The following is a 72,089-nucleotide window of genomic DNA, read 5'->3' on the forward strand; positions in this document are numbered from 1 at the left end:
TGAAGGCACTGGTCTACCCATTTATTTTTACAGGCATTGGTATACCAGCAAACTGCCTTTTACCACTGATCAGTTGTAGGGCGGCCCTTTGAAGCCCCGCAGCAAGAGTTTAAACAGTTTTTCCTTATGTCCCATCAGCTGGAACTCAGGAGGCAGCAATAGATTGGGGGTGGGGCCAAATAAAAGGTAAGAATAATGCGGGAGGGGGTGGAAAGCGGGGGGGCAGAACCAGTTCGGTGACATCATATTGTCACTGCTACCGGGACGAACCGGGAGGAACCCACCACTGTGCTGCTCCCTTCCCAAGAAGGAAATCTGATACAGTTTCTGACAAATGGTTGTCCAATCTCTTTTTAAAACCTCCAGAGTTGGAGCACCCACAACATCTGGAGGTAAACCACTCATTAATTGTTCTTTCAGGAAATTTCTGCTTAGTTCTAGGTTGGTTCTCTTCTTGATTAATTTCCATCAATTTCTTCTCATCCTGACTTCAGGTTCTTTGGAGAACATGTTGACCCTCTCTTCTTTCTGGCAGCTCCTTTGATATTAGAAGACTGCTATCATGGCACCTCTAGTCCTTCTTTTCATTGAACTAGATATTCCTACAACCATTCTTTGATATACTTCAGTGTTTCTGAGATCATATCTTCCACTTCCTTCTGAACCTTGGGATGTAATCCATCTGGTTCTTGTAATTTGAACTTTTCTAGAACAGATAGGTGTTCTCCTACCATTTTCTTGCTTATTTTGACTTATTTTGAGGGGTGGTGGTAGGTGTAGATAGGTTGGACTGTTTTATGTAAAGACAGACACAAGAAAATAAGTTTTCTCCAATTAATGAACTAATTGTTTTCTTGATCTTTTGCTTCATTTTTACATTTTGAAAGATGCTTTTTTAAAATTATTTTTTACTTTAGTCACAAGCCTTAGTTTATTTTGAGCCTTAGCTTTCCTGACTTCATTTTTGCAGGTGCAAGCTATTTGCTGATATTCTGCCTTAGTTATTTGCCCCTCTTTCCACTTTTTATACTTGTCCTTTTTGTCTTTCAGTTTATCAGAGAGTTCTTTTTTGAACCATGCTGATTTTTTTTTTTTGAGATCTCTTATTTTTCTTCTTCATTGGAATTGTGTTAGACTGGGCTCTTATAATGTCCCTTTTCAAATTTTCCAAGGCTTCTTAGGTTGTTTTCCCCTTGAGAATTCTTTTTTTTTTTTTTAGTGAAAAGACAGTGCCATGTCAGGATAACAATACAAATAAAGCACAACCAGAGAGAGATCAGTGATAAATAACATACATGCTAATAAGTTTAACTATACTATGTTAACAGTAATTGCAAGAATACAACCAAAAAAATCAAAACAAAAAAGAAACAAAAAAGGGAAATAAAGAATAGTTCCACTGTTTCTACTTACATTAGCTTATTTACAATTTTTTCCATATTATATCCATACATCTTTGTTGTACTGACATTCATAAACTTCCCTCTCTTGTCTCTATCCATTTGTAAAATTTATTCCATGTCCTGTAATATTTTGAGTCTTCTTTATCTTTAATTTTTAAGGTTAATCTGTCCATTTCTGCACAATCCCAAATTTTCCTAATTACATCCTCATCTGGTGGGGTGTTCACATTTTTCCAATATTTAGCATACGTAATTCTAGCTGCCATCAATAAATGTAACACCAAGTAGATGGTTGCTTTGTCATAACTTTCCAACAATATACCTAAGAGGCACATTTCTGGTTTGAACTCAATATGTTGCTCAGTTATCATTTCTAGCCATTTATGAATTTTCTCCCAGTAACTCCTTGCTTTCTTACATGTCCACCACATGTGATAGTATGATCCTGGAGTTTGGTTGCATTTCCAACAATTGGCAGAGGAGTTCTCATACATGTTGGCTAATCTTGCTGGCGACAACTGCCACCTGTAAAACATTTTTTAAAGGTTTTCTTTATATGCCGCAGCCATCTTCAGTTTGTTGTTTCTCTCCCAAATTTTTAACCATTTTTCTAATTCTATGTTGTATCTGAAATTCTTTGCCCAGGCAATCATTGTTTCTTTAACTATCTCTTCTTCCATTTTATAGTTCAGTAAATAATTATATTTATTTTTAATCAATTTTTCATCCATCCCCATTAAAATTTTGTCCAATGCTGTTTGTTCTTTGTTTACATCCCATAATTTAACATCTTTTTCGTGCCTTGCTTTGATCTGCAAATACAGCCACCAAGATAAGTCCAACCCCTGTTTCTGCAATTGTTGTCTGGATTTAAGTTCCCCCCTTTCATCTAAAATGTCCTCGCAACATACAATTTTTCCCCAATTTATAAGATTTGGATTTATTATTGCCTCCATTGGAAAGAGTCAGACTGGTACTTCCCAATAGTGTTGTAGTTTAATTTTTTCCTAAATGTTAAGTAATATCGTGCACCATATTTCTGCCATACCAGAGAAAACTATGCCAGCCTAATTGTAAGTAGTGCCCTTCTAGTAATAATAGTCTTCTGTTATTCAAGTTTACCCAATCTTTTAGCCAGGTGAGAGCTGCAGTCTGGTAATATAATTCCCAGTCTGGGAACCCAAAACCACCATTATTCTTAGAATCCTGTAATACTTTCAATTGCAGAGTCATTTTATTTAATTCATCAAAAAATTTCTTTTCTAATTTTACTGGTATGGTTTGAAATAGAAAGAGTAGTTTTGGTAGTATGTTCATTTTCATCACTGCAATTGTCCCTATCATCGATAACTGTACATTCCTCCACCTTTTCATCCTGTTTTAATTAGTTGTATCAGCTTTGTCTAGTTGTCCTCTTTGATTGCCCCACACCTAGCTGTTAAGAAAATACCAAGGTATTTAACCTTGTTTTCTATCTGTAGGTCAATTTTCTCTCTCAATTCCTTTTTCTGTTTGTTGGTGAAATTTTTAACTAATATCTTGGTTTTATCTTTATTTATTTTCATCCCTGCCACCTCTCCATATTCCTCAATTTTCTTTATCAATTTAGGGCCAGTTTCTATGGGTTCTTCTAATATAAACACTAAGTCATCAGTGAAAGCTTGGAGTTTCTAATTTCCATTCCTTTTATCTCTGTATCTTCTCTTATGTTCCTTGTCAATACCTCTAAGGTTAAAATGAATAATAATGGGGAGAGGGGACAACCTTGCTTTGTTCCTTTTTGTATGCTAAAGCTTTCTGTTACGTGTACATTAACCAATTCTTTTGCGTTCTGTTGAGTGTAAATTTCTGTTACATTCCTGTAACTTCAACACCTACTTTCATTTCTCTTTGTTAGTGAGAATTACAATAAATCCAATATGACTGACCCTCTACTTCCTGTCTCTACCTTTCATCATGCTTTAGGTATCAATAGGAATTATGTAGGAAATCATTATAGCTTGTAGAATACAAGATATTTAAAATAATAATTTAGGTTATTTTTCATTGTTTCTTCCCAAAAAATAATCAATTCTCCAAATGCTTCTTACTGGCTCATGAATTTTTCAGATTGAGAAGCTGAGTTTTCTGTCCTTATCAGAATTCAAGGGTTTTCAAATTTTCAAATCTGTCTAAAGGAAATTTGTCATATTTCAGACTATCAAATAACTTTATGCCAATGAGGGAAGATTAGCTATGGTCTAATCTTTGGAACAACCTTTGTGATAATCTCTATTTCACATCTATCTAAAACTGGCTAAAGGAAATTTGTCATATTTCAAAAATATCTTTAAGCCATTAAGGGAACATTAGCTATGGTCTTGGTTTCATTATTGTTTAAGAAGTGAACCTGAATCATAATTGAACAAATTTGTGTAACCCCAATAGCCTATTTTCATTTTGCTTTAGTTCATTCTTATCTTTCCTTAAAATAATATCAAATTAAGAATAGGGTACCTATGTACTGTACCTTTCTATGAAATATCAGTTATTAAATTTCTAAGGGTACACATTTAATAATTGTTATAGGAATGGGAAGAACAAGCCAATGAAACTTAAATATGGTGTTCTCCTCTCTACTACATTGTATTCAACTCCCTTTCTCTTTCATTCTTTTTCATATAGCTCCATTCATTTCTTCGAGGCATTGCTTTTAACAATTCAGCTGGGGAGAGAGTGTTCCTGAATGAGAAAGGAGAAGCAACAGGTGGATTCGACATCACCAACTTGATCACTTTTCCAAACAGATCCTTTCAGAGAGTTAGAATTGGAAAGATGGATCTCCAGGCTCCAAAAGGGAAAGAATTATTCATTGATGAAGATGGGATTATCTGGAACCCAGCTTTTAATCAGGTATCAAATTATTGAAGCAGCTAAGATTAATCCATTACGATTGCATATTGAATGTAGTCTGTTTAGAAGTCTAATTTCTTTTGTTTTTGTTTTTTTAAAAAATAAACAATGGTATATTCTTTTCAAATCTTGATGATCAGGCATTCCTCAAACTGACAATATGATATTAGAATGTAAAAGGCATGTTTGCATTTTTGATTTGGATTTGAATCTGAAATAACAAGAATTGCCCCTTTTCCATGAGATTGTCACTATGTGCAATTTTTAAATGCCCAGCCCTTCAAACAGGAACTTTCCTACATCCATGCAATTTCCACATCTTTTTAATTTGATGAAGTTGAAAAATTGAACAAACTGTTTTAAATATCACCAATTTCACACTTTGTATGTTTATCTTCAGGTTCTTCCATTTTCTCGATGCAATGACCCTTGTTTCCCTGGATCCTGGAAAAAGGGGATTGAGGGAAATCAGTTCTGCTGCTATGACTGTGTTCCATGCCCTGAAGGGAAGATTTCAAATCAAAATGGTAGGTTATGCATTCTACCATTTTTCATTAGACTTTAATATACTACTTTGAGATGCAAAAAATTAATAAAGTAAATTTCTAATAATTTGGAAGGTCTGGATGACAAATTCCTTGATTTTCCTTCCAGATATGGATGACTGTTTTGAATGTCCAGAAGATCATTATCCAAATAAAGAAAAGAAAGGATGTATCCAGAAACTGGTGGTGTTTTTAACCTTTGAAGAAACCTTAGGAATTGGTTTAGCTTCAGCAGCTCTTAGTTTGTTCTTCCTGACATCTTGGGTGCTTGGAATTTTTATTAAGCACAGGGACACTCCCATTGTCAAAGCCAACAACAGGTCCCTCACCTACATCCTCCTGGTCTCTCTTCAGCTCTGTTTTCTCTCTTCTTTGCTCTTCCTCAGCCAGCCAAGCAAAGTAACCTGCCTTCTCCGACAATCAATGTTTGGTGTCACATTCTCAGTGTCTGTTTCTAGTGTATTGGCCAAAACTATCACAGTAGTTGTGGCTTTCATGGCCACTAAACCAGGATCTCAGATGAGGAAATGGGTGGGGAAAAGATTGGCTGTTTCTACTGTCCTTTCCTGTTCTCTCTTCCAAGTATGTATTTGTATTCTTTGGTTGTCGACATTTCCTCCATTCCCTGAGTTGGACATGCATTCAGAGCTCCACGAAATGATTTTACAGTGCAATGAGGGGTCAGCTTTCTTCTTCTACTGTGTCTTGGGCTACATGGGTATCTTGGCCATGGCCAGCTTTATAGTGGCTTTTTTTGCCCGTAAATTGCCCGACAGCTTTAATGAAGCCAAGTTCATCACTTTCAGCATGTTGGCCTTCTGTAGTGTGTGGATCTCTTTTTTCCCATCCTATCTGAGCACAAAAGGCAAAGCCATGGTAGCTGTGGAGGTCTTCTCCATCTTGGCCTCCAGTGCTGCATTACTAGGATGCATATTCTTGCCAAAATGCTACATCATTATTTTGCAGCCTGAGCTAAACCATAGGGAGCAACTCATAAAGAGGAACTAATACCCCATGTGATCTTTCTGACTTAGCAAAACTGTTCAAAAAAGGAATAGGAATACCACTGTTTATAGGAAACTTATATCAATTTTACAAATAAAGGCATTTTTATTTCTGTTAAAGAAGGATTTATATGGGATATATGTGACTATTAGAATTTATTATTGCTGGCCATTCTAAGTATGTTCTCACATTGCTGCATTTCCATCATTTTCCAATATTCCTTAACCTAATCCTTTCCCCATTTCAACCCTCCTGTTGAAGTTGACTTTGATAATCTAGGTTTCTTGGTTCCTGTTAAGATATTTCAGATATTGACTCAAACAATGTTCAATGTTTGTAGATACATTGTATACTTTCAAATTCATAAAGCACTATATAAATATAGTAAAAAACTAATTATCATTTTATGAATATATATTTAACATAGTATTATAGGATATCAGTTTTGGATTTTTAGGCTTCTTTGAAATGAAAATTTATTGAGTTTGTAAATCCAATACATTTAACTGCATTTAACAAAAGACTTCCATGTGGGATCATAACCCTTCACTCTCTCTCCATAAATCTATTTTCATTGCAACCTGTTACCAGATTTCAATAATACGGGAAATTCAGTGAAATGGAATTAAATGTATTTTTCCTCTGTCTCATCCTTTATTTAATGTTTTGCTGAACCAAAACCATAATAAAGAGTGATTTCAATCAGTATGAAATTAGAAGGCATTTTTCAATAAAAGCAAAGGTGAAATCCTAGAAAAAATTTACACTTGTCTCTGATAAAGGGAGGGATTACAAAAATGAAAATATTTGAGGGTAAGATTTTGAGTGTTTCCCATAGATCAGGGTCCCCCTTGCACCTTGTGTTCACTTCCCATGGCTTCCTGTCACAGTCTGCTGGCCATTTTGGGGTCTGTTTTCAAGCTGTTTTCTGGCTGGGTTTTTTGGCCATTTTTTGGGCTGCTTTTGTCCCATTTTTTGTCCCATTTTTGGCTTGTTTTTCAGGCCATTTGTGGCCAGCAGAATGTTGCAGGAAAGCCATGGAGGATGAAAATGAGGCTCAGGGGGCTGCACACAGCCCATTTTAGCCACCAGAGGCACTGCGGGCTGGCCCTTTGATATTTCCAGGTATTTATAAACTGAAATTCAAAGAACATTCTTCAATAAAAACTTATGACATACCATTGTAAGGAGTTTATTTATTTAAGAGAATTTATATGGCCCCCAATTCACTGTCAGTGTCTCTCAGTTGCTTAAAAAAAATAGACAGACAGACAGACAGACAGACAGACAGACAGACAGATTGATAGATATGGACAAGTCATGTTACCCAAGTAATAATGAAAATGCAACCCCACATACCGTTGTAAGAAGTTTGTTTATTTATTTAAGAGAATTTATATGGCCACCAAATCAGTCAGTGTCTCTCAGTTGCTTAAATATAATAAAAATAAAAATCCAATATATAAACAATAAAAACACACCCCTAGAGATAACAATCAGCCAGTTGAGCCACTTGATGGGCTGCAACCCACTCTGGTTTCCACGGGCATATTGGAAAAACTGAGTGCTCGGGGTTTTGCAAAAGAGTCTCAAAGTAGGAGCCAATCTTATCTCCATGTGGATGATGTTCCAGAGGGAAGAAGCCATCACAAAGGAGACACTTCTTCTGGGTCCCACCAGATGTCCTGACTTAAGAGAAAGGAAGCACAACATTCCCCACCTCTCTGCTCTACTGGATCACATGGATGGGATGAGGAAGAGACATTTCTTCAAATAACCTGATCCCAAGCCATGTAGGGTTTAAAGGTGATAACTTGCATGTTGAAATGTACCCAGAAGCAAATTGTCACCCAGTACAACTCTCACAATAAAAGTGACACATGTGTGTTCACTGAAGAGATAAAGAGGTAGCCAGGTCTATTCATAGGCAAATGCCCTCACCCAAGATCCAACAAAGGTAGGATTAGCCCTCTACCCATCTAGCAACAGAACTCACCACATGGCACCTGGCAAGATTACATCATTACCCAGCAAGGCTCAAGCAAGCTTGGGACTCAAGACAGCCTACAGAGTTGCCCCTGCATGGCCCCATGGGAGTCTGACAACCAATCAGAATACAAGCTCAAATTCAAAGCCCAACAGAGAGCATAAAACCAAGGCACTCTCACCATCTCTGCCGTTTTCTGCTCAGGAACTCAGGAAGTCAGGAGCCCAGGAAGCCATGTGATCCTGTTCATCAATAAATCTTCTTTCCAAGCAACTTCCATGAATCCAATGTCTTTTTCCCCATTTGGAACTGAACCCAGAAGAATATTTCTTCCAAGAGTCCTTTGCAAGCAAAAATGGAACTGGGGTGGGGGAGTGCATGGTTCTCCCGAGCTCTGTTTTCAGCTAGCAACAGCCTCCTGCAGCCCTCTGTCAGTGAAAATGGAGCTCAGTGGGGCACACATGTGGCCCTCCTGAACTCTGTTCTTGGCTGAGATGGCCTCCTGCAGCACATAAAAATGCAAGTAGAAAAATAGGGATCATCTTTGGTGGGAAGGTAACAGCATTCCGTGCACCTTTGGTGTTTAGTCGTGCCGGCCACATGACCACAGAGACGTCTTTGGACAGCGTTGGCTCTTTGGCTTTAAAACAGAGATGAGCACCACCTCCTAGAGTCAGGAATGACTTTTACCTTTACCTTTACCTGTTACCATATTTCAATAATCAGGAAATTCGGTGAAAGAGAATTAAATGTATTTTTCCTCCATCTCATCCTTTATTCAAAGTTGTACTGAACAAAGACCATAATAAAGAGTGATTTCAATCAGTATGGAATTAGAAGGCATTTTACAATAAAAGCAAAGATGAAATCCAGGGCAAATCCTAGAAAAAAATATACACTTGTCTCTAATAGAGGGAGCAATTTCAAAAATTAAAATATCTGAGGGAAAAAATGTGAATATTCCCCTAGATCAGGGGTGTCAAACTGAATTTCAATACGGGCCATACCAAGGTTGTGTTTGACCTTGGGTGGGCTGGTGGATGTGGTCAGCTCAACGTCACTCATGTCAGGAGCACCATTTTTTTCTGGAAGAGGGCTGCAGGGGGACATCAAGGCCGAAAGCATGCATAGGCCCCTTGGGCTCCATTTTTGCTTCAAGAAGCAGCACAGGCCAGTTGTTTCCTGTTTCAAGGGCGGCCCTGTGGGCCAAATTTAAGCACCCTGTGTGCCGGATCTGGCCCACAGGCCTTGAATTTGACACCCCTATCGTAGATGGAGATGGTAGATAATCATATAGGTACGTAAGTAGGTATGGAGAGATGGAGGTGGTGGTTACATGTATTTAGAAAAGGGGTTTCATATGGGTCATAACCATTTACCCTCTACCCATAAATCTATTTCCAGAGCAACCTGTTATCAGATATTAACCATAGGGGAAATTTAGTGAAATGAAATAAAATGAACTGTATTCTTCCTTCTGTTTCATGCTTTACTCAAAGTGTGTGCTGTTCATTAGAAAGAGTGATTTGAATTACTTTACAATAAAAAGCCTGTCATTTTTCAAGAAAGTCATCTGAAATTCAGCTCAAGTCTTAGAAAAAGTTTACCCCTCTCTGATAGAGGACAGGACTACAAAGATGAAGAAACGTTGAGGAACATTTTGAGTGTTAAGTAGATGGAGAGGACAGATAGCCATAGTCCACTCCTCTACTCAGAATAGAATTCCCTATGCTTCCAGGCTTGAAATTTTGACCTTGGACAATCTGGAACTGCACCACCTGTGGTCTAATCAAAGCATAGCACACAAAATTGTCTGCTACAACATCTTGCCTGTCAATGCTTCAACCGCAATAATACACAAGCAAACAATCGTTAGAAAGTCAACGTAAACCACTTCAAACTCGATTTCAGAAAATACGACTTCAGCAACAGAGTGGTCAATGCCTGGAATGCTCTACTCGACTTTGTTGTTATATCCTCAAACTCTCACAGCTTCAGTCTCAAACTGTCTACCGTGGACCTCACCCTATTTCTAAGAGGTCCATAAAGGGGTCATGCATAAGCACACCACTGTGCCTACCATCCTTTCCAATTAGAAAGATTTGTTGTCATAGAACAAACAAACTAACAGACAGGAAAAAGCAGTGAAGCTAGGCAAAATCACATCAGATACCTGTACTATTAGCACAGGAGCCCCCCCAGGGCTGTGTGCTCTCTCCACTTCTCTTCTCTCTGTATACCATTGAATGCATCTCAAACGATCCATCCGTTAAACTACTGAAGTTTTCAGATGATACAACAGTGATTGGTCTCATTTGAGACAACGATGAATCCACATACAGATGGGAGGTTGGACAAATAGCCTCATGGTGTGACCCGAACAACCTGGAACTGAACACACTCAAAACCATAGAAATGGTGGTAGATTTCAGGAGAAACCCTCCCATACTCTCACCTCTTACAATGCTAGACAATACAGTATCAACAGTAGAGACCTTCAAATTTCTAGGTTCTATCATATCACAAGACCTAAAATGGACACCTAACATCAAAAATGTCATCAAAAAAGCACAACAAATAATGTTCTTTCTGCACCAACTCAGGAAGCTCAAACTGCCCAAGGAACTGCTGATTCAGTTCTACATCAAATTGAAACCATATTTGGATTATAAATTGTGTAGATAACAGCATTAAAGAGATGAAGAAAATAACGGCACATCTACAGCCAACAGTAAGCCCCTCAAGAGCAGAGACACAAAAAACATCAGAGACTATGGGACTAAAAAATATGATACAGAAGCTTCATGAAGATTTGAAAGAAAGGATAGCTAAATTAGATGAGAAAATGGAAAAAGTAGACATGGAACTAAAAGATATCAAGGGAGTGATTGGAAAAAATGAAGAAAGAATACAAAAAGTAGGAAAAAAAACAGATCTGACAAAAAAAAAAAGAGTGGGAGAATTAGATGATAACTGATAACAACTGATAAAAACCAGGAAAGAACAAATATTGCCTTAGAAATAGACTGTGCTGATTATTACTTAAGATTTCAAAATATAGAAGAAGAGACGGGGGGAAATTAACCAGAAGTCATTGCCAAGTTGTTGGCAGAAGTGATGGAGTAACCTAAAGAAAGTATATTAAATGGTATTGACGAGTTATTCAGAATACATACAAGATATGCAATGAGAAACAAGTTGCCAAGAGAAGTTTTAATGAACTATTTGTAAAAGCAAAGATACCAAATTCATGGATGGAGGCATATATCACTCTTATACTGTACCTAAAGAAGATGCAGATTTGCAGCAAGTTAAAAATTACAGCCCAATTTCTTTGCTGAATGTGGATTATAAAATATTTGCATCAATAATGGTGAATAGACTAAAAAGACTGCTAAATGAATTTATACATGCAGATCAAAATGATTTCTTACCCAAGAGACATATTAGAGATAATATGAGGATAATTCTGAACACTTTGGAATGCTATGAAATACATTCAGATAAACAAATGGCAATGATGCCCAGAAGGCATTTGATAACGTAATTTGGTAATTTATGATTAAGCAATTACAGATTATGGACTTTGGGGAGAGATTTATAAATATGATAAAAACAATTTATAACAAGCAAACAGCAAAGGGGATGATAAATGGAGATATGACAGAGAAGGTTAATATAATCAAAGGAACAAGGCAGGGATGTCCCTTATCCCCATTATTATTTGTGTTGACATTAGAGGTATTAAATAGAAATATAAGACAAAATGAAGAAATAAAAAGAATGAAAATTAAAAAAGAATATAATTTGCAAGCATTTGCAGATGATTTAGTGTTTATTTTAGAGGAGCCACAAATATCAGGACCCAAGCTAATAGAACAAATGGAAGAATATGGAGAGGTGGCAGGATTGAAAATTAATAAAGATAAAACAAAAAAATTGGTGAACAATATTACAGAAAAACAGAAAAGGGATGTAATGGAAAAATTAGATATTCAGATTATTAAGAAAGTAAAATACTTATGAATTCAACTAACTGCAAGGTGTGTAACGATTAAAGAGGATAATTATTATAAATTGAAAAAACAAATTGAGACAGACTTGGAGAGATGGAAAAACTTACAATTATCATTAATGGGAAGGATAGTTGTAATTAAGATGAATATGCTACTGAGGTTGTTGTTTTTATTTCAAACAATACCAGTAAAAGTGGAAAAAAATATTTTGAATATTTGAATAAAACAGTAATGAAATTTATATGGCAAGGGAAAAAAACGAGAATCGACATAAAAATGTTACAGGATGCAAGACTTTGAGGAGGATTTGGACTACCAAATTGGGTTATTTATTTATTTAGCGTATGGCTGGTCACACACAGTATTAAAACACTTCATTTTTACAGGTTAAAAACAATTAAAACAATAAAAAAAACAGTAAGAAAACCTAAAAGGAAAACAGAAATAACATTTCAAAGTTTAATGTCGAGTTTGGAGATCCAGTCAGTAGCTGCCGTTGTTATGCAGAGGAAGTCCCTAGAATCTCCTGGATACCTTCTGTTAGGGCATTCCCTCACTATATGCTGGATAGTCTGTCGAGGGGCCCCGCAATCACATTGTGCTGAAGGTGTCTTTCCCCATTTATACAGGGAGTCAGCACACACCCCATGAGTTGTTCTAATTCTATTATATGTCACCTATATGTGTCGGGGTAGGCTAAATCCTGGAGATATACTACTAGGACTGATATGCTCAGAGACATCTTGGGGGGAACAGCTATTCCCCCCAAATTGGGTAATATACCAAATTGGGTAAAACAACGTCCCACGTAATTTTTGATTGCCCCCTATATTCAGAACTGAGGGAACATCAACTGGGCAGGATCTTTTATACCAGCACCCCTAAGTCTAAAGAGCACTTTTTGTGATATTGTTTGTTAGGTTCCAACTTGCAGTTGGTAAAATGGATTGCTAAATTTGTGGTAAAGTTGATGGGAAGGAGGACAAAGTTGGTGCAGCAAAATGTGGTAGATTGTAAGAATGATCACTTGATCTAACAATGTAATTTTAATAGCAGTTAACACTGATTGGGTAGATGCAGGGGCAACATTATAATATAATGTTAATTATATTTAAATGGTACTTTAAATTATTGTATTTTATCCCAATTTTATTTTAGATCGTATTTTATTCTAATTGTATTTTAATTGCGAGTTAATCTTACTTAATTTGTTTTACCAAACCTTTGTAATGATTTGTCTTTGTAATTCTGCACTTGATATGGCCCAAAGGGCTAATCAATAAATAAAATTGAATTGGGTAATATACTATCAGGCAGCAGCGTTATCATGGATGAGAGAATGGATTGAATTAAGAAATATAGGATTATTGACTTTGGAGGGACATGATCTACAATTAGGATGGCATGCCTTTTTATAGTATGGCAAAAATAAGATGCACAGCTATTTTCAAAGACATTATATAAGAAATGCTTTGTTATTAGTGTAGGACAAAGTGAGAGATAAATATTATCTAATGGCTATCAACAATGGAAGCGTTAATACATCCAAATATTATTAATATGGGAAATATTGTAAGGTAAAAAGATATATTATCAGAAAAGGGGGAATTGAAAACGAAACAAGAAATGGAAGAACAAGGGACTGAAATGGATTGGTATACACAATTGCAAATACAAACAAGATATGCTAAATTATATGGTTTCTATTCGGAGAAGACAGAATTGGATGAGATACTACCAGAAAGAGTATTTATTTATTTATTTATTTATTTATTTATTTATTTATTTATTTATTTATTTATTTATTTATTTTAATTTGATTTATATGCTGCCCTTCTCCGAAGACTCAGGGTGGCTTACAATGTGCTCAGCAATAGCCTTCATCCTTTTGTATATTTTATACAAAGTCAGCTTATTGCCCCCACAAACTGGGTCCTCATTTCACCTACCTTAGAAAGGATGGAAGGCTGAGTCAACCTTGAGCCTTGGCGAGATTCGAACCCTGCAGTAATTGCAGGCAGCTGGTCTTAATAAGCTTAATAACAGGGTGCCTTAAACCCCTGTACTACCAAGTAGTATGACTAAAAATTGTATAGCTATTTACCTAGTATTAAATTAGAAGAAGAGCAGGTAAAAGAAACAATGATAGCCTGGATGATAGCCAGGATAAAAATTCTGGATATAAAATTGAGTTAAATAAATTGCTCTTCAACATCTTCATCAATGACTTGGACGAGGGGATAGATGGGGAACTCATCAAATTTGCAGATGACACCAAGCTGACAGGAATAGCCAACACTCCAGAAGATAGGCTGAAGATACAGAAGGATCTTGACAGACTTGAACATTGGACGCTATCTAACAAAATGAAATTCAACAGTGAAAAAAGCAAGGCTCTACATTTAATGAAGAAAAACAAAATGCAAAGGTACCGAATATGTGGTACCTTGCTCAATAGTAGTAACTGTGAGAGGGATCTTGGAGTCCTAGTGGACAACCATTTAGATATGAGCCAGCAGTGTGCAGCAGCTGCCAAAAAAGCCAACATAGTTCTGGGCTGCATAAACAGAGGGCTAGAATCAAGATCACGTGAAGTGTTAATACCACTTTATAATGTCTTGGTAAGGCCACACTTGGAATATTGCATTCACAATGTAAAAAGTTGTTGAGACTGTAGAAAGAGTGCAAAGAGCAACAAAGATGATTAGGGGACTGGAGGCTAAAACATATGAAAAACGGTTGCAGGAACTGGCTATGTCTAATTTAATGAAAAGAAGGACTAGAGGAGAGAAATGATAGCAGTCTTCCAATATCTCAGGGGTTGCCACAAAGAAGAGAGAGTCAAACTATTCTTCAAAGCACCTGAGAGTAGAACAAGAAGCAATGGGTGGAAACTAATCAAGGAGAGAAGCAATTTATAACTAAGGAGAAATTTCCTGACAGTTAGAACAATTAATAAGTGGAACAACTTGCCTGCAAATGGCAGCAAATATGGGAAAGAAACTATAAATTAACGATGTCCACAGCATATAAGGGGAACCAATATAAAATGTTTTACATATGGCACATGTCACCGGAAAAATTAGCAAAAATGTTTAAAGATAAATCAGCTAAATGTTGGAAATGTCATCAGATACCGGGATCATATTATCATATGTGGTGGACATGTCCAGAGGCGAGAAACTATTGGATAAAAATTTGAACATGGCTAGATAATATGACACAACAACACATTGATTTAAAACCTGAACTGTTCCTGTTGGGTATCTTACTGGAGAAATACAGCAAAGAAAATATATATTTGAGTATACATGTTATAATTGCAGCGAGAATTGTATTTGTACAAAATTGGAAAGCAGAAAAAATCCTGACAGAGGGAGAAGTAATTAAGAAAATATTAGAAGGTGCAGAAATGAATAGATTAACACTGGCAATTAAAGGAAAGGAAGAATCAGAATATTATAAGATATGGGGACAATTTTGGGATAGAGATGAAATACAAATAAAAACCAATATAAATGTAAGAAAGCTGGAAAAAAATGTTGTAATAAATTAAATTAAAATGTAAAATCAAGATAGAAATGTAGTAAGAGAATGATGATAAATATGAATATGATGACACAAAAAATTGTACTCAGATGACACACTGAATAATTAATGATGTATTGTTTGTTTAAACATAAAATTAAAAACTTTTATTTAAAAAAAAAAACCCTAGAAATGGTGGTAGACTTCAGGAGAAACCCTCCCATACTCTCACCTCTTACAATGCTAGACAACACAGTATCAACAGTAGAGACCTTCAGATTTCTAGGTTCTACCATATCTCAAGACCTAAAATGGACACCTAACATCAAAAACGTCATCAAAAAAGCACAACAAAGAATGTTCTTTCTGCACCAACTCAGGAAGCTTAAACTGCCCAAGGAACTGCTGATCCAGTTCTACAGAGGAATTATTGAGTCTGTCATCTGCACCTCTATAACTGTCTGGTTTGGTTCTGCAACCCAACAAGACAGACACAGACTTCAAAAGATAATTAGAACTGCAGAAAAAACAATTACTACCCGCCTGCCTTCCGTTGAAGACCTTTATACTGCACGAGTCAAAAAGAGGGCTGTGAAAATATTTATAGACCCTCAAATCCTGGACATAAATTGTTTCAACTTCTACCCTCAAAACAATGCTATAGAGCACTGCACACCAAGACAACTAGACACAAGAATGTTTTTTTTCCCCAAATGCCATCACTCTGCTAAACAAATAATTCCCTCAACACTGTCAAACTATTCACTAAGGCTGCATTACTATTACAATTAGTCTTCTCACCATTCCTATCACCCATCTCCTCCCACTTATGACTGCATGACCGTAACTTTGTTGCTTCTCTCCTTACGATTTATATTGATATTGATTGTTTCCTGATTGCTTTTTTGCACCCTATGACTATCATTGTGTTGTATCTTTTTATTCTTGATGAATGTATTTTATTCTCCTTATGTACACTGAGAGCATATGCACCAAAGATCAATTCCTTGTGTGTCCAATCACACTTAGACAATAAAGAATTCTATTCTATTCTATTCTAGAAATAATAATAATAATAATAATAATAATAATAATAATAATAATAATAATAATAATAATTTTATTTCTCTTCAGGACTCAGGGCGGTGTACAGCCTATTTAAAAACACAGACAAACAACAATTTAAAATTTAAAATAATTAAATAAATTGTCTCAGATTTAAAACCCCCAAAAATTTAAATACCCCAATTTAAGACTATTTTGTTGATAGTCCGGCCTGGCAGAACAACAGGGTCTTCAGTGCGCAGCGAAACACCCGGAGGTCGGAGATCTTACGTATTTCCGGGGGCAGTTCGTTCCATAGGGCTGGGGCTCCCACAGAGAAGGCCCTCCCCCTGGGTGTCACCAGCCGACATAACTTGGCTGATGGCACCCTGAGGAGACCCTCTCTGTGGGAGCAAACTGGTCGAACTAGAACTAGAAATGGCTAGTTTACACTGTTATGTAAAAGTAACGAAGCTGTGGTAGTAGAAATGAAAAGAAATTGAAAGTTTTAGTTTGGTTACAGTTGGAAAAAGAGATTTGCAGAGAAAGGAGTGAGGAATTAATAGGTGATAAACCAAATTAAACTTCAGCCAAATGGGCCCAAAAGAGATGAATGGTTTCCAGTTTCCTGGAAATCTTCTGCTGTTTATGTTTACTAATGTCATTCTTTGGTCTTTTGTTCTACTTTTATTTTTGGTTAGCAACTCTTTGGTGCCACTCCCCCAGAGGAAACCTCTTCCAAATTTAAGCAGAGTGTTTTCTTCCTCTGCATTTCTCACATGGTAAATCAGAACTCTGGTTTCTGCCATAAAGCTAGTCATTTGAAGAGCAAAGTTAGACATAAATGTTAGGCTCCATTGCCTCTTTTTTCCTCTATCCAACCTATCAATTAAATATTTACAGTGAGCAAAACAATCCTGCATGTTAGTTTATAGAATTTTCAATAGTATTCTATTCATCAATGACAATAGAATGAAATACGATACTGGAGTGGATGAGAGAATGATAGAGAAATTTTTAAAAAAGTGTGTGTGTGTGTGTGTGTGTGTGTGTGTGTGTGTGTGTGTGTGTGAGAGAGAGAGAGAGAGAGAGAGAGAGAGAGAGAGAGAGAGAGAGAGAGAGAGAGAACAACTTTCCTCTCTTTGGAAATTGTGAGGTGTATATGACCTCACATGTACATGTGAGGTGTACATTGTTAGATACCTACACCCTGATAGTGTGGGAAGTGAGTGGGAAGAATACTCAAACGTCATTGGCTGAACTCCCTGACAGCTCCCTATATAAGGGCAGGCTGTCAGAGAGGCAAGCTGCTGGATTGTAGATAGTTGTCAAATAAAGAGCTGTTATCTGAAGCCTGTTTCCAGTCTCTTCACTTGCCCAACATAACAGATTTTACTACCCAGTTAAATCCTTTTCTGGAATTGGTCCACAAAGGGTTTGAAACCCACAGTAAGATCTAAGGCTGCAGACACCTATCCATTTCCAAATAGAATTAAAAATTTATTTCCGGCTCATGGCTGACTTAAGTAAAAATGTCACCCAACCTATACCTTGTGGAAACAATAGAAGTATGACCGTCCCTTCAAGGGGGATCTAGAAGGGAAATCATACAAAACTTCTCAAATACCAAAATATCATTGTAGAAAGAATAGAGGTAATTCCCTTTCTTTCTAGGGGGATCTGGAAAGATATAATCGTAATGCTATACAATGGAAGGTGAACTGCATGTATCATTCATTGTAAAAATAATAATTAAAACAAATTTAAAAAATTAAGTTTAAAGTCGAACCTCTGGTCACAAATGCTTCTGCCTGCAACCAAATTGGGTTCCGACCAAAAAATTCACATTTTTTTTTCGCGGCTAATTTCCCCTTCCACGCCATTTTTTTTGTAAGTGCCAAATTCCCAAAATTAAGTTCAGCTGGATCATGACCAAATCGGGTTGCAACCAAAGTAAGGATGAATGATGATCATGTCCGGAGGTTCTACTGTATTTTGTATTCCAAATTCTCCTCTGTACATTTTATTAGCAATTTAAAAAAGCATTTAAACGTTGGCCACTTATTTTCTCATCAAAAACAAAGTAAACATCTCCTACGGGAATCACCATATTTTCTTCACTAGGCAAAAACTGAAAAAAAATTCTGAAAAAAAAAAAAAGACTGAACAGAAGGCTATTTCAATTCAACAACAATCAATGTATCTTGAACCCCAGGGAGATTGGCAGAATCTTTGTATGTATATCAGAATCATTGTTACTGGTTTCCTCCCTCTATTATCCTCTTCCAGAATATCTGTTCAAACCCTGATGCTATTCAAGTCTCCAATTTCTATTCTCATGAATCTCCAAATACCCAAAGGTGGATTTTCTGATTAGGTGCACTCTCAGATATAAACCTTGAATTAATCACTGGATTAACCATTGGAATAATACAACCTTTCCTGTAGGATAGGATGAAAGACAGAGACATTTTCAAGACTGAAGATGTTACTCCTCTTGGTGTTCCTGGTGAAGAAAATAGGTACTTTGAGCTGCCCTGCAAGTGATGCTTTCATTGTTCCACATGAGTAATACCAACCTGGCAACCTCAACATTGGTGGGATAATGTCCCACATAATTTACAACCTTTATGAAATTAATTTTAAGGAACATCCTTTATAACATCTTATGACATACCAAAGTAAGAATTTTTTTCCTCCTAATCTTAATCAGTTTCCCCAAAATTGCTTATGAGAGTATAAAATTTTCAGTATAAATTTAGGCTTTATGTCTAATCTAAGTCTCTGTGCCTTTCAAAGGTTTCTAGTTATGGCAGAATATACAATTTTCTTTACTTTATGGTAAAGTATTGGTCATATAATGTATGTGTCAAAGCGTAAACCAGCCTCATTTTCCCCCTGGGGTAATTGCACTTAATTAGAGACTGATGGATCTTGTTTTCCATGCTGTATACTTTAAAGAAAGAAAAATAAGGATTTTATTATAAAAATAGAAAAACTAACTAACTACATCTTTACCAGCAGCTTATCACACAGGCGAACAAAAGAAGTATAAATCAGGAAGTTAGAAAAGAAATGTAGATATGCACAGTAGCTCAAAGTTTCACAAGACTAGTCTTATCTCTGTTGCTATAGATATGTGATAAAGTTCTCTGGCAGGCTACCATAACACTTAGGATGGACGCTCAGCTGACAAACACATAACGCAGTGACAGTATGAATCATTAGCGCAAAACCTCTTTTGCGCTACCAAAATATTTATGGTAGTGACTTTAAGGTAATATTTTTTTCAAAAAATAAGTATTGTCACTCTTAACAAAACATACATACCATAATGATGGATACATGCTGGAATTGTTCATATTCTATTTTGTGAAAATGTGTTAGAAATGGGGTTGCATGAAAATAACGTTTTTATTTCTTGTATCAGATATTTCTGGCAAATCATGCAAATACTATAGAAAAAGCAAATTTGAACTTTGTATAAAGTATTCAGCATTTTAGAAAGCCTATTAGTTTCCTACTTTCATCAGAGAAAGAAATGTTCGTCATTCATATAGAAATGATGCCACCTTATGATTTGATAATAAATAAATAAATAAATAAATAAATAAATAAATAAATAAACAAACAAACAAATTTCTTGTCTATGGTGAATCCTGGACAATTATTTGGCTAAGATTTGTAACATTTCTGGTAGATCCTGAAAGCAAGGAAATTGCATTATTTGGAAAGGTATGGATCATGACTGCACAGACTGATTTTGTACTATCAGGCATTCAAATCACATGGGATCTTCAGATGTTCCATGGGGCTATTTCCTTCACTGTTTATTCAACAGCAGTTGTACGTTTCAAGGAATTTCTTCTGACTGTAAATCCTACAGCCACTGGTACAAGAGGACGGAATCATGGCTGGATCCATCTGTCCTGACCTGAAGGCATGATGGCCAAGCAGAGTGAGGATGCAGCCAAGTTGGAGTTCCTCTTGGTTCTGCCTGAGTTGCTGTGACTTGAGGGACCAAATGGAAGGCCCAATGGGCTGGCAAGACTGGCAAGAGTCAAGGGAGCAGAAAGTTCTTGACAGCATGCTTTAGCTCATCTGTGGAGCAACTGTGTGAGAGATTTGTCAGAATGGAGATGCAGGGAGCAGCATTGGTGAATCCATCAGTCCCAGGAGCAGAGCTTGGGATGGGCCGCATGTCAGCAGCCCCATACCATTCTCCACCCCAAAGAGTGAGACTGGGAAATACTGTCCAAGGAATTGGGGCTCCCACAGCAGGGGCTGCCATTCCCCCTGCAGCTGTGGGGCAAACCCAGTGGCAGGAGCCTAGACTCAAGCAGCCCTCCAGGGGGGAGAGCTGCCATCGGGCTTCATGCTAGTTCAGGATGATCAGGAGCCCCCATCTCTAAAAGCCATGTTTGATGGGCAGCTGGAGAAACTAGCCTACTTCCTGAACCAGGTGTGGAATTACCTGGGGCGATATTGGGCAATGTACCTGAACAAAGCTATCCACGTGAATGCCATCACTTTAAATCTAGAGGATAAGGCAGCAGAGTGGGTGATGTACCTCCACAATGAAGGAGCACCCGAGCTAGGGAATGCCGATGTCCTCCTGGATGAACATTGAGCCAGGTTTGGAGACTCTGCCCAGGTCCACTAAGCAGAGTCTGGGATCTAAGCCGTAAGGCAGGGGAGCCAGCCAGTATCTGAATACATTCAGGAGTTCTGCAGCCTGGCTGGAAAGCTGAGAGGGTGGCTGGAACTCTTACTGGTCTAACTCTTCCAAGGCAGACTAAATAAGGAGCTATACCAACACTGACTGCCCTGAGGAATTCCAGACAACTTTGGGGCATGGTACCAACTGGCAATCACAGTGGAGTTAGACCTGTTGGAGTGGCAGCCCTGGTGCTCTTCAAAGAAAGAAAGAAAAGAAAGATGGGTCTTTGAGATTATGCATGGATTTATTTATTTTTTTTTAATTTGATTTATATGCCGCCCTTCTCCAGAAACTCAGGACGGTTTACAAGGCATTAAGCAATAATGTTGGGGGATCAATGGTGTTTGTGTGGTAAACATGTACCCCCTCCCCCTCATGAAGGATATGTTGGACAAAAGAAAGGTGTTCGTCAAGCTGGACTTGAGAGAAGCATATTACCGAGTAAGAATAAAAGGAGGCGTTGAGTGGAAAACCACTTTCAATTGTCTCTTAGAGTATTTCCAATTCTGAGTGATGTCTTTTGGGCTGCAGGAACCACCCATGGTGTTCATGCAGCTAATCAACAAAGTACTGCATAAGCAACTGTATAAGGAGGTGTTGGTGTACTTGAATGATATGCTCATTTATTTTGAGACAATGGAAGGCCACATAAAATTAGTGCAGGAGAAGCTAAGAAAACTATTGAAAGCTAAACTCATTCTGGTGTGGGAAGCTCCTTGCACGAGAAAGCAACTGCAGAACTTCCCGGGCTTTGCCAACTTCTACTGCCAATTCATCCCCTTGTTTGCACAAATAGCCCTACCTATCATTGAACTAGTAAAACGGGTGGAGGGGGAATGAGGCCAGCTGCTCGTTTGGACTTTGGAATACCAAGCAGCTTTCAAAAAGCTTAAAAGGCTATTTGCAGAGTCAACCCTTAAGCTCCCGAACCTAGAGGAGCCATTTGTATTATAAGCCGATACCAGCGATATGGTGAGGGGTATTTTGCTCCAAAATTTTTTGAAGGGGTTGTTGCAATCCTGCACCTACACTTCCCGGAAGCTGGCCGAAAGCAAGAGACATTGGGTGGTGTGGGAGAAGGAAGTGTATGCTGTTCGAAGGGTGCTGCTGACTTGGAGGAAATTCCTAGAAGGCAGTAAGATTCTGTTCAAAGTGTGGATTGACCACAAGAACCTAGAAGTGTTAAGAACTCCAAGGAAGCTGTCCCCTAAGCAAGTGAGATGGGTGCAGTACTTTAATCAGTTCAACTTCACCAATATTTGCCAGGGGAAAAGAATTTCCTTACTGATTTGCTGTCTTGGATACCCCAGTACCAAAACACCTGAGAGGAAATAGTTAACTCCATCATTCCCTCCAGGCAATTAGCAGCACAGGTCTCAGCGAGGTGACAGCAGCTACCCACTCCTCACCTGGCCGATGGCACGCTGATCCAATAGCTAAAAGAAGTCCTGAAGGAAGATGAATGGCTCAGAGACCACAAAGCTGATGTGACAATGTGGTAGGATCTGGTGTGGAAGAGAGACAATTTATTTATTTATTTATTTGTTTCCATTTCTATACCGCCCTTCTCCAAATAGGACTCAGGGCGGTGAACAGCCAAAGTAAAAAACAGAACATACAAAATTTAAAAAACAGTTTAAAATAATTAAATATTTTGGCCGTAAATTAAAACAACCCAATTTAAAATCAATTTAAAATTTAACTCAAGCCAGCCCAGCTAGTTGACAAGTTGTATGTTCCAGCCAGCCAGAGGACCCAAATCCTACAAAAAAAGCCACAAAATTATTGAGACCTCAAACTTTAAAATAGCTTTATACAAATGATGAAAGATTGGATGTGGGCTAGGTTGAATTAGTTGTTTAAGTAGGGAACCAAAATCATAACTGAAGGAAGTTATATAATTCTGAAAGCCTATTTTCATTCTGCTTCAATTCTTACCTTTCCTTAATAAGGTAAATTAATAAGTAGAAAACATTAAGACTTTCCACAGTGGGATCAAAAGAAAATTCTACATCAAAATGTTCATTGAAATAAAAGAAGTGTCCAGTGCAGAGAGAATACCTGACAAGCCTGGAGATCTAGATTACCAGTTTGTTTACCCATTATAGCTTTTTTTCTATTGAAATGTAATGTGAACAAGTACCTTTCCATGCAATATCAATTATTAAATTTCTAAGCATACATATTTAATAATAGTTATGGGATGTTTTCTTCTCTATTATATTGCTTTCAATTGCCTCTTTCTTCTTTTCAAGTAGCTCCACTCATTTCTTCAAGGCATTTCTTTTAACAATTCAGCTGGGAAGAGAGTGTTCCTGAATCAGAAAGGGGAAGCGACAGGTGGATTTGACATCATCAATTTCATCATGTTTCCAAATAGATCCTTTCAGAGAGTTAGAGTTGGAAAGATAGATCCACATGCTCCAAAAGGGAAGGAATTATTCCTTGATGAAGATGTGATTGTCTGGAATCCAGCTTTTAATCAGGTAACAAATTAGTGAATCGACCATGACTTAATCCATTATGATCCCATATTGATAGTCTCTTTCAAAACCTGATTTTTGGCTTTTTAAAGAAACAATTGTCAAATGTTGATGATGATCAAGAACTCATTAAATTGAGTTCTTGATTTTACAGTATGATATTACAATACAAAAGCCATGTTTACGTATTTCATTTGCCTTTGCATTTTAAATCACGAGAATGGCCATTTATACATGAAATTGTCACCATGTGGAATTATTTTATCTGCCGTTCATGCATAATATTTTGTACATAAAAAAAAAACATAAAATACAAATTAGATGGACATGACCTTGTAGATGACTCTCACTCTGTCAAGGACCTTGGAGTACTTATTTCTAACGTTCTAAGTGCCCGAGCCCACTGTAACAACATTGCCAAAAAGGCATTAAGAGTTGTTAACCTAATCCTGCATAGCTTTTTCTCTGGTAGTGTTGTACTACTAACTAGAGCATACAAAACATTTGCTAGACCAATTCTTGAATACAGTTCATCTGTCTGGAACACACACTGCATATCGGACATAAATACAATCGAGAGAGTCCAGAGATATTTTACGAAAAAAGTCCTCCATTCCTCTAACCGCAATAAAATACCTTATGCCACAAGATTACAAATTTTGGGCTTAGACAACCTAGAACTACACTGACTTCAGTCTGACCTAAGCATAATACATAAAATTATATGCCACAATGTCCTTCCTGTCAATGACTACTTCAGCTTCAACCACAACAATACACGAGCAAATAATAGATACAAACTCAAGGTAAACTGTTCCAAACTCGATTGCAGAAAATATGACTTCAGTAACAGAGTGGTCAATGCCTGGAATACACTACCTGACTCTGTAGTTTCTTCCCTAAACCCCCAAAACTTTAACCTTAAACTGTCTACTGTTGACCTCACCCCATTCCTAAGAGGTCTGTAAGGGGCATGCATAAGTGCACCAGTGTGCCTACCATCCCTGTCCTAATATTCCTTTTTACTTACTCTTTTCATGTATTCAAATTATGTTTATACTTTTTACTTGTAATCTTATATATGATTGACAAATAAATAAACTTAAACTTAAACACAGTGATAGTCATGGGATATTAAATAAGCAATCAAATCATACTAGGAAACAAATAAAACAATATAAATTGTAAAGATACAAGCAAGAAGGTTATAGTCATAAGCAGGAGGAGATAGGTAATAGGAAGGATGAGAAGAATAAAAGTAATACATTCTTAGTAATAATTTGATAGTGTTGTGGGAATTAGTTGTTTAGCAGACTGATGGCACGTGGGGAAAAACTGTCCTTGTGTCTAGTTGTTCTGGTGTGCGATGCTTTTATACTTTATACTTATCACTAGGTTCTTCCACTTTCTCAATGCAATGACCCCTGTTTCCATGGATATTGGAAAAAAGGGATTGAGGGACATCAGTTTTGCTGCTATGATTGTGTTCCATGCCCAGAAGGGAAGATTTCAAACCAAACTGGTAGGCTAGGCGTTCTTACAATTTTCATTAGACTTAAGCAAACTTTAATAAATTGCTTGGATGAATAAAATAAATAGGGTGATTTTCAATAATATAGAATGCAAAGATGAAAAAAAAATCCTTGCTTTTCCTTCCATATATGGATGACTGTTTTGAATGTTCAGAAGATCTTTATCCAAATAAAGAAAAGAAAGGATGTATCCTGAAACTTCTGGTCTTTCTAACTTTTAACGAAAACTTAGGAATTGGTTTTGTCTTGGCAGCTCTTTTTTTCTTCTTCCTGACATCTTGGATACTTGGAACTTTTATTAAGCACCAGGATATTCCTATTGTCAAAGCCAACAACCGGTCCCTCACCTACACCCTGCTTGTCTCTCTTCTGCTTTGTTTTCTCTCCTCTTTGCTCTTCCTCAGCCAACCGGGCAAAGTGACTTGCCTTCCCCGACAATCAATGTTTATCATCACTTTCTCAGTGGCCATTTCTAGTGTACTGGCTAAAACCATCACTGTGGTTGTTGCTTTCATGGCCACAAAACCAGGATCTCAGATGAGGAGATGGGTGGGGAAAAGATTGGCCTTTTCTATTGTCCTTTCCTGCTCTCTCTTCCAGATATGTATTTGTATAATTTGGTTGTTGACATCTCCCCCCTTCCCTGAGTTGGACATGCATTCAGAGCTCCAAGAAATGATTTTACAATGCAATGAGGGGTCAGCTTTTTTCTTCTACTGTGTCTTGGGCTAAATCGGTATCTTGGCCATCACCAGTTTTATTGTGGCTTTCCTTGCCCGTAAATTACCCGACAGCTTTAATGAAGCCAAGTTCATCACCTTCAGCATGTTGGCCTTTTGCAGTGTGTGGATCTCCTTCTTTCCAGCCTATCTGAGCACAAAAGGAAAAGCCATGGTAGCTGTGGAGGTCTTCTCCATTTTGTCCTCCAGTGTTGCATTACTGGGATGCATATTCTTGCCAAAATACTACATAATTGTTTTCAGGCCTGACCTCAACCACCGGGAGCTAATCACAAAGAGAAATTAGTACATCATGTGATATTTCTGGCTCAGAGAAGTAGCTGCAAAAAGAAATAGAAAGAATGCTCTCTATCGGAAACATATACTGTATAAAACTATAGAAACATAGAAGTGTTCATTTCTGTCAAAGAACAATTTGTGTATATTTATGATTGTTAAGATTTATTGTGCTTGCCCATTCCAAAAGAAGTGTTTGCTGTGTTATCACTATTTTCCAAGATTGTTTAACCAAATCCTTTTTTTGTTTTCAACATATGTATTGAACTAGATTTTAGTCATCTAGCTTTCTTATCTCTTTCTGCTGACCATCCGTTGAGTAGATTCCTCTGCATAGACTTTAAGCAATAAATCAGGTTATTTGGACCTTCATGTGTGTCCCTGTTTTTTTTTCCTGAGATTAATCTCCACTCCTAAATTTATTTACTGGTGAGCGAAGTTAGAGTTAAATGTTAGGCTCCATTGCCTCTTTTCTCCTTTATCCACTCCATCAACTAAATAGCTGTAGTGAATACAGAAATCCTGCATATTAGTTTATGGGATTTTCACTTCTGTTGTGTTCATCAATGACAATAAAATGAAAACTGATACTGAAAGTGAGGAAGGGATGTGTGTGACAGAGAGAGAGAGAAAGAGAGAGAGAGAGAGAGAGAGAGGTCAAAGAATTTTTTTAAAAAATATCAGAACAACTTTGCTCTCTTTGGAAATTTTGAGGAATAAATGACCACAGATTTTACTATGGAGTTAAATTGGTCCACAAAGGGTTTGAAACCCACAGAAAGATCTAAGGCTGCAGGCATTTCCAAATAGAAGAGAAAGTATATTTCCTGCTCATAGCTAACACAAGTAAAAATGTCACCCAACCCAACATTGTGGAAACAATAGAGGTTCCCTTCTATAGGGATCTGGAAGGAAATCATACAAAACTTCTTAAAATAAGAGAATGCCAAAATATCTATGCACCTTAATGCTATGCAATGGAAGGTTACCTGCATGTATCATACATTGTAAAAATAATAAAAATAAAAGAAATTTAAAAAATCAAGTGTATTTTGTAAAATGTACACCCTCTGTACATTTTATTAGCAATTGTGCATTTCAAAAAACATTTAAACAAATGTTTTTTAGGGGTGTTAGTTTAATGATTGGTTATGCAATTTAGTTTATTGTTAAAGGTCAATAGAAATACCTTGTGTTCTGCTCTGGGAAGTCGGGGAGGGGGAGGGGGGGTTGGGAGGGGGGGTTGTGGGGAAATTGTGTTTGTTTTAAAACTTTTTCAATAAAAAAAACAAAAACAAAAAACATTTAAACATCGGCCACTTATTCTCTCCTCAAAAACAAAATAATTATCTCCTACAGGAATCACAGTATTTTCTTAATTAGGGAAAAAAAACATCAAAGACTGAACAGAAAGCTATTTCAGTTCAACAACAATCAACATATCTTGAACCCCAGGGAGATTGGCACAAGAATAATAATGGCTGTATGTCAGAGTCATTGCCACAAGCTTCCTCTCTCTGTTCTCTGCCAGAATACCTCTTCAAACCCTGATAATATTGAAGACACCAAATTTGCACTCTAACAGATCTCAAAATACCCAATAGTGGATATTCTGATTGGGTGAACTCTCAGAAATAAACCTTGAAGTAATCCGCTTCAAGGATTAACTACTTGGAGAGGGCTGTAAAAGCACTGTTAAGTGGTATATGTTGTAAATCTAAGTGCTATTGCTATTGCCAATCACTGGATTAACCATTGAAATAATTCAACCTTTCCTGTAGGATAGGATGGAAGATTGAGATATTATCAAGAGTGAAGATGTTGCTCCTCCTAATATTCCTGGTGAAGAAAATAGTGACTCTGAGCTGCCCTGCGAGTGATGCTTTGCTTGTTCCACATGAGTGGTACCAGCCTAGTGACCTCATCATTGGTGGGATGGTCTCCCGCATCATTTACAACGTTTATCAAATTAATTTTAAGGAACATCCCTCTATGACATCTTATGATGTACCAAAGTAAGATTCCCACCCCCAATCTTAAATCAGTCTCCCCAAAATTGCTTATGAGAGTGAGAGGATTTCAGCATAAATGTAGGCTTTATATCTAATTAACACTCCCTGTCCTACAAATGTTTCTAAGCATAAACAATTTTCTTTATCTTATGGTAAAGCGTTTGTCATATAATGTATGAAACCTGGGTGCAAAACATCTTTTGAAGAACATTTAGTAAACTTAAGGTAATATTTTTTTTTTTAAAAAAAAATCTGTATTATCAATCTTAACAAAACATACAAAAAATAAATGACTGATCCATGCTGGATTAGTTCATATTCTATTTTGTGAAAAAATGCTAGAAAATAATTTTGGTACCATGAAAAAGCACTATTTTTATTTCTTGTAGCAGATGTTTTGTTGCAAATTATGCAAATACTGTAGAAAAAGAAAATTTGAATCACATTATTCAGCATTTTAGAAAACCTATTACTTTCCTACTTTCATCGGAGAAAGAAATGTTTGATATTCATACAGAAATGATGCCACATAATGAGAATGATCAACTTCCTTTTTCTTTCTTTTTTTAAAAGAAGTTTTTTATTAGTAATTCAAAATTAAAAACATTGGACATAGCTATGACATCACTGGTCCTAAGCATCTTCCAACACTTTAAGTTAATACATAATATACTAATGATGATATAATAATATATACCTTACACCTTATACGTTATTTAAACATAATATAATATTAATCATTTATACCTTATTCTATACAATTATATATATCTATACCTACATATACCTATCTATACATTTCACATATATATTTATCTATAATAAGGTATATAATTTTAGTCTAACGCTACAGATTGACTTCCTTTTTCAACTGTGGTATTTAAATCACTTGCAGTGTAATAATCAAATTCTACCAGCACATCCTTGCCTTGGCCTTTGCTGTGAAGGAGATCAATCAGGACTCCCAGATCTTACCTAATGTCACTCTTGGGTTCCACATCTATGATAGTTACCACAACCCAAGGATGATCTATCGCACCACTCTGGACCTACTTTTCAAATCCCAGAAATTTGTCCCTAACTACAAATGTGACGGCCAGAAGAATCTCATGGCTATCATTGGAGGATTGGATTTTGACACATCATTTTATGTAGCTGAAATTACAGGATTCTTCAAGATTCCACAAGTAAGTTCTGAAGGGATTGAGAAGAAAATCCTTAATCTTATTGTTGTTATGGAATAATTAATGGGCATCAAATATTAGGCTTAGATTTTTGTTAAGATGTTCTGCATGGCTCAAAGTCTACTACCTAGCACTCTTTTCTGAAACTACAATGCCAGTTATAGGAAGTGGTCATTCCATACATGAAGGAAGATTTGAACTGCTTCTATTAAAGCAATTGATCGAGTATATATGTTTGAAATATTTCCAACGAATTTGTTTCTATATACTTTAAAGAATGCTGAGGGGAATTTTTTCCTTAGATATATTTTGTATGAAAACAAGATAGGAAAATTAAATTTAATCTAAAGACTCTAAAGAATACTACTTCATTTTCTTGCAGCTGACATACGGCTCATTAGCCCAAGAGGAATTTCAGACCAGTAAATTCTCTTCACTTTATTTCATGGTCCCCAAAGAGGACCATCAGTACATTGGGATTGTCCAACTGCTTCATCATTTCAGGTGGACGTGGATTGGGATATTTTCTGTTGATAACAATAATGGAGAAAATTTCTTACAGAAAATGCAGCCTTTACTTTCAGAGAACAGAATCTGCTCATCATTCATAGAAAGACTCGCGCAGATAATCCACTTGGAAGATTTCCCAGAAATAATGGAAAGAATCTTTGTTATTACCATGAATTGGACAAATAGCAAAGCCAATGCATTTCTTGTCTATGGAGAATCATTGACAATTATGTGGCTAAGAATTGTCACATTTATGGTAGATCCTGAAAGCAAGGAAATTGCATTATTTAGGAGGGTCTGGATCATGACTGCACAGATTGATTTCATATTATCAGGATTTCAAATCAGTTGGGATCTCCAGATGTTCCACGGGGCTCTTTCCTTCACTGTTCATTCAACAACAGTTGTAGGTTTTAGGGAATTTCTTCAGACCATCAATCCTCTTTCAGACTACAGAGATGGGTTTCGACAGAATGTTTGGGAACAATCGTTTGAGTGTTCATTTCCAAAAGCAGAGTTACAAGGAATGCATATTAGGAGATGCACTGGGGAGATGAAGCTGGAGGATCTTCCTGGACCTGCCTTTGAAATGGAAATGACTGGCCACAGCTACACTGTTTACAATGCTGTTTATGCTGTGGCTCATGCTTTGCAGGCTCTGAATACTTTGTGGTACAATAGAAAAAAAACTATGATGAGTAAAAATCCTGAGCTTCTACAACTGCAGCCTTGGCAGGTATTCTCTCTTCATTGGACAATTCTTTTATTTCAATGAGCAGTTTGAGGCACAATTATCTTTGAACTCATTGTGGAAAGTCTTAATATTTTCTGTATGTGGAAACAAGTATGAAAAATGAAGTAGAAAGAAGGAAAAATTCCTGATGGTGAGAACATTTAACAAGTAATTAGTGGAAGAACTTCTCTTCAGAAGTTGTGGAAGCTCCAAAACTGTAGATTTTTATAAAGAGAAGGATGGCCATTTGTCTAAAATGGCATAGGGTCTCTTCCTTGAACAGGGTGTTTGACTAGATGACCTCCAAAGTCTCTTCTAACCTTGTTATACTGTTCTGTCTAAAATAGATGCAGAAAAATGGTTTCTGTTGTTATTCTGTTCATCAGGGAGCTAATGTATAAATTGTGGTTTAGATGTTGGCAGGAGTTATTTAGGAAATCACCCTACTTTGAACAATAAGAATAGTTAAAATGATAATTTAGCTTCTTTTTCATTGTCTCCTCCCAAAATAACCAATTCTCCAAGAACTTTCTTTGTGGTTCATGAAATTTTCACAGGTGACAAGAAAAGATTTCGGTCTCTATGAGAGTTTTAGTGGAATAAAATAAAAGTGGTCCTTTTTATATATGGCATCCATAGTATGAAACAAATCTTTGTTTGCAATAATCTCCACCTCATGGGTCTATCAAACAATGCTTTAATCTCAAATTCTAAAATTTGGTTAGAGGAAATCTCAAGACTGAATTGCTTTGTATCTTTCAAACCTAATGCTTTTCAACTTGCCAATGAGCTGGGGGGAGAGAAATGGAATAGGGAAAATGTATACAGAGATTCCCTTCATGGATTACTGCCTTGTCGTGGTGAAGGGGCTTGCGTAGCTCATTGAAGCTATGAGCTATTCCATGCAGGGACACCCAAGATGGACAGATCATAGCAGAGAGATCTGACAAAACGTGATCCACTGGAGAAGGAAATGACAACCCACTCCAGTATCTTTGCCATGAAAACCCCATGGACAGTACCAAAAGGCAAAAAGATATGACACTGGAAGATGAACCTCTCAGGGCTCATCCTTATCATCATGGGGGATTGGAATGCTAAAGTAGGAAGCCAAAAGATAACTGGAATAACAGACAAGTTTGGCCTTGGAATACAAAACGAAGCAGGGCACAGGCTGATAGAATTCTGTCAAGATAATACAATGGTCATACCAAACACTCTTTTCCAACAACCCAAGAGACGACTCTACACATGGACATCACTGGACGGTCAACACAGAAATCAGATTGACTATGTGCTCTGCAGCCAAAGATGCTCTATACAGTCAGTAAAAACAAGACCAAGAACTGACTGTGGCTCAGATCATGAGCTTCTCATTGCAAACTTTAGACTTAAATTGAAGAAAGTAGGCAAAAGCACTAGGCCACTCAGGTATGAACTAAATCATATCCCTGATGAATATACAGTAGAGGTGACAAATAGTTTTAAGGAATTAGATCTGACGGACAGAGTGTCTGAAGAAATATGGACGGAGGTTCACAACATTGTACAAGAGGTAGCAACTAAAACCATCCCAAAGAAAAAGAAAGGGAAGAAAGCAAAATGGTTGTCTGAGGAAGCTTTGCAAATAGCTGAGGAAAGAAGCGAAGTGAAAGGCAAGAGAGAAAGAGAAAGATACACCCAGTTGAATGCAGAATTCCAGAGAATAGCTAGAAGAGATAAAAATGCATTCTTAAATGAACAGTGCAAAGAAATAGAACAAAACAATAGAATACGGAAGACCAGAGATCTCTTCAAGAAAATTGGAGATATGAAGGGAACCTTTTTTGCAAAGATGAGCATGATAAAGGACCAAAATGGCAGGGACCTAACAGAGGTAGAAAGATTAAGAAGAGGCAGCAACATTACACAGAAGAACTATAAAAGAACGAGCTTAACATCTCTGATAACCATGATGGAGTGGTCACTCAGCTCGAGCCAGACATCCTACAATGTGAAATAAAATGGGCCTTAGGAAACCTGAGCAACAACAAAGCTAGGTGACAGTATTCTAGCTGAGCTATTCAAAATATTAAAAGATGATGCCGTAAAAGTGCTACACTCAATTTGCCAGCAAATTTGGAAAACTCAACAGTGGCCACAGGATTGGAAAAGGTCAGTTTATATTCCAATTCCAGAGAAAGGCAATGCCAAAAATGTTCAAACTATTGCACCATTGCACTCATTTTACATGCCAGTAATGTTATGCTTAAAATCCTACAAGCTAGGGTCCAGCAGTATGTGGATCGAGAACCACCAGAAGTACAGGCAAGATTTTGAAGAGGCAGAAGAACTAGAGATCAAATTGCCAACATACGCTGGATCATGGAGAAAGCTAGGGAGTTCCAGAAAAACTTCTACTTCTGCTTCATTGACTATGCTAAAGCCTTTGATTGTGTGGATCACAACAAATTGTGGCAAGTTCTTAAAGAGATGGGAGTACCAGACCATCTTATTTGTCTCTTGAGAAACCTATATGTGGGTCAAGAAGCAACAGTGAGAACTGGACACAGAACCACTGATTGGTTCAAAATTGGGAAAGGAGTCTGGCAAAGCTATATACTGTCACCCTGCCTACTTAACTTATATGGAGATCACATCATGTGAAAGGCGGGGCAGAAAGTGAAGAGGAACTAAAGAGCCTCTTGATGGGGGTGAAGAAGGAGAGTGCAAAAGTTGGCTTGAAACTCAACATTAAAAAAGCTAAGATCATGGGATACAGCCCTCTCAATTCCTGGCAAATAGATGGGGAAGAAATGGAGGTAGTGACAGATTTTATTTTCCTGGGCTCCAAGATCACCGCAGATGGGAACTGCAGCAAAGAAATTAAAAGACGCTTGCTCCTGGGGAGGAAAGCTATGGCAAATCTAGACATCATACTAAAAAGCAGAGACATCACCCTGCCAACAAAAGTGTGTATAGTCAAGGCTATGGTTTTCCCAGTTGCAATGTATGGCTGTGAAAGTTGGACCTTAAGAAAGGCTGAGCGCCAAAGAATTGAGGCCTTTGAACTATGGTGCTGGAGAAGACTCCTGTGAGTCCCTTGGTCTGCAAGGTGATCAAACTGGTCAGTTGTAGAGGAGATCAACCCTGACTGCTCTTTAGAAGACCAAATTCTGAAGATGAAACTCAAATACTTTGGCCACCAAATGAGAAGGAAGGACTCACGGGGGAAAAGCCTAAGGCTGGGACAGATTGAGGGCAAAAGAAGAAGGGTACGAGAGAGAATGAGGTGGCTGGATGGAGTCACTAAAGCAGTAGACATGAGCTTAAATGGGCTCCAGAAGAGGACAGCAAGGCTTGAAGGAATGTTGTCCATGGGGTCACGATGGGTTGGACATGACTTCGCAACTAACAACAACAGATACAGAGATTGTAAGAGTGTGGAGCCATCAGGCCAATGATGGTCAAGGTGCTTCCGAAAGAGATGGACAATTCTCATAACAAAAGACTGTCTTATAATTGGTCAATGAGATCAAATAGGGGTGGGGAGAAGGAGAAAGTATTGTTTAACTGGGAAAACATTTGCATGGAAAACCAGAGCTTGTTTCTTCAGTACCAACATGGTGTATCCAATAGACTTATTTTTGGAGATTCAATTCTCCTGAGAGTGTTTCTTTGTTTTCGGTTTGCTAATTGGACAGCTGATACTAAACCAGCTCTCATAACTAAACTCAGCCTACTTGGATAACCCTGAGAGAGCTGTGACCTAACAATGTCTGGAATGGAGCAGAAAACTGATGCCACAGTGAAACCTAGAATGGCTCCTTCCTTGGGAGGAAACAACAGTCACCCAAGCAGATAACAGGGTGCAGACAGTGCTAACCTGATCCAAAGTGAGAGTGGAGAAGATGGAGCAGCCACTGGTACAAGAGGAGGGAATCATGGCCAGATCCATCTGCCCTGACCTGAAAGCTTGATGGCAGAGTGGAGTGGGGAAGGCAAATGGAAGGCCTGGTGGGCTGCAGATTGGGAAGAATCAAGGGAGTGGAAAGTTCTTGAGAGCATGCTGTAGCTCATCTGTGGAGTAACTGTGTGAGAGATTTGTCAGAATGGAGATGCGGGGAGCAGCGTTGATGAATCCATCAGTCCCAGGAGCAGGGCTTTGGATGGGCCACGTGCCAAAAGCCCCATACCATTCTCCAACCAAAGAGTGAGACTGGGAAATACTGTCCAAGAAATTGGGGCTCCCCCAACAGTGGCTGCAATTCCCCCTGCAGCTGTGGGGCAAGAACAGTGGAAGGAGCCCAGGCTCAAGCAGCCCTCCAGGGGGAGAGCTGCCATCGGGCTTCATGCTAGTTCAGGATGATCAGGAGCCCCCATCTCTAAAAGCCATGTTTGATGGGCAGCTGGAGAAACTAGCCTACTTCCTGAATGAGGCATGGAATTACCTGGAGTGATACGGGACAATGAACCTAGACAAGGGTACCTGCATGAATGCCATCACTTCAAACCTAGAAGATGAGGTAGCAGAGTGGATGATGTACCTCCACAATGAAGGAACGCCCAAGCTAGGGAATGCAGATGTCCTCCTGGATGAACTTTGAGCCAGGTTTGGAGACCCTCCCCAGGTCCACTAAGCAGATGGAGACCGGGATCTAAGCCATAAGGCAGGGGAGTGAGCCAGTAACTGAATACATTCAGGAGTTCTGCAGCCTGGCTGGGAAGCTGAGAGGGTGGCTGGAACTCTTACTGGTCTAACACTTCCAAGGCAGACTAAATAAGGAGCTATACCAACACTGACTGCCCTGAGGAATTCCAGACAACTTTGGGGCATGGTACCAACTGGCAATCACCAGTTAGACCTGTTGGAGTGGCAGCCCTGGTGCTCTTCAAAGAAAGAAAGAAAAGAAAGATGGGTCTTTGAGATTATGCACGGATTTTGGGGGGGATCAATGGTGTTTGTGTGGAAAACATGTACCCCCTTCCCCTCATGAAGGATATGCTGGACAAAAGAAAGGTGTTTGTCAAGCTGGACTTGAGAGAAGCATATTACTGTGTAAGAGTAAAAGAAGGCATTGAGTGGAAAACCACTTTCAATTGTCTCTTGGAGTGTGTGTAGACTTTGTCTCATGCAATTCCGAACCGGTAGGGAAGGTAAGTAGATTTTAACCCTGACACAAATCATAACTGAAGGAAGTTATAAAATTCCAAAAGCCTATTTTCATCCCGCTTCAATTTCATCTTACCTTTCCTTAAAATAATATCCAATTAATAAGAGAGCGGACAAGTACCTTTCCATGCAATATCAATTATCAAATTTCTAAGTATACATATTCAATAATAGTTATAGGATGTTATCTTCTCTATTATATTGCTTTCAATTGTCTCTCCCTTTTATTCCCTTTCAAGTAGCTCCACTCATTCCTCCAAGGCATCTCTTTTAACAATTCAGCTGGGGAGAGAATGTTCCTGAACGAGAAAGGGGAAGCAACAGGTGGATTCGACATCACCAACTTGATCACTTTTCCAAACAGATCCTTTCAGAAAATTAGAATTGGAAAGCTGGATGTACAGGCTCCGAAAGGGAAGGAATTATTCATTGATGAAGATGTGATTGTCTGGAACCCAGCTTTTAATCAGGTATCAAATTAGTGAATCGACCACATCTTAATCCATTATGATCCTATATTGAACACAGTTTCTTTCAAAACCTGATTACTGGCTTTTTAAAGAAACAGTGGCACATTGTTGTCAAATGTTGATGATGACCAAGCCATTTTTCCCTATTTCATTTGCATTTGCATTTTAAATCACGAGAGTGGCTATTTTTACATGAAATTCTCACCATGTGCAATTATTTTATCTGCCGTTCAAACAGAACCTTTTGTACATCATTGTCATTTCTACATCTTTTTAAGTTGTTGGTGAAGTTGATGAATTCAGTATCCTTTGGGAAGTCAAAAGTAATTCAACACCAAAACACACCAAACTTTTAAATATCTCCAATGTGAAAACCAAATAGAATACAATAGAATGGAATGGAATGGAATGGAATGGAATGGAATGCGAATGCGAATGCGAATGGAAATGGGAATGGGAATGGGAATGGGAAAGGAAAGGAATAAGCAAATAACCAATCAAATCATACTAGGAAACTAAATAAAACAACATAAATTGTAAAGGTAAAAGCAACAAGGTTATAGTCATAAGCAGAAGGAGATAGGTAATAGGAAGGATGAGAATAATAAAAGTAATACATTCTAAATAATTTGATAGTGTTGTGAGAACTAGTTGTTTAGCAGACTGATGGCATGTGGGAAAAAACTGTCTTTGTGTCTAATTGTTCTCGTGTGTGATGCTTTTATACTTTATACTTATCACTAGGTTCTTCCACTTTCTCGATGCAATGACCCCTGTTTCCATGGATATTGGAAAAAGGGGATTGAGGGACATCAGTTTTGCTGCTACGATTGTGTTCCATGCCCAGAAGGGAAGATTTCAAACCAAAATGGTAGGGTAGGCGTTCTTACAATTTTCATTAGACTTAAGCAAACTTTAATAAATTGCTTGGATGGATAAAATAAATAGGGTGATTTTCAATAATATAGAATGCAATAATTATTTTGCTATATTATTTTCAATAATATAGAATTGTTGTTATTGTTAGTTGTGAAGTCATCGCGACCCCATGGACCACATTCCTCCAGGCCTTCCTGTCCTCTACCATCCTCTGGAATCCATTTAAGCTCATGCCTACTGCTTCAGTGACCCCATCCAGCCACCTCATTCTCTGTCTTATCCTTCTTCTTTTGCCCTCAATTGTTCCCAGCATTAGGCTCTTCTCCAGTGACTCCTTCCTTCCCATTAGGTGGCCAAAGTATTTGAGTTTCATCTTCAGAATCTGGCCTTCTAAAGAGCAGTCAGGGTTGATCTCCTCTAGGTTTGACTTGTTGTTTGCCTTGCAGTCCATGGGACTCGCAGGAGTCTTCTCCAGCACCACGGTTCAAACGCCACAATTCTTTGGCGCTCAGCCTTTCTTATGTTCCAACTTTCACAGCCATACATTGCAACTGGGAAAACCATCGCCTTGACTATACACACTTTTGTTGGCAGGGTGATGTCTCTGCTTTTTAGTATGCTGTCTAGATTTGCCATAGCTTTCCTCACCAGGAGCAAGCGTCTTTTAATTTCTTGGCTGTAGTCTCCATCTGTGGTGATCTTGGAGCCCAGGAAAATAAAATCTGTCACTACCTCCATTTCTTCCCCATCTATTTGCCATGAATTGAGAGGGCCGGATGCCATGATCTTAGTTTTCTTAATGTTGAGTTTCAAGCCAACTTTTGCACTCTTCTTCTTCACTCTCATCAAGAGGCTCTTTAGTTCCTCTTCGCTTTCTCCATTAGAGTGGTATCATCTGCATATCTGAAGTTGTTGATATTTCTCCCGGCAATCTTAATTTCAACTTTGATTCATCTAGCCCCACCCTTCTGATGATGTGCTCTGCATATAAGTTAAATAGGCAGGATGACAGTATACAGCCTTGCCGGACTCCTTTCCCAATTTTGAACCAATCAGTGGTTCTGTGTCCAGTTCTCACTGTTGCTTCTTGACCCGCATATAGGTTTCTCAAGAGACAAATACGATGGTCTGGTACTCCCATCTCTTTAAGAACTTTCCACAATTTGTTGTGATCCACACAATCAAAGGCTTTAACATAGTCAATGAAGCAGAAGTAGATGTTTTTCTGGAACACCCTAGCTTTCTCCATGATCCAGCATATGTTGGCAATTTGATCTCTAGTTCATCTGCCTCTTCAAAATCTTGCCTGTACTTCTGGTGGTTCTCGATCCACATACTGCTGGACCCTAGCTTGTAGGATTTTAAGCATAACCTTACTAGCATTTGATATGAGTGCAATGGTGTGATAGTTTGAACATTCTTTGGCATTGCCTTTCTTTGGAATTGGAATCTAAACTGACCTTTTCCAGTCCCGTGGCCACTGTTGAGTTTTCCAAATTTGCTGTCAAATGGAGTATAGCACTTTTACTGCATCGTCTTTTAAGATTTTGAATAGCTCAGCAGGAAAACTGTCTCCTCCACTAGCTTTGTTATTGCTCAGATTTCCTAAGGCCCATTTGACTTCACATTCAATATGCACATTCAAGGATATCTGGCTTGAGGTCAGTGGTCATCCCATCGTGCTTATCAGGGATGTTAAGCTTGTTCTAGTATAATTCTTCTGTATAATTTTGCCACCTCTTCTTAACTATTTCTGCCTCTGTTAGGTCCCTGCCATTTTGGTCCTTTATCATGCCCATCTTTGCATGAAACATTCCGTTCATATCTCCAATTTTCTTGAACAGGTCTCTGTCCTCCCTTTTGTATTGTTTTGTTCTATTTCTTTGCACTGTTCATTTAAGAATGCATTTTTATCTCTTCTAACTATTCTCTGGAATTCTGCCTTCAACTGGGTGTATCTTTCTCTTTCTCTCTTGCCTTTCGCTTCGCTTCTTTCCTCAGCTATTTGCAAAGCTTCCTCAGACAGCCATTTTCCCTTCTTCCATTTCTTTTTCTTTGGGATGGTTTTAGTTGCTACCTCTTGTACAATGTTGTGAACCTCCGTCCATAGTTCTTCAGGCACTCTGTCTATTAGATCTAATTCCTTAAATCTATTTGTCACCTCTACTGTATATTCATCAAGGATATGATTTAGTTCATACCTGAGTGGCCTAGTGCTTTTGCCTACTTTCTTCAATTTAAGTCTAAAGTTTGCAATGAGAAGCTCATGATTTGAGCCACAGTCAGCTCTTGGTCTTGTTTTTTCTGACTGTATAGAGCTTCTCCATCTTTGGCTGCAGAGCACATAGTAATATGATTTCTGTCTTGATCATCTGGTGATGTCCATGTGTAGAGTCGTCTTTTGGGTTGTTGGAAAAGAGTGTTTGCTATGACTATCGTATTCTCGTGACAAAATTCTATCAGCCTGCTGCCCTGCTTCATTTTGTACTCCAAGGCCAAACTTGCCTGTTATTCCGGTTATCTTTTGGCTTCCTACTTTATTCCAATCCCCCATGATGATAAGGACATCATTTTTTGGTGTTAATTCTATAATGTGCTGTAAGGCTTCATAGAACCAATCAATTTCATCCTCTTCAGCACCAGTGGTTGGGGCATAGACTTGGATTACTGTGTTACTGAATGGATTGCCTTGGATTCGAACTGAGATCATTCTGTCATTTTGGGGATTGTATCCCAATATTGCTTTTCCTACTCTTTTATTGATTATGAAGGCTACTCCATTTCTTCTGAGGGATTCTTGCCCGCAGTAGCATACCTGATGATCATCTGAATTAAATTCACCCATTCCTGTTCACTGATTCCTAAGATGCTGATGTTCCGTCTTTTCATCTCTTGTTTGACCATGTCCAGCTTGCCTTGATTCATGGATCTTACATTCCAGGTTCCTATGGAGAAAAAATCTTTACAGCGTCGGACTTTCCTTTCACCACCAGATGCATCCACAGCTGAGCGTCCTTTCAGCTTTGGCCCAGTCGCTTCACTCTTTCTGGCACTATTAGCCACCTGCTCTTCCCCAGTAGCCTATTTGACACCTTACAACCTGAGGGGCTCATCTTGTGGTGTCATATCTTTTTTCCTTTTAGTTCTGCCCATGGGGTTCTCATGGCAAAGATACTGGAGTGGGTTGCCATTTCCTTCTCCATTGGATCACGTTTCATCAGAACTCTCTGCAATGACCTGTCCATCTTGGCTGTCCCTGCATAGCATAGCTCATAGCTTCATTGAGCTACACATGCCACTTCACCACGACAGGGTAGTAATCCAGGAAGGGGTCATTAGACTTAAGCAAACTTTAATACACTGCTCGGATGAATACAATTAATAAGGTTATTTTCAATATTATGGAATACATAGATGATAAAACTCCTTTACTTTTCCTCCAGATATGGATGACTGTTTTGAATGTTCAGAAGATCATTATTCAAATAAAGAAAAGAATGGATGTATCCTGAAACTTCTGGTCTTTCTAAATTTTGAAGAAACCTTAGGAATTGGTTTAGCTTCAGGAGCTCTTGGTTTCTTTTTCCTGACATCTTGGGTACTTAGAACATTTATTAAACACAGGGACACACCCATTGTCAAAGCCAATAACCGGTCCCTTACGTATACCCTGAATGTCTCTCTTCTGCTCTGTTTTCTCTCCTCTTTACTCTTTCTCAGCCAACCTGGCAAAGTGACCTGCCTTCTCCGACAATCAATGTTTGGCATCACTTTCTCAGTGGCCATTTCTAGTGTACTGGCCAAAACCATCACTGTAGTTGTTGCTTTCATGGCCACTAAACCAGGATCTCAGATGAGGAGATGGGTGGGGAAAAGATTGGCCTTTTCTATTGTCCTTTCATGCTCCATCATCCAAGTATGTATTTGTATTCTTTGGTTGTCAACATCTCCCCCATTCCCTGAGTTGGATATGAAATCAGAGCTCCAAGAAATGATTTTACAGTGCAATGAGGGGTCAGCTTCATTCTTCTACTGTGTCTTGGGCTACATGGGAATCTTAGCCATTGCCAGCTTCATTGTGGCTTTTCTTGCCCGTAAATTACCTGACAGCTTTAATGAAGCCAAGTTCATCACCTTCAGCATGTTGGCCTTTTGCAGTGTGTGGATCTCCTTCTTTCCAGCCTATCTGAGCACAAAAGGCAAAGCCATGGTAGCTGTGGAGGTCTTCTCCATCTTGTCATCCAGTGCTGCATTACTGGGATGCATATTCCTCCCAAAATGCTACATTATTGTTTTGCGGCCTGAGCTAAACCACAGACAGCAACTAATAAAGAAGAATTAGTTCCCTATATGATCTTTCTGGCTTTGAGAAATTGCTGACAAAAAAAGAAGAGTAAGATTGTTTGCTGTCCATAGGAGACATATAGAAATCATACATTCTGACAATACAGGATTAATGGAGAAGTGTCCTGATCACTACGATTTATTATAATTGCCAATTGCAAAAGAAATGCTCATGCTATTGCATTTGCAATCATTCGCCAAGATTCTTTAATTAAACACCTTCTGTCTTTCAACACCCCAAGATAACAAGACATTGAGAATCCAGCTCTCATGTTATAAGATTAAAGATATTGAATCAAATAATATCCAGTGTTTGCAGTTTCCTTATTTATTTATGTAGGAAATTTATATAGTCACCTACTTGCTCACAACCAATCTAGGCAGCTTACTGGCAATAGAACACAATATAGAAAATAATTAAAAAACTATATCCCCCTCTGGCAGCAACACGCAGTCAAATAAGCCACTTGATGGGTTTTTTTTTTTTTTTGTTTTTTTAAATTTGATTTATATGCCGCCCTTCTCCGGAGACTCAGGGCAGCTTACAATGCGCTAAGCAATAAACAGTAGCCTTCATTCTTTTGTATATTTATACAAGTCAGCTTATTGCCCCCACAACTGGGTCCTCAATTTACCTACCTTAGAAAGGATGGAAGGCTGAGTCAACCTTGAGCCTTGGCGAGATTCGAACCTGCAGTAATTGCAGGCATCTGGTCTTAATAATCAGCTTAATAACAGGGTGCCTTAGACCACTGTACTACAAAGGCTCTTTCAAAACCTTTCAAGGTTTTGTCTCACTCTGAGTTCCCTAAGCCAACTGGCAAAACCAGGCCTTCATAAGAGTGTCAAAGTGGGGGACAGTCTACTTTCTGAGTGGATGATGTTCCAGAGGGTGGAGCCACCATGGAGAAGGCCCTTCTTCTGGGTCCCACCAAATTTACCTCCTTATGGGATGGGTCTTTGGCATTTTTATGGTGTTTATATTTTCTATTTATAAATGACTTCATAAATGTACTAAAAAGGAACATACAATTCATGAAGATGTATTTAACATGGTATCGGGGGATATCCTTTTTGAATTGGTCTGGGGTCTTTGAAATGTTAATATTATAGAGTTTATGAAATATAATTAAAAAAAATCATGTTCACTCTCTATCATCTACCTATTTCCACTGTAACCTATACTTTTAATAATACAAAAAGAATTAGTGAAGGAAAATGAAATGCATTTTTCTTTCCATCTCATCCTTCACTAGGAGCATATGCTGGACAATAACCATCCTAAAATGTGATTTGATTTGATCTTTTCCTGTTTTAGCTTTATCATTTTTTATTCTTTTTAAATAATTGTTATAGAATGATTTTTACTAATCATTATCTCACGACATTGGATTTTTGAATCCTGTCAAGAGTCACTTGCCACAAGATGCGCAACCACATAAAGTTGCTAAATTGATACATTTGTTATTAAAAGATATTAGATATTATTGTTGACTTTGGCAACTGCATGAAATAGAAACCTGACAATAGAAGTAGGGAAGGTTTTGGACCCTAGGGTGGGAAATATATTACAAAGCAGCCATCCTAGTATGGATAAGGGAATGGGTTAATTTAAGAAATAAAAGAATTTTAATCCTGGAAGGACACGACCTACAAAAAGTGTGGCACACCTTTCTATGGGACAAAAAGAAAAAGACCAAAATGTATTTCCATAGACATAGGATAAGAGAAGCATTAATACAAGTATGGGAGGAAATTAGAAGAAAACAATATATGAAAATCCCGAACTGGCTATCGACGATGGAAGCCATGATATACCCAAATACATTAGAGATCAATAAAATGTTTAGCTATGAAGAGCTTTTAGACAACCAAGGAAATCTCAAAAGTAACCAAGCCCTAAGTGAGCAGGGAATATATATTGACTGGTGGCCATATTTGCAGATCCAATCCAGATATTAAAAAGATATAGAAGAATTTGCTATTGAGGTAGAAACAAATAGATTAAACAAATTACTGACAGATCCAGAAAAAAAAATACTATCCAGACTATATAACTATCTACTAGAGTTTGACAGGGTGGAAGAGGTTGTAAAATAGCCAATGACAGCGTGGGCCAAAAATATTGGACATAATATAAATTTGGAGGAATGGGAAACAATCTGGACTAGAAACTACAAATTAACAAAAGTGGCAATATATAAAGAAAACCAGTATAAAATGTTATACAGATGGCACCTAGCACCTGCGAGATTAGCAAAAATTTATTCAAATGTAAGCCCCAAATGTTAGAAGTGTGGATACCACCAAGATATGGCTTGGGCCATTCCCTGAGACTCTGGCTCATGACTCGACTGAAGACCTGGCGGCCTCCTGGGATAGGGCGGCCGCTGGTGCTTTAGATCGGGTCGTGCCTTTGCCTCTGACCCAGCGCCGAATCAGCCCAGCTCCTTGATTCTCCAAAGAGCTGAGGGAGATGAAGTGTCAGAAAAGACGCCTAGAGAGTAGTTGGAGGGCTAGTCGTTCTGGATCTGACCGAGCACTAGTGAGGTCTTATATCAAGACCTACTTAGTGGCAATAAAGGTGGCAAAATGTAACTACTTTTCTGCTCTTATCGCATCGGCAGATAATCGCCCAGCTGCCCTGTTTAGGGTGACCCACTCCCTTCTCCACCTGGGAGCGCGGGAAGGGGGTGCTGAGGATTTTGCGTATTATCTGCACAATAAAATTGCTCAGATTCGGGACAGCCTGGACTCTGCCTGGGTGGGTTCAGGCGAGGTGTCTGAGGCGGGTCTTGTGAATGTTATCTGGGAGGAGTTTGATCCTGTGACTCCCGAGGATGTGGACAGGATGCTGGGGAGGTTGAATGCAACCACATGTTTATTGAACCCGTGTCCCTCCTGGCTGGTGCTGGCTACCCGGGAGGTTACATGAGGCTGGCTCCAGAGGATTATAAATGCTTCTTTGAGTGAGGGTTTCTTACCTCCCACCTTGAAAGAGGTGGTGGTGAGGCCCCTCCTCAAGAAGCCCTCTCTGGATCCAGCTGTTTTGGCAAATTACCATCCTATCTCCAACCTTCGCTTTGTGGCGAAGGTTGTTGAGAGTGTGGTTGCGCGACAGCTCCCACAGCTTCAGGCCTGGGTACAGCATGGAAATGGCATTGGTCGCGTTGGTTGATGATCTCTGGAGGGCTCGGGACAGGGGATGTTCCTCTGTTCTGATCCTATTAGATCTCTCAGCGGCTTTTGATACCATCGACCATGGTATCATGCTCCGCTGGCTGGAGGGGTTGGGAGTGGGAGGCACTGTCCTACGGTGGTTCTCCTCCTATCTCTCTCTCTCTCTCTCATGGTCGCAGTCCGTGTTGGCTGGGGGGCAGAGGTCGACCTCAAGGCACCTTGTTTGTGGGGTGCCGCAAGGGTCGGTCCTCTCGCCTCTCCTGTTCAACATTTATGTGAAGCCGCTGGGTAAGATCATCTTTGGATTTGGGGTGCGGTGCCATCTGTACGCTGATGACACTCAGCTGTACATCTCCACCCCAGACTACCCTAATGATGCCCTTGAAGTGATGTCCCGGTGCCTGGAGGCCGTGAGGGTCTGGATGGGGAGGAACAGGCTCCGACTCAACCCCTCCAAGACTGAGTGGCTGTGGCTGCCGGCGTCCCGATATAGCCAGCTGGTGCCATCGCTGGCTATTGGGGGTGAGTCATTGGCCCCCACGGAGAGGGCTCATAACTTGGGCGTCCTCCTGGATGCACGGCTGTCTTTAGAAGAGCATATGACTGCCGTGGCCAGGGGGACTTTTTATCAGGTTCGCCTGATATGCCAGTTGAATCCCTTTCTGGATTGAAACTCCTTATGCACGGTCACTCACGCCCTCGTCACCTCTCGCTTGGACTACTGCAATGCTCTCTACATGGGGCTCCCCTTGAGGAGCACCCAGAGGCTCCAGCTAGTCCAGAATGCAGCCGTGCGGGGTAATTATCGGGGCGACATGGCACTCCCATGTAACACCTCTCCTGCACGAGCTGCACTGGCTCCCGGTGGTCTTCCGGGTGCGCTTCAAGGTATTGGTTCTCATCTTTAAAGCGCTCCATGGCTTAGGGCCCAGGTATTTATGAGGCCACCTTCTGCCACCGATAACCTCCCACCGGCCAATCCGCTCCCACAGAGAGGGTCTCCTCAGGGTGCCGTCGGTCAAGCAATGTTGACAGACGACCCCCAGGGGGAGAGCCTTCTTTGTGGGGGCACCCACCCTCTGGAACGAGCTACCCCCAGGAATAGGACTGATCTCGGACCTCCATACTTTCCACCAAACGTTGAAGACCTTCTTATTTCAGCAAGTCGGGCTGGCTTAAAATTTTATTGGGCTATTTTATGGATAAAGGGTTTTAAAATTTTGGGAAGCCAAACTGATCTAATTCTGTTTTAATTTATTTTAATTTTTATACTGTATGTATTTTAATTTTAGCTGTTCAATTTTCTTACTTCTTCGTAGGGTTTATGTGTGTTTTTCTTCTAGCCAGGTTTTCCCTACGTAGCCAAGGGTTTTTTTTTTTTTTTTTTTTTTTTTGTAGCTCCAGCTCAGTAGAATCTCATCTACTCGGTTCTGGGCTTTTTTCTTTTCTAAGAAAATTGATACTGTGCCTTTACAGGGAGGATATGGGTGTGGCCTACTGATGACAGCTAACGAGCTAGAAATGGATCTATTTAGGTCTCCCACCTAGCAGTGAGAGCTTGCTAGGTGTTAGAAAAGAAAAAAGCCCAGAACCGAGTAGATGAAATTCTACTGAGCTGGAGCTACAAAAAAAAAAAAAAAAAAAAAAAAAAAAACCTTGGCTACGTAGGGAAAACCTGGCTAGAAGAAAAACACACATAAACCCTACGAAGAAGTAAGAAAATTGATACTGTGCCTTTACAGGGAGGATATGGGTGTGGCCTACTGATGACAGCTAACGAGCTAGAAATGGATCTATTTAGGTCTCCCACCTAGCAGTGAGAGCTTGCTAGGTGTTAGAAAAGAAAAAAGCCCAGAACCGAGTAGATGAGATTCTACTGAGCTGGAGCTACCAAAAAAAAAAAAAAAAAAACAAACCTTGGCTACGTAGGGAAAACCTGGCTAGAAGAAAAACACACATAAACCCTACGAAGAAGTAAGAAAATTGATACTGTGCCTTTACAGGGAGGATATGGGTGTGGCCTACTGATGACAGCTAACGAGCTAGAAATGGATCTATTTAGGTCTCCCACCTAGCAGTGAGAGCTTGCTAGATGTTAGAAAAGAAAAAAGCCCAGAACCGAGTAGATGAGATTCTACTGAGTTGGAGCTACAAAAAAAAAAAAAACAAAAACCTTGGCTACGTAGGGAAAACCTGGCTAGAAGAAAAACACACATAAACCCTACGAAGAAGTAAGAAAATTGATACTGTGCCTTTACAGGGAGGATATGGGTGTGGCCTACTGATGACAGCTAACGAGCTAGAAATGGATCTATTTAGGTCTCCCACCTAGCAGTGAGAGCTTGCTAGATGTTAGAAAAGAAAAAAGCCCAGAACCGAGTAGATGAGATTCTACTGAGCTGGAGCTACAAAAAAAAAAAAAAAAAAAAAACCTTGGCTACGTAGGGAAAACCTGGCTAGAAGAAAAACACACATAAACCCTACAAAGAAGTAAGAAAATTGATACTGTGCCTTTACAGGGAGGATATGGGTGTGGCCTACTGATGACAGCTAACGAGCTAGAAATGGATCTATTTAGGTCTCCCACCTAGCAGTGAGAGCTTGCTAGGTGTTAGAAAAGAAAAAAGCCCAGAACCGAGTAGATGTGATTCTACTGAGCTGGAGCTACAAAAAAAAAAAAAAAAAAAAAAAAAACCTTGGCTACGTAGGGAAAACCTGGCTAGAAGAAATATATATATATATATATATATATATATATATATATATATATATATATATATATATATATATATATATATATATATATGTTTTCTCATATGTATATGTATTTGGAACAATGAAACATAAAAAAAGCATTGATCTAACCTTTGTAGAAAAGGTCTGACTGATTGTATTGTATTGAATTATAATAAATTTCAATAAAAAAATATTAAATAAAGAAATAAATAAACATAGTTTTATAAAAACTGGATTAACATCAGCAACCATCCTTAGAATTGATAAAGAAGATCCTGATATTTATGTATATTTTGCATCTCAGGATCAACAACCAACAATAAATCACTATGGATAACTATTAGTCATCCAGGTCATGGTTGTCCCAAAGGTGATTTTTCAAAAGGCAACTGGACTTTCTTGATTTTTCTTTGAAGACGTTTCGCTTCTCATCCAAGGAGCTTCTTCAGTTCTGATTCTGACCAAAAACAGAAGAAGATTCTTGGATAAAAAGTAAAATGCCTTCGAGCAAAAACAAAGTAAGTCCAGTTGCTTTTTGAAAAATCCCCTTTCGGACAACCAGCAATAATAGAACCAGCACTCAGGAAATACGTTGCAGACTATAATTTCATAAGGTAGCAATACAAGTTTCAGAGAAGACATTCAAGTGTTCTTGTGTGACAATATACATGAAGATAAGGGTTCAATGGAGGAATACACAACCTACTGAAACAGAGCCATGGAAATTCTGACAGTCACACCCAGCAACCACAATTTTTGTTTTCTTTGAGTATCAGTTCAATATTTTGTACTCTGGTTTGTAGCTTTGGAGTTCCCTTCTCAAAAAAGATTGCTGCATTCCCCTCATAAATGAAATATTTGATTTGAGAGCTAGTGTCAAATTTCAGAGTCAGTTTGGTCTAGTGATTTAGGCACCAGTTTAGAAAGTGGAAGGCAATGAGTTCAAGTCCCACCTTAGCCATGAAAACCTACTAGGTAACTTTCACAAGTCATTCTCTCACAGCCCAACCCAACTTCTTGCTTTTGTGAGCAAAATAACAGAGTTGGAAGGGACATTGGAGATCTTATAGTCCCACCTCCTGCTCAAGCACAAAATCCTATACCATTTCAGACAGAAGGTTGTCCAATGTCTTCTTGAATCATGGAGTACCCACAACTTGTGGACGCAAGTTGTTCCACTGATTAATGGTTCTCACCATCAGGAAATTTCTCCTTAGTTCTAGGTTGCTTCTCTCTTTGATTATTTTTCATCCATTGCTTCTTCCTGCTTTCAAATGCTTTGGAGAACAGATTGACCCCCTCTTCTTTGGGGCAGCCCTTTTGATATTGGAACACTGCTATTATATGCTATCATATCATATGATATATAGCATAGCATAGCATAACATAGCATATCTGTCATATGTCAGTGCCTGACATCGAAACCTGACATCATATACAATCACAGGAGGAGGAAGGTGTGTTAGATATCTTCTCTGCCTTGAGTTATTTGTAGAAATAATACAAGTCAGGACACAAATAATATAAGTAAATAAATAAGTAAAGATTTGGAGGGGTAGATTATTAAACTCAAGACAATGGCTAATGCAATTTTTCAAATATCAGTATCAATACTGTTCTTCAACATTCTTTGACTGAAAATGTGGATAAAACCTCCAAAGAAATTATTGACTTATTTGTCAGACCTTAATATGTAAAAAAATGTTTTGTCTTCTCTATTAAACAATTTTATTCATTTTATATTGAAAATGGGAAGCCTGCTCCATTGTAAATATTAAACATGAATTTCAACACTTAAGGCTGTTTTTAATTGCCAATGTCCCTTAGATTATTTTTATTAGCATTTGCTCATTTGAAAAAAAACAAAAACCATCAGTTGAATCACTTATTCTCTCACCAAAAACAAAATAATTATCTCCTACAGGAATCACCATATTTTTTTATTTTTTTTAGCTAGGCCAAAACATCAGTGACTGTGCCTAAAGGTATTTAAATTCAGCAACAATTAAGAAATTCAGTATCAGTTTGATTATAAAGTAACTCTTGAACCCTGGGGAGTTTGGCACAAAGGGATAATAATGGCTCCATCAGATTCATTGCTAGAAGTTTCCTCCCTCCTTTCATCTTTTCCAGAACATCTGTTCAATCCTAGAGATAGTCAGTGTACAAATTTGCACGCACATGGGACTTCAAATAGAAAATGATGGGATTTCTGATTAGGTGCATTGTCAGATATAAACCTTGGCTTAATCATTGAATGAACCACTGAAATACAAACTTCCTTATGGACAGGAGACACAAATATTTTCCCTATGACAAATGCCTGAAGATGTTGTTCCATTTGATGCTCTTGGCGCAGCAAGCAGTTACCCTGAGCTGCCCTGCGAGTGATGCTTTCCCGATTCCCCATGAGTGGTACCAGCCTGGTGATCTCATCGTGGGTGGGATGGTGTCTCAGATGATTCACTACTTTTTTGAAATTGAATTTAAAGAAAATCCTTCTCTAAAACATTATGATTTAACAAAGTAAGGATTTTTTTTCTTTCTATTCATTTTCTCATCTTAGTCAGATCTCCCATAATTGCTTATATGACTAATAGCTCTTTGAGAATAAATGAATGGTTTTGTATATAAACTTACACTTGTTTCCTTGTCTTTCAAATTTATCAGAGTATGGGAAAATAGATCACTTTCATTATGTTAAAATCTTAATCACAAAATGTATGAAACCATTCTGCAAGAAGTCTTTTGGAGAACATTTAGGGAGTATAAATATCCAGTCTGTGCAGTCAATCCTTGCATAACTTACATAGACTAAAAAAGTGTTCTTTGCTGGTTGTATTCTATGTTGTGCCAAATTGATAGAAATAAATGTGATAGCTTGTGAAGGGGGGGGGGAATCAAGACCTTGTTCTATACTTATTTGTTGCAAATCAGGGGCACTGATTGTTGAAAATCAGTGTTTACTGATTTACATTGATGAAAACTATACAAATTATTGAGTGTTTTAAAAAGACTCCTATCATCTCATGTACAACAGAGACAGAAATGGTTGTTACTCATTCTGTATATCAGTACTTTCACCATAAAGGAATTGTCAACTTATTTTGTTCAATGGGGGTGTTTAACCTATTTGCAGTGTAATAACCAAATTCTACCAGCATGCCCTCGCCTTGGCCTTTGCTGTGAAGGAGATCAATGAGGACTCCCAGATCTTACCTAACATCACTCTCGGGTTCCACATCTATGACAGTTACAACAACCCAAGGATGACCTATCGCACCACCCTGGACCTGCTTTTCAAATCTCAGGAATTTGTCCCAAACTACAAATGTGATAGCCAGAAGAATCTCATGGCCATCATTGGGGGACTAGGTCCTGATACATCATCCTTTATGGCAGAAAGTGTACATGTCTACAAAATTCCACAGGTAGTTTGGGGTGGAATGAGAGAGAAAAGTCTTTTGTAATTGATAATAGATACTAGTTGCTTACCATACCTTTCTCCAGGAATTCAGTTAAATACATGTTTATCACTCCTCTTCTATTTTCCCCACAACTCAATAGACTGGCTCAAGGTAATCCAATGAAATCAAAATCTTTTATTACAATCATACATGTGTTTTGACAGCCAACCAGCAATAGGTCACAACTCTTCTTACTACAATTTGCTTGGTATAGGATAAAAGTAGTTTAGTGTAAAACTCAACTGTTTTTCTTAGCAATTGTTGAAGGATTGTTACTGTAGGGTTAGTTAGTATTTTGCCATGCCTTTCTGTGGGACTTCAATTTTGTTCTCTTTTCTTCCCTTCTCCAATTGTTTAATATGTTGGCACAGAATAATCAGTCAATAGAATATAAATCTTTTATTACAATAATAGATTAGAAATTTAAATTTAAATCACAAATTACAGTACAAAATTAATCTTATTTGAGAACGTCACCTGATGGTTGACCACTATCTGTGGTGAAATCTGGAGCTGTGTCAAAAGGAGGATAGAAAAGGCTGGTTAGCACATAGAACATCATAGAATAATAGAGTTGGAAGGGAACTTGGAGATATTCTAGTCCAACCTTCTCTTCAAGCAGGAGACCCTATTCCATTTCAGATACATCACTGTCCAGTCTCTTTTTGAAAGTCTCCAGTAATGGAGCACCCACAACATCTGAAGGCAAGTTGTTCCATTGCTTAATCATTTTCACCGTTAGGAAATTTCTCCTTAGTTCTAGGTTGCTTCTCTCCTTGTTCAGTTTCCATACATTGTTTCTCATGGTGGAAAACCACCTTTGTGGAAGCCCCTCAAATATTGGGGTACTGCTGTTATGTCTCATAGTTTTAGGGAGGATCTCCTTTCAGTCACTTCCTGCCCATCCCCAACTCAAACCTACCCAGCATTTTCACTGCTGCCCTCAACTCAGCTCCAGATTCCACCAAACTACTGGACAATAGGTGACAACTCCCCTTGGTATGTCTTGATTGGGTCCAATAGTAATAACTCAATTGATTTGTCTGAAAATTGTTGAAGGATTGTAGTACTTTTGGAGATCTCTATAATAATTGTAGTAAATGAAGACATGATTAATTCTTTCTATTCCTTCAGAATGGGCATGGCATTCATGTATAAGTATTTTATTTTATTTGCTACAAATAAGAGAAGAAGTTAATCCAGTAAGTTTAGTTCTTAAGAATTCTTTCCTTAGGCTGAGAAGAGTTCAGGAGCTCAGATATTTAGCAAGTTTCCAGATGTTCTAAGGGGATGAACATATTGGAATTTTGTATTAGGAAACTGAGTGTGTTTGTAATCTAGTTATATTTCAGATGAGAGAATATTTCATCATGGGGTTTTAGTTGCTTCTCTTTTTCATCAGAATTGTCATAATCTACACTGAACTGGACAAATGTTCAATATAGGGAGACCTTCATTAAGTTTCTAACAAGGAATCTTCACATTTCTCCCATGATTTTCATGAATAACGAATTTCCTTTTTTTGTTTGTTTAGTTTACTTATGGTTCCTTTGCCCAAGAAGACATTCAGATTACTGAGTTATTTCCACTTTATTACATGGTCCCAAAAGAGGAGCATCAGTACACTGGACTTATACAACTTCTTCTGCATTTTGGATGGACGTGGATTGGAGTCTTTGCTTTTGAAAATAAGGAAGAACGTTTTTTTCAGAAATTGCAGCCTTTGCTTTCAAAGAACGGGGTCTGTTTAGCTTTCACACAAAAAATACCACAACATCTCCACTTGGAAGATTTGTCAGAATTGTTAGATTCAGTCTCAACTATTTCAAATAAATTGATGGATCAAAAATCGAATGTTTTTCTTGTTCATGGAGAATCCATTTCAATAGCGTGGCTCAGAACTGTCATGTTTCTACGTGATCCCGAAAATAAAGAAAGTGCATCATTTAGGAAGGTTTGGATCGTGATGAATTCAGTTGATTTCATCCTGATGGGAGTTCAAAAGAATTGGGGTCTCCAGTTGTTCCATGGGGCACTTTCCTTTGCTGTGCATTCAAGAGACATTCAAGGCTTTAAAAATTTTCTTCAAGTCATCAAACCTTCAACCCACAAAGATGGATTTCTACAAGAGGTTTGGGAACAATTGTTTGATTGTTCATTTTCAAATACAGAATTGTCTTCAACAATCATTGAAACCTGTACTGGAGAAGAGAATTTGGAGAATCTGCCTGCACCTCTGTTTGAATTTCAGATGACTGGCGAAAGCTACAGTATCTACAATGCTGTTTATGCAGTAGCACATTCTTTGCATGAGGCAGTGAGATCAAAATCCCAACCAAGAGAGATTCAAAGAGTTGAATTTGCAAATCTGCTGCCCTGGCAGGTAATCTTTCCATGCCACACCTATCTTGTATTTCAGATCCACAATCATCCACAATCTAATATAGCTTATTTACCCTGGTCTATGGCTACAAATCAATAGAGAGACTGAGGGAACAAAGCTATTCATTTCATAAAATAAGAGGATGAACATAAACCATGTTTTTTCCTAATTTCAGTGTAGTCAATGGGATTTACTGTATGCATCTATTTTCATTGTATAAATAACTTTTCACCTACACGTAGAATTGGCCTGTCTTGTGAATTTATCCAACCTGCTTCCAAGAAAAATTAATTGCATTGTGTGTGAATGCGGTCTTTCTTTCTTTCTTTCCTTCTTTCTTTCTTTCTTTCTTTCTTTCTTTCTTTCTTTCTTTCTTTCTTTCTTTCTCTCTCTCTCTCTCTCTCTCTCTCTCTCTCTCTCTCTCTCTCTCTCTCTCTCTCTCTCTCTCTCTCTTCTTTCTTTCTTTCTTTTGTGCCCAAGAAAATATTTTTGAAATGTAGACATTTTACTTTTCTTATTAACTTGTGAAGAATGATTATCACCAGAGCCATGGTGGTGCAGTAGTTAGAAAGCAGTACTGCAGGCTACTTGTACTGGCTGCTGGTTTCCAACAGTTTTGCAGTTTGATGCCCACTGGCTCAAGGTTGACTCAGCTTTCCATCCTTCCAAGGTTGGTAAAATGAGGAGCCAGATATGGGCAATATGCTGACTCTGTAAACCACTTAGAGAGAGGGTTGCAAAGCACTGTGAAGCACTATATAAGTCTAAGTGCTATTTCTATCCAAAACTATCTTCAGCCAGTTCTCTAATCTACTTCTCCTTGGCTCATGAACCTTTGAGAATTGGGATGCAGAGCATTCTCTCTATCAATGTTCAAGAGGAATGGACAAAATGTCAGTCCTTTTTAGCTCTGGCCTCTACCCTTTGAAAGCGCTCTCTCTCTCCCTCTCTCCCTCTCTCCCTCCCCCCCCTCTTTTTAACAAATGTAGGATGAGTTGAGATGTGGTCCAAGTTTGATTGTCCACTTGTTTAAATAGTGAATACAAATCATGTCTGAATTAAGTTTTATAATGTGAATACCTTGTTTTGATTTTGTTTTGTTAACTGCTGTTGTTTCATTTTTTCCCCCTGGAAGTAACATTAAATTAATACAGATCTGTGTCTTTCTCTGAAATGTAAATTATTCTAAGTGTACTTATTTGATATTTGTTAGAGAAATGGAAAGAATGACTAAGAGAAATTTAAATATACTGGCCACTTCATTATTATTATTATTCCAACTCCCTTCCATTCTCTTTCAAGTAGCTCCATTTATTTCTTCAAGGCATTTCTTTCAACAATTCAGCTGGGGAGAGAGTGTTCTTGAATGAGAAAGGAGAAGCAACAGGTGGATTCGACATCACCAACTTGATCACTTTTCCAAACAGATCCTTTCAGAGAGTCAAAGTTGGAAAGATTGATCCTCATATTCCCAATGCAAAGGAATTAATCATTGATGGAGAGATGATTGTGTGGCACCCAGCTTTTAACCAGGTGTGGACTCGTTTAATCAACTATTCCTTGATGCATTATGATCCAATAATGGACCCAGTCTCTTTAGAAATCTAATTTGTGATTTTTGAAATGGCATGTTCTGTACAAACATTGTCAATGATCAAGCTTTCATCAAATTGACAAAATGACATTACTATTTAAAAGACAGGTATTCACATTTGGATTGCATTTCAATTTGAAATCATAGGAGTCACAGGATTCTCATAATATTGTAATCACATATATTTCTTTATTCAGCCTGCCATTCTCCAAACACGCCCTTTGCTCATCCTTATGATGTCAACATTTTAATGGATAGTTAAAAAATGTGATGGCTCAGTGATTAAAGACACTGAGCTTGTCAGCTGGAACGCTGACAGCCAGGGGTTGAAAACTAAGCACTACACAATAGGGTGAGCTCTCATTCCTGCCTCAGCTCCCGCCCACCTAATAATTAAAAAGCATGCAAATGTGTGTAGATCCATAGGTACCATTTGGTGGGAAGGTAACAATGTTCAGCCAAGAAACAGAGATGAGCACTGTGTCCTAGAGTTCAACAGAACTGGAAGGGGAAACCTTTATCTTATAAATACACCTGAACTAACTCTTTGATAATTGAAATATTCTTCTTCCCACCACCAGCATAAAGGAGAATAATACAAGCTGCTTAAAAATTTCCTTTTGCGAAATCTTTTATGTTTATCACCAGGTACTTCCAATTTCTCTGTGTAATGACCATTGCTCCCCTGGATACTGGAAGAAAGGGTTGGAAGGAAAAGAATTCTGTTGCTACAACTGTGTTCCATGTCCAGAAGGGAAGATTTCAAATCAAAAGGGTAAGTTAAACATTCCATCAAGTTTCATTAGATACACCTAAGCAAATTGTAATACACTACTATGGTGTAGTTTTGTGAGTTCTTAAAGGTGAATATTCATTTCTATACCTGTGAATCACAATGCCCATAAAAGCTGAGCTCTAATATCCACCAGATATAAGATTTCTTCTCCATGTTTTGGAAAAATGGGAAAAGTCGAAATGGTCTAAATTTTAATAATTTTGAAAGTGCTAGACAGGACTGTATTTCTGTGAAAATTGCCTTTTCCATTGTGCTTCTTTTATGCTGCTCCCAGCTTAAAATGATGGAAAAATTTCTATAGAAACATGATCCAACTGGTAATCAATAGAAAAAACACTTGAGAGGGGTAATGGTTGGCACTCATAAAGAACATTATTTTCAAAAATATGGAATGTATGAAAACATGCCTTGACTTTTTTTCCAGATATGGATGACTGTTTTCCATGTTCAAAAGATCATTATCCAAATAAAGAAAAGGAAGGATGTATCCTGAAACTGCTGGTCTTTTTAAATTTTGAAGAAACTGGTTTAGCAATTGGTTTAGCCTCAGCAGCTCTTTGTCTCTTCTTCTTGACATCTTGGGTACTTGGAACTTTTATTAAGCACAAAGATACTCCCATTGTGAGAGCCAACAACCGGTCCCTCACCTACACCCTCCTTGTCTCTCTTCTGCTCTGTTTTCTCTCCTCTTTGCTCTTCCTCAGCCAACCTGGCAAAGTGACCTGCCTTCTCCGACAACCAACTTTTGGCATCACCTTCTCTGTGGCCATTTCTAGTGTACTGGCCAAAACCATCACTGTGGTTGTGGCTTTCATGGCCACTAAACCAGGATCTCAGATGAGGAAGTGGGTGGGGAAAAGATTGGCCTTTTCTATTGTCCTTTCATGCTCTCTATTACAAGTATGGATTTGTATCCTCTGGTTGTCGACATTTCCTCCATTCCCTGAGTTGGACATGCACTCAGCGCTCCTAGAAATGATTTTACAATGCAATGAGGGGTCAGCTTTCTTCTTCTACTGTGTCTTGGGCTACATGGGTATCTTGGCCGTCGCCAGCTTTATTGTGGCTTTCCTTGCCCGTAAATTACCCGACAGCTTTAATGAAGCCAAATTCATTACCTTCAGCATGTTAGCCTTTTGCAGTGTGTGGATCTCCTTCTTTCCAGCCTATCTGAGCACAAAAGGCAAAGCCATGGTAGCTGTGGAGGTCTTCTCCATCTTGTCTTCCAGCACTGCATTATTGGTTTGTATATTCTTGCCAAAATGCTACATCATTGTTTTGCGGCCTGAACTCAACCACAGGGAGCAACTGATAAAGAGGAATTAGCACATCGTGTAATATTTCTGGCTTTGAGAAATTGCTGACAAAAATAAATAAATAAATAAAGAGAGAATGGTTTTTTGCTATCCATAGGAGACTTATAGAAGTCCTTAATTCTGACCACAGAAGACTGATGAGGATTACCCTGATCACTAAGATTTATTATAGTTGCCAATTGCAAAAGAAATGCTCATGCTGCTGCATTTGCAATCATTCTCCAAGATTCTTTAATTAAACACCTTCTGTCTTTCAACACCCCAAGATAACAAGACATTGAGAATCCAGCTCTCATGTTATAAGATTAAAGATATTGAATCAAATAATATCCAGTGTTTGCAGTTTCCTTATTTATTTATGTAGGAAATTTATATAGTCACCTACTTGCTCACAACCAATCGAGGCAGCTTACTGGCAATAAAACACAATATAGAAAATAATAATAAAAAAAACTATATCCCCCTCTGGCAACAACACACAGTCAAATAAACCATTTGATGGGTTTCATCCCACTCTGGGTTCCTTAGGCCTGCTGGCAAAACCAGGCCTTCAGGGCCTTTCATAACAGTGTCAAAGTGGGGGACAGTCTAACTTCTGAAGGGACAATGTTCCAGAGGGTGGAGTCATCATGGAGAAGGCCCTTCTTTTGAGTCCTGTCAAAATATAGAATATAGAAAATTACATAAACAGGTAACATATGTACAGCCCCATAACTAAGGTTTATTAGGATATTTGAAATAAAACAATTGCAGCTGCCTCAGAGCTCTAACATCTCGCTCATTTACCCATTCAGATTGAGATGATGGGAAATGTTTCCAGGTCAGCAAGTACTGCACCTTCCCTTGATGTTTCCTAGAGTTCAATATCTCTTTAATCTCAAAATGTTGTTCTCCTTTGATGAGTATGGGGACAGGAGGAGGTTCTTGGTCTGGATGCAGGGGGGGGAAGTATGCTCAGGTTTCAATAAACTAACATGAAACACAGGATGAATCCTCTGCAAGGTTTTAGGTAATTCTAACTGCACCGTAACTGGATTTACCATGTGTACAATGGCGAAAGGACCCACATATTTAGGCCCAAGTTTTTTCGACTTTTGGGTAGTTTGTAGGTACTTGGTGGAAAGGAAAACTGTATCTCCTACTTTGTAATCCCTACCCTGAACTCTTTTCTTATCACCTTGTTTCTTATGGACTTGGTGAGCCTCGTCCAGGGCTTCATGTGTTACAGTCCAGGTACCACGTAGCTGTTCAATCCAGTCAGCCAATGAAGGTATTTGTGGTTTTTCCTGAGGCAACTCTGGGATGGGTACAAAGTCTTGACCCGAGACCACCTTGAACGGGGTAAACCAGTACTACTGTGTATAGAGTTATTATAGGTGACCTCTGCAAACGGCAACAGGTCTGCCCAGTTATCTTGCTGATAATTTATGTAACATCTAAGGTATTGTTCCAATACTGAGTTAGTTCTTTCACAAGCCCCATTGGTCTGAGGATGATGGGCGGAGCTTAACCCCTGGGCAGAGCCTAACAACAACCCCAGGAATTCCTTCCAGAAGTGGGAGGTGAACTGAACACCTCTGTCCAAGATTATTTGCTCCAGAACCCCGTGTAATCTATACAAATGCTGGACAAACAGTTTAACCAGAGTCTTAGCCGAAGGGATCTTGGGACATGGTATAAAATGCACTTGCTTGGAAAACAAATCTGTAACCACCAGGGGTGGATTCTAGAAATTTTTATTACCGGTTCTCTGGGTGTGGCTTATTTTGTGGGCTTGGTGGGGCATAATGTGACTGGGTGGGCATGGCCAACTTTTTTTTTTTTTACTTTTAAAAGCATTTTTTCTATAACCTATAAGAGGTTGCAGAAAAAAAAATACTTTTTAAAGCCGCTGATGATCAAGCAACTCAGCTGAGATTGCCAGAGGCTTTTAAAGGCATTTTTTCAGCTGAAGAGGTTGTAGAAAAAAATGCTTTTAAAAGAAAAAAAAAACAACCTCTGATGAGGTGGGTGGGGTAAGCGAATGGTGACCGGGCCGGGGACCTGTTCAGGGACATGACCAGCCAATGCTATTACTGGTTCTCCGAACTACTACAAATTTTTACTACCGGTTCTTGCGAACCGTTGCAAACTGGGAGCAACCCACCATTGGTAACCACCCAAATGACTATATTTCTCCCACTTTCGGGCAATTCAACAATAAAATCCATGGATATCTCCTTCCATTGGGCTCCCAGTCTGGCTACATTCTGAAGTAACCCAGGGGGTTTCCCAGGAGGCTTCTTCACTCACGCACATACAGGGCAGCTCGCCACGTAGGTTTTTATGTCTTTCTTTAGAGCCGGCGACCAGAATTCTCCTTTAACTAAATGTAATGTCTTTACAAACCCAAAATGCCCAGCAATTTTAGCATCATGGGCATGTTGTAACACCACTCCTCTCAGGCTGGCAGGCACAAACAGCTTCGCTCCCACCCAGGCGAGACCCTCACGAAGTGTACACTCATTGGAGTGGGCTAAAAACCACTCATCAGTTTTTAGTGCTTCTTTTAACTGCTCGCTCAAGTTGCCAGACAAGGTTAGGTCCCCTTTCGCCTGGGCTCTGGTAACTACTGGAGCAGCCAGCTGTTTCGAGGGGATAACCAGGTGAATCACTTCCATCTGAGCACTATTCTATTGAGGTAGTCTTGAGAGAGCATCTGCCATAAAGTTCTTTCCCCCAGAAGGTAGCACAGAGAGAAATTAAAGCAGTTAAAGTGTTAGACCAAGCATACTTGCTTAGGTGACAACTTCTGGGGTGTTTTTAGGGCCTCTAAATTTTTGTGATCTGTCCACACCTCAGAAGGGTGCATCGCCCCTTCCAGGAAGTGCCTCCATGTTAGCAGTGCCCAATGAACAGCAAAAGCCTCCTTCTCCCAGATAGCCCATCTCCTCTCAGTTTCAGATAATTTCCGAGAAGTATAGGCACAGGGTTGTAAATTTCCCTCGGCATTGGCTTGAAGTAACACTGCCCTGATGGCCACATCGCTGGCATTGGCCTGGATGACAAACGGAGCCTCCAGGGTGTTTAAGGACCAGTTCAGCGGCAAACAGTCATTTCAGTTTTTCAAAAGCCACCTGGCATCCCATCGAGAGGCGAGGAAGGTTTTGGCTTCGCCTCTCCCTTTGTTTTCAGGAGGTTAGTAATTGGTAAGGCAATCTTCACGAACGAGGGGATAAACTGTCAATAAAAGTTAGCAAAGTCCAGGAAGCTTTGTAGTTGCTTGCGGGTATGTGGAGGCGCCCATTCCAGGACTGCCCGGACTTTCTCCGGGTCCATTTCTATCCCCTCATGCGAGATGTGGTACCCCAAATAGTCAATTTTAGTCTGGTGGAATTCGCATTTTGACAATTTAGCATACAACTCAGCAGCTCTATGCTTTTTCAGGACAGCCCTCACCAGTTTTACATGGTCGTCCATGGTCTCTGTGTAAATAAGGATATCATCCAGGTAGACCAGGACTCCCTTGTAGAGGTGCTCATGCAGTACCTCATTGATCAGTTGCATGAATACTGCTGGGGCCACTTGTAATCCGAAAGGGAGCACCCTAAACTGGAAACAACACAGCAGGCAATTGAAAGCAGTTTTCCATTCCTCACCTTCCTTAATCCAAACTCTGTAATAAGCCTCCTGTAAGCTTAGTAAAAATTTTCCCCTTGGCCAGGTGGGCTAGCATGTCTTTCATGAGGGGCAGTGGGTAAACATTTTCCACACAAATGGCATTGAGATTCTTATAGTCAACACAAAGGCAAAGAGACCCATCCTTCTTCTCCCAGAATAGCACTGGGGTGGCTATTCGCGGCCTAGCCAGTTGGATGAAGCTGCGTTTTAGTTTTTTAGTGATGAAGTCTCCTAGCTCTCCCAGCTCCTGGGGTGTCATTGGTTAGATTTTTGGTTTAGGGAGTTTCACCCCTGGGAGGATTTCTATACTACAGTCAGTAGGCCGATGTGGGGGCAGCATATCTGATGCCTTCTCACTAAATGCCTCCTGGAGGTCCCAGTACTCTTTCGGGATCTTTCCCCCCCCCCACAAGGCATTCTGTTGCGGCTGCTGCCAACTCATTCACCACTTTGGCCACGCAATAGGGGTTCCCCCCTTTCTTCCCTTGCTGGCTAGAGAGGATGCACAACACGCCAGTCCTCCATTTTCAGAGCCAGTGCAGTCCAAATAGAAGGGGTCGTTCCATGCCAGGGGCCACAATAAAGCTCAGAGTTTCTTGGTGATCCCCCATCCACATCTCAACTGGTTCAGTTACAAAATGGGCTCCCCCCCCCCAGCTACTGACCCATCTAACTGACAGAATGCAATGGGCCTTTTCATCGTTCTTAGTCTTAGACCCATCTTTTCCACAATCTCAGGGCTGATGACACACCTTCTGCACCTTGAATCTAGAAGGGCTAGCATCTTCCCTTTGGCCCCAGTAGATGGAGCCCAAGGGGATGGTCATGGATCCCCCACTCTGACTTACCATGAGGTCCTCATTGGAATCAGTTTCAGTTTCACTGTCATTGGCGGTGGTTGGAGTTCCCAACTCTCCCTGGTTTGGGGGAGCAAACTCAATGACTTCTACCCATTTTAGGGCGGTCTCGTGGGGTTTTGCAGATGGTTTGTCAGCTCTTTTCCCTCCACCAGGGGTTGCCTTGGCTCCAGGCCTGGAGAAACAATCAGCCGCTCAGTGCCCCTCCTTTCCACATCTGAAGCACGTGGTGGACTTCGTCTTGGAGCCCGAGGGTCCCCTGGTGGCCTTTGGAGCCCCATTTTGGGGTGAGGAGGGTGGCTTGTTCCAAGTGCGACCACCATGGTAGCAATCTATGGCCAAATCAATCTCCACGTCAGCAGCCAACACATACCAACTTTGCAGATCCCAAGGGGCCCCTTGGGAGCAGCAATCCTTGTAGACATCCTCATTGAGGCCATCCTTATAGCATTCCAGCAGGGCAACTTCTGACCACCCTCTCATGTGGCGCACCAGCTCATGGAACTCCTGGGTGTATTCAGCCACCGATCTCTGCTCCTGATTTATGGACTTCATCCTGATTCTCACCTTTTGTTTAGCTAATGGGTCCTCAAAGCGCACTCTGAGGGCTGCCATAAACTGGTCATAATTTCTCATCAAAGGGGAATCTTTATTATTGAGTCCCAACATCCACTCAGCCACCACCCCCTTCAGGGCCATGGTAATGCACCTCACGCATGCGGCATCTGAGGTGAAATCCTCTCCCCATTGTTGCATGTGGTTCCACACTTGGGTTAGAAAGAATCCCAATCCCTTGGGATCTCTACCATATTTTACTGATAGCAGGGGGATTTTGGGCTTTTTACACCTCTGTGGCAATGCCTGCCCAGCAGGGGGGGGGGGGCTGGATCACAGCCACCGCTTGAGTTCCAGATGCCTGAGCTGCCTCTTCCCGGGCTTTGGGTCTTGCTTCTAAGCAAGCAGAAGCCTCAATTTAACCCCCGGGGTGATCAGCAGGCAATTCATGGGCAGGCAATCCATACTTTTTGTGGGCTTTTCGACTCTCACAAGCCTCTCTCAGTAGTTGTAAAGCCTGGGTCAACAGGAGGTCTTCTTTCTGCTCTTTCTGCCAGGCAGCCTCTCCATGTCGGCATCTGGTACTTGTTACTCCAGGGGAAATCTCCTCCAGCTCTGGCATCCTCCCCACACCCAGTGACCCAGCGGCTTTTCCTCAAGCTGTAAATCAGCCATCCACTCTGAAGCTTCCCAGCTGAGGTGTGACTGGGAGGTAGTGGATCCAGAAGCTCCCATGCCTTGGTCAGACATTCTTTGCTCAGCCCCCACGGTAGTTTTATCCAGGATGGCTGTTAAAGCAGACCTTGCTTAATGTCAGGTGTGCCTCCTTTCACAACTCAAGAAAGAAAAACCCCGACTCCATTTTCATAGAGAAAAGTATTTTTACTGACTATGAACTGAATGCAACCAAAGAAAACCAAAGTCTGTGGCAATAGGTGCGAAAATCACATATAGAAAGCATCCCCAAAACCTTCCCCCCAAGGGTCCAGTCAGGATTATCCAATCCACATTCCCCCCAAGATGTCATGTGAGGTGCAGCTTCAGATGGCTCCATCCCTCTGGTATGCCAGGATGGTTGACCTTGACTTGTTATCAGCATGCCTTCCAGCTGCAGAGAAAGCGCTGAGAAAAACTTTCTCCAATTCACTCCCTGTTACGAGACATCTCCATCAGCTCGCTTCCCCCCTCTCAAATACCCAGACAGCTCACCCCTCCCCCATTACAATGGCAGCCAAAGCAAGCAAGCAATATAGAGGTGGAGACTGACATGTACCTCCTTATGGGCTGGGACTTTGCCATTTTCATGGTTTTTATATTTTCTATCTATAAATTATTTCATAAATGTAGTAAAAAGAGAAATACATTTTATGAAGATGTATTTAACATGGTATCAGGGGAATATCCTTTTTATATAGGTCTGGGGTCTTTGAAATGTGAACATTATAGAGTATATAATCATGCTCACTCTTTATTTATCTACCTATTTCCAATGTAACCTATTCTTTTAATACTGTAATACAAAAGAATCAGAGAAGGGAAATGAAATGTATTTTTCCTTCCATCTCATCCTTTACTAGAAGCTTATGCTAATTTTTGATTCTTTTAAATAATTATTATAGAATAATGATTATCTCACATGTACTGGATTTTTGCATGCTGTCGAGCATCAATTGCCACAAAATGCGCAACCACACAAAGTTGTTAAATTAATCAATTTGTTATTAAAAGATGTTAGATATTATTGTGGCCTTTGGCAACTGCATGAAATGGAAACCTGGCAAAATCCATTAGAAATGGGGATACGATTAAACATAGCTTTATAAAACGGGATTAGCATGCAGCATCCATCCTTAGAATTGATAAACAAGATCCTGAAGTTTATGTACAATTTGCATCTCAGGATCAACAACCAACAATAAATATCTATGGAGATTCTTAGTCATCCAGGTCATGGTTGTCCCCAAAGTGATTTTTCAAAAGGCAACTGGACTTTCTTGGTTTTCCTTGAAAATGTTTCGCTTCTCATCTAAGAAGCTTCTTCAGTTCTGATTCTGATTCTGAGCAAAAACTTTTCTTGGATGAAAAGTAAAAATGTCTTTGAGCAAAAACAAAAAAAAGTCCAATTGATTTTTGGAAAATCATTTATGGGACAATCAACAATAATGGAACCTGCACTCAGGAAATATGTTGCAGACTATAATTTCATAAGGTAGCAACAAAAGTTTCAGAGAAGACATTCAAGTGTCCTTGTGTGACAATATACATGAAGTTAAGGGTTCAATGGAGGAACACACAACCTACTGAAACAAAGCCATGGAAATTGTGATAGTAACACCCAGCAACCACAAATTTTCTGTTCTTTGAGTATCAGTTCAATATTTCCTATTCTGGTTTGTGGCTTAGGAGTTCCCTTCTCAAAAATGATTGCTGCATTCACTCATAAATGAAATATTTTTCATTTCACTGTACTACCAAGAGCCTTGGTAGTACAATGGTCTAAGGCACCCTGTTATTAAGCTGGTTATTAAGACCAGCTGCCTGCAATTACTGCAAGTTCAAATCTCACCAAGGCTCAAGGTTGACTCAGCCTTCCATCCTTTCTAAGGTAGGTAAATTGATGACCCAGTTCTGGGGGCAATAAGCTGACTTTGTATAAATATACAAAAGGATGAAGGCTATTGCTGAGCACATTGTAAGCCACCCTGAGTCTCCGGAGAAGGGCGGCATATAAATCAAATTTAAAAAATTATTATTGGAGAGCCGATTTGAGAGTCACTTTGGTCTAGTGATTTAGGCACCATGTTAGAAAGTGGAAGGCGATGAGTTCAAGTCCCACCTTAGCTATAAAAGCCAACTGGGTAACTTTGACCCATTCACTCTCTCACAGCCCAATCTACCTTCTTGCTTTTGTGGGCAAAATAACAGAGTTGGAAGGGACCTTGGAGATCTTAGAGTCCCACTTCCTGCTCAAGCACGAAATCCTATACCATTTGAGGGAAAAGGTTGTCCAATCTCTTCTTGAATAATGGAGCACCCACAACTAAAATAAAATAAAATAAGTAAATCAATAACTAAAGATTTGGAGGGGTAGAGTATTAAACTCAAGTCAATGTTTTAAATATCAGCATTAATGTTCTCATCTTTTCATTCTTCAACATTATTTGACTGAAAATGTGAATAAAACCTCCAAAGAAATTATTGGCTTATTTGTCAGATCTTAACATGTAAAAAATATTTCTGCTTTGTGTACTAAACAATTCTATTCATTTTATATGGAAAATGGGAACCCTGCTCCATTGTAGCTTTAATGAAGCCAAGTTCATCACCTTCAGCATGTTGGCCTTCTGCAGTGTGTGGATCTCCTTCTTTCCAGCCTATCTGAGCACAAAAGGAAAAGCCATGGTAGCTGTGGAGGTCTTCTCCATCTTGTCCTCCAGCTCTGCATTACTGGGATGCATATTTTTGCCAAAATGCTACATCATTGTTTTCCGGCCTGAGCTAAACCACAGGGAGCAACTGATAAAGAGGAATTAGCACATAGTGTAATATTTCTGGCATTGAGAAATTGCTCACTAAAATAAATAAATAAAGAGAGAATGGTTTTTTGCTATCCATAGGAGACATTTAGGTAAAAGTAAAGGTATATGTTCCCCTCGCAAATATGTGCTAATCGTTCCTGACTCTAGGGGGTGGTGCTCATCTCTGTTTCAAAGCTCAAGAGCCAATGCTGTCCGAAGACATCTCCATGGTCAGGTGGCTGGCATGACTAAAGGTGCATGGAGTGCTGGTACCTTCCCACGAAAGGTGGCCCCTATTTTTCTACTTGCATTTTTAGGTACTTTCGAACTGCTAGGTTGGCAGAAGATGGGAAAAGTAACGGGAGCTCACCCCAATATGCGACACTAGGGATTCGAACCACTGAACTGCCGACCTTTTGATGACAAGCTCAGCATCTTAGCTACTGGCCACCGCATCCCTCAGGAGACATATAGAAGTCATTAATTCTGAAAACAGAGCATTGATGGAGGATTATCCTGATCATTAAGATTTATTACAGTTGCCAATTGCAAAAGAAATGCTCATGCTTCTGCATTTGCAATCATTCTCCAAGATTCTTTAATTAAACACCTTCTGTCTTTCAACACCCCAAGATAACAAGACATTGAGAATCCAGCTCTCATGTTATAAGATTAAAGATATTGAATCAAATAATATCCAGTGTTTCCTTATTTATTTATGTAGGAAATTTATATAGTCACCTACTTGCTCACAACCAATTGAGGCAGCTTACTGGCAATAAAACACAATATAGAAAATAATAATAAAAAAAACTATACCCCTCTCTGGCAACAACACACAGTCAAATAAACTATTTGATGGGCTTCATCCCACTCTGGGTTCTTTAGGCCTGCTGGCAAAACCAGGCCTTCAGGGCCTTTCATAACAGTGTCAAAGTGGGGGACAGTCTAACTTCTGAAGGGATGATGTTCCAGAGGGTGGAGCCACCATGGAGAAGGTCCTTCTTCTGGGTCCTGCCAAATGTCAGGTGTGCCTCCTTTCACAACTCAAGAAAGAAAAACCCCGACTCCATTTTCATAGAGAAAGGTAATTTTACTGAGTATGAACTGAATGCAACCAAAGAAAAGCAAGGTCTGAGGCAATAGGCATGAATTTCACATATAGAAAGCATCCCCAAAACCCTCCCCCCAAGGGTCCAGTCAGGATTATCCAATCCACATTCCCCCCAAGGGGTCATGTGGGGTGCAGCTTCAGATGGCTTGATCCCTCTCGTATGCCAAGACGGTTGACCTTGACTTGTTATCAGCACACCTTCCAGCTGCAGAGGAAGTGCTGAGAAAAACTTTCTCCAATTCACTCCCTGTTACGAGACATCTCAACCAGCTCTCTTCCCCCCTCCCAAATTCCCAGACAGGTCCCCCTCCCTCCTGTTACAATGGAAGCCAAAGCAAGCAAGCAATATAGAGGTGGAGGCTGATATTCGGCCCTCCTGCAGAAGTGAGGCTAGTCTTAGAAAGAGAACAGAATAAAGGGAATATAGAAAATTACATAAACAGATAACATATATACAGCCCCATAACTAAGGTTTATCAGGATATTTGGAATGAAACAATTGCAGCTGCCTCAGAGCTCTAACATCTTGCTCATTTACATATGATCATGTATGCAAAAAAAGCAAAAAATGCTTTTAAAAGTAAAAAAAATAACGCCTCTGATGATCGCGTGGCTCAGCTGGATTGTCAGAGGCTTTTAAAGGCATTTTTTTCCCCTATAACCTCTTCGGTGAAGAAATTGTAGAAAAAATGCTTTTAAAAGCCTCTGACGATCCAGCTGAGCCACGTGATCATCAGAGGCGTTATTTTTTTTTACTTTTAAAAGCATTTTTTAATTAATTAATGTTAGTGCAAAATGACTGCTGACATAAGCCTGATGATGGCAGATGGGATTCTGCCGAAACGTCGCTTCTACCCTTTTAGGGATATATCCACAATTACACGGGAAGAAACCCGAAATATTAACTATACACACATACATACCCGTGAAAACTTACATAAATATATATATATATATGTGTGTGTGTGTGTGTGTGTGTGTGTGTGTGTGTGTGTGTGTGTGCATAAAACCTCCAAAGAAATTATTGGCTTATTTGTCAGATCTTAACATGTAAAAAACATTTCCGCTTTGTGTACTAAACAATTCTATTCATTTTATATGGAAAATGGGAACCCTGCTCCATTGTAAGGAATAAACATGAATTTCAACACTTGAAATTAAAAATTTCAACACCTTTTAATTGCCAATGTTGCTTAGATTACTTTTATTAGCATTTGCTTATTTGAGCAAAAAGATGAACCTTCAGTTGAATCACTTATTCTCTCACTAAAAACAAAATAATTATCTCCTACAGGAATCACTGTATTTTTTAAGCTAGGTCAAAACATCAAGGGCTGTGCATAAAGGTATTTAAATCCAGCAAGAATTGCGGTATCAATTTGGTTATAAAGTAACTCTTGAACCCCAGGGAGTTTGGCACAAAGAGTTAATAATGGCTCCTTCAGATTAACTGCTACAAGTTTCCTCCCTCCTTTCTTCTTTTCCAGAACATCTGTTCAATCCTAGAGATAGTCAGTATACAAATTTGCACACACAAGGAACTTTAAAGAAATAATGATGGGACTTCTGATTAGGTACATTGTTAGATATCAACCTTGGCTCAATCATTGAATGAACCACTGAAATACAAACTTCCTTATGGACAGGAGACACAAATATTTTCACTATGAGAAATGCCTGAAGATGTTGTTCCTTCTGATGCTTTTGGGGCAGAAAGCAGTTACTCTGAGCTGCCCTGCGAGTGATGCTTTCCTGATTCCCCATGAGTGGTACCAGCCTGGTGATCTCATCGTGGGTGGGATGGTGTCTCAGATAATTCAAACCTTTTCTGAAATTGAGTTTAAGGAACATCCTTCTCTAAAACCTTATGCTTTACCACTGTAAGGATTTTTTTCTTTCCATTCATTTTCCAGTCTTAGCCAGATCTCCCAAAATTGCTTCTATGACTAATAGCTCTTTGACAATAAATGTATCGTTTTGTATGTAAACTTACACTCGCTTTCTTGCCTTTCAAACTTATCTGATTGTGGGAAAACAAATCATTTTCTTTCCATTGTGTTAAAATCTTAATCACGAAGTTTATGAAATTATGGTGCAAGAAGTCTTTTGGAGAACATTTAAGGAGTATAATTATCTAGTCTATGCAGTCCTTGTATAACTTACATAAATTAAAAAAGTGATACTTGCTGATTGTATTCTATTTTGTGCCAGATTGAGATAAATAAATGCCATAGCTTGAAAAAAAATAATCACAACTTTCTTCTATAGATATTTGTTGCAAATCATGGAAATGCTGTATGTGGTTGAAAACTATACAAATTATTGAGTGTTTTACAAAGACTCTCATCTTCTCACTTACAACAGAGACAGACATGGTTGTTACTCATATATAAATGCTTTTACCATAAAAGAATTGTCAATTTATTATGTTCACTGGGTGTGTTTAACCTATTTGCAGTATAATAACCAAATTCTACCAGCATGCCCTCACCTTGGCCTTTGCTGTGAAGGAGATCAATGAGGACTTCCAGATCTTACCTAACGTCACTCTTGGGTTCCACATCTATGACAGTTACAACAGCCCAAGGATGACCTATCGCACCACCCTGGACCTGCTTTTCAAATCTCAGGAATTTGTCCCAAACTACAAATGTGATAGCCAGAAGAATCTCATGGCCATCATTGGGGGACTAAGTCCTGATACATCATCCTTTATGGCAGAAAGTGTACATGTCTACAAAATTCCACAGGTAGTTTGGGATGGAGTGAGAGAGAAAAGTCTTTTGTAATTGATAGTAGATATTAGTTGCTTGATATACCTTTCTCCAGGAATTCAATTAAGTACACTTTTATCACACCTCTTATGTTTTTCCCACAACTCAATAGACTGGCTCAAGGTAATCCAATGAAATCAAAATCTTTTATTACAATCATACATGTGTTTTCACAGCCAACCAGCAATAGGTCACAACTCTTCTTACTACAATTTGCATGATGTATAATAAAAGTAGTTTAATGTAAAAGTCAAATTGTTTTTCTTAGCAATTGCTGACCGATTGGTGCTATAGGGTTAGTCAGTATATTGCCATGCCTTTCTGCAGGACTTCAATTTTGCTCTCTTTGCTCTCCCTTCTGCAATTGTTCCCACAATTCAATATGTTGGCTCAAAATAATCAATCAAGAAAATCTAAATCTTTTATTACAGTCATAGATTAGAAAATTTAAATTTAAATCACAAATTGCAGCACAAAATCAATTTTATTTGAGAGGGTCACCTGATATTATGATTTGACCACTATCTGTGGTGAAATCTGGAGCTGTGTCAAGCGGAGGATAGAAAAGACTGGCTAGCACATAGAACACAGAACATAGAATAATAGAGTTGGAAGGGATCTTGGAGGTCTTCTAGTCCAACCCCCTCTTTGAGCAGGAGACCCTATACCATTTCAGATACATCACTGTCCAGTCTCTTTTTGAAAGCCTCCAGTGATGGAGCACCCACAGCTTCTGATAGCAAATTGTGCCATTGGTTAATCAATTTCACCATTAGGAAATTTCTCCTTAGTTCTATGTTGCTTCTCTCCTTGTTTAGTTTCCATCCATTGTTTATCATGTTGCCTTTTGATGCTTTGGAAAATAGTTTGACCGCCTCATGTTTGTAAGAGCCCCTCAAATATTGGAGCACTGCTGTCATGTCTCACGGTTTTAGGGAGGATCTCTTTTCCGCCACTTCCTGCCCAACTCAAAGCTACCCAGCATTTTCACTGCTGCCCACAACTTAGCTCCAGATTCCACCAAGCTACCCAAAGTTACCCAACATACCATAGGTGACAACTGTCATTGGTATGTCTTGGTTGGATCTGATAGTAATAACTCGAGGTTTGTCTGGAAACTGTTGAAGGATTGGAGTACCTTTGGAGATCTCTGTAATAATTGTAGTAAATGAAGACATGATTAATTCTTTCTATTCCTTCAGAATTTCATGGGCATAGTCTTTCATGTATAAGTATTTTATTGTGGGGATTGTGGGTGCAATAATCTGACTTTGTATAAAAAAAAGAACACCACTTAGGGCCCCCCGAAAGTCCTACTAAGCAGGTATGTACAAAAGTATGAAGACTATTGCTTAACGCATTGTAAGCCGCCCTGAGTCTCCAGAGAAGGGCGGCATATAAATCGAACGAATAAATAAATAAATAGTAATAACTCCAGATTTGTCTGGAAACTGTTGAAGGATTGTAGTACCTTTGGAGATCTCTATGATAATTATAGTAAATGAAGACATGATTAATTCTTTCTATTCCTCCAGAATTTCATGGGCATAGTCTTTCATGTATAAGTATTTTATTTTATCTGCTACAGATAAGGAAATAAGGCAATCCAGTAAGTCGAGCTCTTAAAATCCTTTCCTTAGGCTGAGAATAGCTCACAACCTCAGATAGTTAACAATTTTCCAGATGTTCTAAAGGGATGAAGATACAGGAACTCTGTATTAGGAAACTGAGTGTGGTTGTAATCTAATTATATTTCAGGTGAGAAAATATTTCATCATGGAATTTTATTTCCTTCTCTTTTTCATCAGAATTGACACAATCTACATAGAATTGGACAAATGTTCAATTTAATTAAATGTTCAATGTCATTAAATTTCTAACCAACAGTCTTCATATTTTCCCATGATTTTCATGAATAATGAATTTCTCTTTTTTGTTTGCTTAGTTGATTTATGGTTCCTTTGCCCAAGAAGACTTTCTGATTACTAAATTATTTCCGCTTTATTGCATGGTTCCAAAAGAGGAGCATCAGTACACTGGACTTATACAACTTTTTCTCCATTTTGGGTGGACGTGGATTGGACTCTTTGCTTCTGAAAATAAGGAAGAACGTTTTTTGAAGAAACTGCAGCAATTGCTTTCACAGAATGGGCTCTGTTTAGCTTTCACACAAAATATTCCACAACATCTCAACTTCGAACACTTGGTCAAATTGTGGAATTCAGTCACAATTATTTCTGATAAACTGATAGATCAGAAAGCAAATGTTTTTCTTGTCTATGGAGATTCATTCACAATAGTGTGGCTCAGAACTATCATGTTTATACATGATCCTGAAAATAAAGAGAGTGCATCATTTAGGAAGGTTTGGATCCTGATGAATCCAATTGATTTCATCCTGATGGGAACTCAATGGAGTTGGGATCTCCAGATGTTCCATGGGGCTCTTTCCTTTACTGTGCATACAAGAGACATTCAAGGCTTTAAAGAATTTCTTCAAGTCATCAAACCTTCAACCCACAAAGATGGATTTATTCAAGAGGTTTGGGAGCGATTGTTCGATTGTTCATTTTCAAAGGCAGACTTACCTTCATTGATCAATGAAACCTGTAGTGGAGAAGAGATTTTGGAGAATCTACCTAGTCCTCTGTTTGAATTTCAGATGACTGGCGAAAGCTACAGTA

The 72,089-nt window shown here is 39.0% G+C and overlaps 3 protein-coding genes across 3 annotated transcripts in view; all 3 read left to right on the forward strand.

Annotated features, from left to right (window-relative positions):
* The first annotated feature begins 35,058 nt into the window (after positions 1–35,058).
* Positions 35,059–41,453, forward strand: LOC139324299 (vomeronasal type-2 receptor 26-like). Its single transcript, XM_070954021.1, has 4 exons — positions 35,059–35,115; positions 36,005–36,232; positions 36,977–37,103; positions 40,555–41,453. The coding sequence occupies exons 1-4, from the start codon at positions 35,059–35,061 to the stop codon at positions 41,451–41,453; spliced, it is 1,311 nt and encodes a 436-aa protein (XP_070810122.1).
* Positions 41,454–52,435: 10,982 nt separating this feature from the next.
* On the forward strand, positions 52,436–56,937 carry LOC139324300 (vomeronasal type-2 receptor 26-like). Its single transcript, XM_070954022.1, has 4 exons — positions 52,436–53,221; positions 54,527–54,754; positions 55,464–55,590; positions 56,036–56,937. Exons 1-4 carry the CDS (start codon positions 52,436–52,438, stop codon positions 56,935–56,937), a joined length of 2,043 nt encoding a protein of 680 aa, XP_070810123.1.
* Positions 56,938–68,269: 11,332 nt separating this feature from the next.
* LOC139324301 (vomeronasal type-2 receptor 26-like) overlaps positions 68,270–72,089 on the forward strand; it is an 11,816-nt gene continuing 7,996 nt past the window's right edge. Inside the window, exons 1-2 of the mRNA XM_070954023.1 lie at positions 68,270–68,511; positions 69,090–69,381. Of these exons, the coding sequence (XP_070810124.1) occupies positions 68,270–68,511; positions 69,090–69,381 (534 nt within the window). The remainder of the gene's footprint in view (positions 68,512–69,089; positions 69,382–72,089) is intronic.

Source organism: Pituophis catenifer, unplaced genomic scaffold, assembly GCF_029215685.1.
Source record: "Pituophis catenifer annectens isolate HBS135680 unplaced genomic scaffold, rPitCat1.0.hap2 SCAF_15, whole genome shotgun sequence".
In the NCBI taxonomy this organism is placed as follows: Eukaryota; Metazoa; Chordata; class Lepidosauria; order Squamata; family Colubridae; genus Pituophis; species Pituophis catenifer.

Bases quoted from the DNA above. Each gene is read 5' to 3' on its own strand.
- LOC139324299 (XM_070954021.1), top strand. From the start codon at position 35,059: ATGAACCTAGACAAGGGTACCTGCATGAATGCCATCACTTCAAACCTA. The intron at 35,116-36,004 runs GTAGCAGAGTGG...CCTTTCAAGTAG, and splicing joins CTTCAAACCTAGAAGATGAG to CTCCACTCATTCCTCCAAGG. The intron at 37,104-40,554 runs GTAGGGTAGGCG...CTTTTCCTCCAG, and splicing joins GAAGATTTCAAACCAAAATG to ATATGGATGACTGTTTTGAA.
- LOC139324300 (XM_070954022.1), top strand. From the start codon at position 52,436: ATGGTCCCAAAAGAGGAGCATCAGTACACTGGACTTATACAACTTCTT. The intron at 53,222-54,526 runs GTAATCTTTCCA...TCTTTCAAGTAG, and splicing joins CAAATCTGCTGCCCTGGCAG to CTCCATTTATTTCTTCAAGG. The intron at 55,591-56,035 runs GTAAGTTAAACA...CTTTTTTTCCAG, and splicing joins GAAGATTTCAAATCAAAAGG to ATATGGATGACTGTTTTCCA.